General features: G+C 41.5%; 2 long non-coding RNA genes across 2 annotated transcripts; both read right to left on the reverse strand.

Annotated features, from left to right (window-relative positions):
- Positions 1 to 40,760: 40,760 nt before the first annotated feature.
- LOC119242686 (uncharacterized) lies at positions 40,761 to 55,843 on the reverse strand. Its single transcript, XR_005124538.2, has 5 exons — positions 55,678 to 55,843; positions 47,595 to 47,674; positions 47,143 to 47,250; positions 46,473 to 46,621; positions 40,761 to 40,876 (listed from the first exon to the last, which is right to left on the reverse strand). It is a non-coding gene; the product is annotated as an uncharacterized LOC119242686 (long non-coding RNA).
- A 9,066-nt stretch (positions 55,844 to 64,909) lies between these two features.
- On the reverse strand, positions 64,910 to 68,210 carry LOC129145675 (uncharacterized). The gene is made up of 3 exons (XR_008551601.1): positions 68,081 to 68,210; positions 66,859 to 66,991; positions 64,910 to 65,195 (listed from the first exon to the last, which is right to left on the reverse strand). It is a non-coding gene; the product is annotated as an uncharacterized LOC129145675 (long non-coding RNA).
- Positions 68,211 to 72,089: the final 3,879 nt, after the last annotated feature.

The following is a 72,089-nucleotide window of genomic DNA, read 5'->3' on the forward strand; positions in this document are numbered from 1 at the left end:
ATAGGGAAATTTATAGCATTGAATGTATATATTAAAAAAGATAAAGCATCAAAAATTAATAGGCTAATGGGCCTCCCCAGTGGCGCAGCGCTCACAAATAAATAAATAAATAAATAAATCTTTAAAAAAAATTAATAGGCTAAGCTTCCATCCTGAGTCATTAAAAAAAAGAGCAAGTTAAATCCAAAGTAAGCAGAAAAAAATAAATAGAACAAAATGCTTTTGTCTTTCAGCTCAGAGGAGACCAGCGTGCAGTTTTCTTTGCCCTGAATCCAGGTTCATCCACACCAGCTGCCTCCCCTACGTAGCCTAATTTCAACCCTAATTAGTTGAAAGTTTTTGTATCCATGGTGTACAGGGGGGAAAGTCAGTGCCACATCTGCCTAGTCCTCAGGATCCCCCACCTCCCCGGATCTGCAAAATATGTTTCACAGCAGTGGAGCAACAGAATGAAGCACCCAGTTGTTCTGTGAAAGAGATCTTCTCTTATAACAGCAGCATGAGGGGCACGTTTCTACAAACACGTATCTATGAACTAACTGTAATCCTCTAAAGAAATCTTGAAGTGTGGGTGTTTTCTTCATACTCTCCATCTACCATGTGCAAGTGTGCTGTTTTCTCCCAGATACCTCCCAGAGGGAACCTTGTGTGAGAGTCTGCTGCCCTGGTTTTCGTGACTGTCACCCAAAGAACGAGCCTTGATCACCTAGGCATTCTTATGTTACATGGGACTATAACAAATAGAGAGACAGTACTTGGCAAGCTATCACCCCTAGAGCACAGAGCAGAAACAGCAGACAAACACCGTCTTTCTGTGAAAAAGTTCTTTCTGCTTGTCTTGGGGCTTCAGTTTGAGGGGCAAGCTTCTAGTTTGGCTTGTATCTAAGGATATACTAATATGCTCTTAAGGAATTAGAGTTAGCTGGCATCGTGGTTAAGCTCCCCCTCAGGGACACCTCTCAAGACGAAGTTCATGCATTTGTCTGCTGCCCCTATGTTTACACGTGCCACCCAACACGAGGTGTTACCAAACCCAGTGGTTAACAAATCCATCACTTGGATGTGCCCCAAATAAACAAGAGTGAAATTTTGTTGGGGAAAGAGTAGTTTATGGAGACAGGGAGTTAAGTTCCCGAATACTGTGCCCCTGGGAAAAGACTTTTTTTTTTTTTTTTCCAAAAAGATAATGGCAAAAGTAAGACAAAGCAATCTTTGGTGATTGGGTGTTAGCATTGAGTGGTACTGGCCTTTGCACATGCTTGGGGGCAGATCATACTTTCACATGACATGTCCAAAAATGGCAGTTCAACTCCTCCCCTAAACAGAGATTTTATTTCATTTGCCCCCTCATCCCCTAGGCATACATTTGAATGCTCTAATGAAGTTGTGCATTTTAGTTCACTAAAGGAAGAACTACCTATGCTTGGTATTATTCACATACCACTGAGCTGCTGAAACTGGAGAGGAGGCGATTGTGAAACAGGGGTATTCAGTGTGAAAAAGTGCCAAAGAAACAGTGACTAGGTAGATAACAGGTCATTAGGTCCTGGGTCCTCAGTAGCAGCCCACAGGATTCAGTTTTTGGGATTTCAGCATTGTCAGATCTTGACCTATTCCAGGCTGTTTCTGCCCCCACCATGTTAATCTTCCAGAAGGCTGTTGCAGGCTGCAGAGAAGAAATTTAGGAGACTTTTCAAGTAGCAAAGCAACTGAAACTGTTCCCAGTTTGCTGCTGGTACAGCCTGCTGTTACAGGCAAAGACCCAGAGCTGTGCACTTCTCTGAGCGATGTGAGTATAGACAGTTTGTCAGGTGGTTTGGCTGCTGTAGCTGCTATTTCCAGTGTCACTTGCCTGGTGCTGTGGTGGGGCATTTTGTCAGCTTCAGGATACATCTCCTTTTGTTTCTTCTGTTGTGTTCATAAGTTGGATCCCAGCCTATCGTCTGGCTGCCACGTGTACAGGTCCACATTGGCAGAAAGATGCCATCTTGGGAGACTTTGTGTTTAGGACTATGAAACACTGGACATTGCATCAGATGAGATAAATGGCCATTTGTGGCTTTAGTGAATCTTTGTTTTCCCTTTTTTGTTAAATAAATCCCATTTTTGTTCTTCTCTGAACCTGAATAGTCTTGCAGTTGTGCGCATGGGTGAAATACATGGTTTTATGAGAGTGAACAAATTAAGTGTCTGAATGCTGAATGCACAGTCTTAATGGTTCTTTGAGGTGTGTTTTGGCAACAAAGTCTCTTGATTTCCTGGTTGGTAGCCAGTGGAGTTTATGGACGGCAGTCCACAGTACTGGTATAAACGGAAAAACAATTCTTAACATGCAGTTCAAAGTTGTGTTTTTTAAGGGAAAATTGTGTAATTTTTACACTGATTATTTCCTGAAAATAAAATTATTATATCACATAATATGCAAATTTGAATTTTGACAGTTGAAACCTCAAAGTAGACACTGGCAGTTACACTTTCATTATAAGATTACCATATTAATTAAATGCATATTTTAATTGCATAGACAGTGAACAATATTTTTATTTATTTAGTATCTTCTTGATTTTGTAAGTTTAAACATGTTTGATGCTTAAATGTTTAAACATTTTAGTTTCTGTTTGTGTATATGTGAACTATTTGTTGATGTTGAAGTAGAAAATGTCTACAATTATGTTGAAAGAAAGCCTCATTGTAGACTAAAAGTTCCAGGGAGAAAATGATAGGCTCTCAAGGCCACATGCCTGACTCATGCACCCCAGATAACCGCTTAAAAGTCTCTCGCTTGTAATCAATACAAAGTAAAAATCAAAATCAACAAGCAACTACAAAGCAGAGACACACTATGGGTTGGGGGGGAGGGGGCGCCACAGGGCGGTGGGGGAGGGAAGAAGTGGCAAGGAAAGGAAGGACTAGAGTCAAAATAAGGGGGGGTGCAATTGTAAGGGGAATATAACCAAAATAAAAATGCATACATTGTGCAAAGATGAAAAAAGATGTAAGAATTATATAAAATAAAATGTTTTAAAAAATAAAATAAAATATTAAAAGAAGCAAAGGTAATTTGCCATTTGCCAAATAAATAAATAAATAAATAAATAAATAAATAAATAAATAAATAAATAAAAAGTTTCTTGCTTCTGTATCCCAGCTGGCTTTAAAGTGATAATGTACCCCTGCTTTAGGCAATGAGTATCCAGTTGCCTAATTTCTCCGGGCTCAGGTTTTGGAGAAGGATCTCCTCTGAGCCCACCGGCATTAATAAGAACTTCCCTCCTGTCGGAGTACTGCTTGGTTTCCTAACGAAATTCTCCCTAACAACATCGTGTGTACATTTATAATGTACATCATGTGTACATTTATAATGTATATCATGTGTACCTTTATAATGTACATCATGTGCACGTTTGGAGCATTTACTTGTTTATTAATATCTTAAGAGCCTTTCCAAATTAAGAGTTTCAGTCCTTTGTCTTTCAAATATCCCCCTAAGTTGCCATTTTCTTTCAACTTTGCAGAAAATCTTTTATCAAACATAATAGTGAAAATATGATAGAGTTAACATCTGCTAATCTTCACTTTGTGTTGCTGTAGTTTTGAGTCATTTTAGGATTGTCCGCATCCCAGGATTATAAAAATGCTTCAAGTAATTTCTTCTCACACCATTCTGATTTAATGTTCAAACTGACCAAAATTTATTTAAGTGCACATTAAGTAGGGACTAATTTTATTTTATAAAATGTGTTGAAATGTGTTACTGGATTCTGTATTGTATTTATTTCAAGATACATACCATATAGTCTCTTTATCTTTCAGTAATGTTATCAGTTGCTATACCTTTATTGTATGTTTTAGTAACATAATTATATTGACTTGTTATTTTTTTTGGTTGTTATGAACATGTTTTTCTGACAGGTAAAATGAGTACAAATGATGTTTTCAGCAAATTTCCGTAAATATCTACTGAAATTACTGTGCCTTAAAGATTTACTTGAAATTGCATGTAAAATTTGTTTGTGTAAGGAAAATGAGTTAAAGTCAGGCTATTTTTCCCCTTCCACACTATGCTGTATTTTCCACCCTTCCAACATGTAGGAAACAACAAATGGGCCTTGCAGTTGCAACAATGTATCAGTTGTGCATCTATGGCTACTTCACAGTGTAAAAGTGGAATTGCTGTTCTTCTTCTCTCAGTGTTGGAGTCTCTCTTGCTCTGTCTGCTTCCCTTTGTATACGGTCCCCAGCCTCAGCATTAAAGAATTGCGAAAACTACCACAGTTTCCAAATTCTCTCTTTGTTGGAGAGAATTGGCAATGAAACTTCCCAGCCTAGGTTGGTTATGTAACTGGTGGCTGAAGCCAAAGACTATTGACCCTTGGACAGGGATGCTGGTGAGGATGGATAGCCCCAGGGAAAATGTGAACAAAGTATACCTGTGAGGGTGGACACTCTGATAAGAAATAGAGGAGACTGCAGAAGCAGCCCCCAGGCTGCAGTGTTCAGGATTCGGGATTCAGGATTCAGGATTCAGCATTAGGGATTTCAGTGTTTTCAGATCTTCAGGGATTCTGGGTTAGTGATTTCTGGCCCCACCATGTTGTTCTTCCAGAAAACTGTTATGGGCCTCTAAAAGGACATGGAGAGGCATCCATCAGCCTCAGAGAGGAAAAGTTTGGAGGCTTTGCAAGTAGCTAAGGGGTTAAGACGCAACCTATGAAGCTATCACAACCACTGCGTCACAAATTCAATCCCTGGCCAGGGAAGTGACCTACATGGCCCAGCAAACCTCTCCTGTCTCGCCAGTTGCTCCCCTCAGCAGTGTAATTCAGTCACTCTGCCTGTTCTGTTCCCTACTCTGTCTCTGGTGAATCCTCTCACATCCCACACATCTGGCCTGTACCCCAGCTCTTATATGCATAAATATATAAATCTTAAAAAACAAACAAACAAACAAACAAACAAACAAACAAAAAAAACAAGCAACTGGAACTGTTCTCAGTTTTGCAACTATTACAACGTGGCAGGGAAGACAAAGACCCTGGGGACCAGGTGCCTTGCTGAGCTGTGAGTGTGGCCATTTGTGTGGTCATTCAGCCACTGCAGCTTTATTTTGAGTGTCCTTTGTAGTCCTGTGCTGGAGCATCTTGGCAGCTCTGGGAGCATCTCCTGTTGTGTCTTCTGTTAATCTTCATGAGTTGGATTCCAGCCTATAATCTGGCTGCTACGTGCCCCAGGCCCAAGTGGCAGAAAGACACCATCTTGGGATCCTTTGTGTTTAAAAGTCCTGAACACAAAGGATACCAAGATGGTGTCTTTTTGGACACTGGACCTTGCTTTGGAGGAGGTAAATGGCCATTTTTGGCCTCAGTAGCTCTTTGTTTTCCCTGGTTTGTCAAATAAATCCCATTATTGTTTTTCTCTAAACCTGAGTAGTCTTGCAATTGTGCATGCAAGTAAAGAATTCAGACAGTGACCAGTGAACTAACTGGGCAGTGTCCTTGACCAGTATTAGTGCCCCTTGCTGCCCTGTATCAGTTGCACAAGTGGCATAGACAACAGGACAGTTCTACTCAGATGGATATGGAGCACCTGAAACCTGTGGAGAGGGGGCAAGTTGAGGGGTGGCCAGTCACGAATATGTGGTATTCATGGCCAACTTCCTTGCCCAGTGTACCTCCCCAGGAATGCCCAGAGGTAGCTGGAACTCTGTGGCAGTTGGAATGGACCCTGTACAAAATAGAAGAGATCTTGTACAGATATAGTGCCCAAGAGATGGCAGAAGGTATGGGATGGGTGTTTCTCACTACTCTCTGAGCATATATGTAGAGAGAGAATCCAAAGTCTGGCAACTACTGGATGAAACACAGTCCCTGTGAAAATACTTGATATTTCTGGAGAAATTGAAACATAGAGACTGACCCACCACTCCAGAGCCACAAGACTAGTCCTTCAGAAAAGAGGAGGTTGCTGGCTCTTTGACCCAGATTTGTGTTGTAGTGGCAGAGAAACCTACCATTCCAGAGACACCGGATTTCTCTTCCAGAAAGGAGGAGAAGGCTGGCCCTGTGCTCCAGGGTAGCACAGTGGTGACAAGGAAGAAGAAGGAAAATAGTCCATGGACCAAGGAGGTCAAGCAGTGGGGCCATCACACATGACAGAGTACACCATGTATTGCCCATATACCAAAGAGGAACTGGTGCACTTCAGTAAACAGTCCCATGAGAAATGAGAAGAACCCTTGGAAGACTGGCTGCTACATTTGTAGGAACTGGGAGTGGATGGAATCATTTGCACAGAACAGGAGATGGAGAAACTGGCTTCAGTGACCTTGCACCCATTGTTGATACAATAACTGCAGAACAGCCAGCAGTATGGCTATGGTGACCACACTGTTGGAATGGTTAATGGCTGCTCTGCAAACAGTATCAGCCGATGTGGAAAATGTGCCAGAAACCATGAGTAAGCATATGCTGAGCTTGTGCAGATACTTTGTGAACAGGGAATGAGACAGACCATGTTTAATGTAAACACATATGGCCCCAGTAATGAGTGTTTTACAGCATAGATGAGGGCAGCAGGCCATGAAGAGATTACGGGCACAATAGCAGAGTTGGAGAAAGTGGGCCTTGTGTATACTGCCCACAGCCCCAACAATTCACCTGCACGGCTGGTAAAGAAGCCTGATGACTTTTGGTGTATGATAGTGATATAGGACAGCAAGGGGCACTAAAACTGGCCAAAAAAACAATGCCCAAATAATTTAGTGGTGACTGTCTGAGTTCTTAACCCATGCACAGAGTTGCAAGACTACTCAGGATCAGGGAACAACAACAATGGTATTTATTTAACAAAACAGGGAAAAACAAAGAGTTCCTGAGGCTAAAAATGGCTGTTTACCTCATCTGAAGCAGTGTCCAGTTTTTAAGTCCTAAACAAAAGCAACTAAGTTGGCATCTTCCTGCCTCTGCTGACCTAGAGCACGTGGCAGCCAAACTATAGGCCAGGTTCCAACTCGTGAAGACAACAGAAGACACAACAGGTGCCAGAATGCCCCAGCTCAGCACCAGACAAGCAAAACTCAAAACAGCAACTGCAGCAGCTGAACTACCTGACAAATGGCCACACTCAACACAGCGAGGTAAGGCCCCCAGCTCTGGGTCTTTGCCTTCCAGGTCATTTGCTGCTGTAACAGCAACAAAAACGGGAACAGTTTCAGTCACATGGCTAATTGCAAAACTCTGAACTTTCTTTCTCTGAGGTTGGCTGCTGAAAGCCTCCACCTTTAGAGGCCCACAACAGCCTTCTGGAAGTTTGGCATGGTGGTGGCCAAAATTCACTGATCCCAAATGTTGAACATATGAAAACACTGAATCCCAAAGACTAAATGAATCTGTGCCCCCTTCTGCAATCCCTTTTATTTTTTTTTTTTAACCATTGCTCCATCTCCAAATGAGATACTTTTTGACATTTTCCCTGGAGCTATGTATTGTTACTAAAAACCCCTTCCATGGGGCAACAAATGCAACAGTCTATGATTTTGGTTGCTTAGAGCAACACCACACTGATAAAGACACGGAGTCATGGAGCAGGCTGCACAAGGCAGGATGCTGCTGAGAGCAAGATCCTGGATGTTTTGATTGATAGAATAATCACAGAGCATCAGCTACATGGTTAGGAGGACAGGGAGGAATGGATGGGTGAAACTCAGCAATGTCATCTAGGGCTTGTGGGGACATGAGTCTGCTGACCGTGTTATCAGCTTGATGACCAAGTGTTGTCATCAAAACTAGACCCCAGACCCCAGGCCACAGTCCTATTCTTATCAACAAAGCATTCCACTGATCAGCTTCTGGGGTCCCTTGTCATACATCGGTCCTCGGCCCCCCAGACATTCCCGGTCATGCTGCCTGATGTATGAGTCAGGAGTAAGTTTATGCATTCATCCTCAGCCCCCCAGGCATTCCCAGTCACACCTTTTGATGCACACCCTTCCCAGAGTGATCAAGCTTTCTGCTCTTGATTGATAAGAAAGGCACATTGCAAGGTTTGGTGCCGATGGCTGATTGGCCAGTTCTGAAGGGCAGTTCTGACCTTGTATAGGAATGCAGAACTGCAGGTAACCATAATGGTGGCTGAGCAGGCCACTTAAATCTAACAGCACTTAAATCTAGCAGACCCACAATTTCAGCCACCAGTTACAATAGTAGATCACCATGAGTTGATTAAAGTGGTCCCCCCTTGCATGCACCAGTGCCTTTAGTGTTAGACTTGATGGATCGTCTGAGCTATGAGCAGGGCACATATTACTTGGTAGCTGATCTAGCTAATAGTGTCTTTTCCATTGCTATAGCACCAGAGTCAAGACCAATTTGCCTTCATGTGGGAAGGCTGGCAGTGGACATTCACTGTGCTTCCACAGGGATACCTGCACAGCCCTACTCTGTGCCACGGGCTTGCTAGAGCCCATATTTTGGCAGCTGTTTTGACCCAATGGGAGAGGCCATCCTCAGTGCACTTATACCATTATACTGATAACATTTTGTTACCAGTGACTGTCTTATAGATTTGGAAAAGTCTGTCCCTCTCCTATTGACACAACTGAAAACATGTGCCTGGGCAATCAATGAAAGCAAACTGCAGGGGGCTGGATTGTCTGTCAAGTTCTTGGGGTCTGTTAAGTCCAGTAAGACAGCAGTTATTCCTGATGCTGATAAGGTGCAAGTTTACCCCACATCAACAGCAGAAAAGCAGTTAAAAACCTTTCTGGCCTGCTGGGCTACTGGAAGGTATATACCAGGTCATATGGCCCTTATGTGTGTTCATGTGTACAGGGGGCAGAAGTGATTGGTTCGCTGAAGCAGACACAACATTTGCTGCAGCTAAATGGACTATAACTTGCAGGTTTTTCCACGCAGCCTAACCCTGTTAGATAGATGTGCATGTCATTCAGGAAGGGTTCTGGTGGAGGACTCTGACAAAATTAGGCTTAATGGGAGAGATCTCCCATTGCTGATACCAATAACTTCTTTTTCTTTTTGCCCCTAGGTTGTTGTGTCTTAACACCTTCGTGGACTAGGCTTAGTTGCATTATATTGTATTCAGTTTCATTGTTACAGTTTGTATTGATTTTGCAGGTTATAGGTACAGTGTCCTGCACTCCTTGCCAAGGGTACTTGCAGAAGATTGACTTGTGGATTGTACTGGGAAAAAAACCCTGAGTGGGGTGTAGTGTAAGGAAAATGATCAGGCTGTATCTCCACCTTCCACACTATGCTGTTTTCCAACATTTGGACATCCAGCAAGCAAAAGATAGGCCTTGCATTTGCAACAGTGTATTGGTTGTGTGGCTATGGGCACTTAACAGTGTAAAGAGGGCTAGGCACTGGAGCTGCTGTTCTGCCTCTTTCAGGGTTGGAGTGTTTCTTGCACTGCCTGCCTACATGCATATATGGTCTCCTGTCTCAGAATTAAAGGACTGCGAAATCCACTGAAGCTTCCAAAATCTCATTTCATCTATGATAACTGAAAATGAACCTACTGGCATGGGATGGCACAACAATATGGAAAAAAGATGAAAATTCCATATCTGTGTATAAATCTTTCTCTCACTTTCTCTTTTCTCACTCTCACTATTGCTCTTAATTATGATTCAACACAATGTAACTTTTTTTAAAGATTTATTTTTATTTATGTGTAGGGTAAATGGTTTTTCTGTTTTTTCTGCCCTCCGACCATTAGGATTGCCCTGCCCGCTGGGGCACCTGAAGTTGTTACATTGTTGCAAACTATCTTGTTTACTTCTATGGGCCATGGGAGGAGTATTGGGTTAGTAACAAAGAGAAGCAGAAGAGTGAAGACTTGCTGGGGGACTAGAGGCCTGCTGGCCCTCCTGGCCCCTGGCACCCCTGCCTACTGTGAACTTGCTTGCCACTCTATATGTAACAGCTCAATAAAAGCCTAAGAAAGCCACCAAGGGCTCCTGGACGCCGCCTTTTTTTCCTTTTTTTTTTTAAAGATTTATTTATTTAAGCACTGGGTACAGTCAGAAGCACAGGAGGGTGAGAGAATTCACCAGAGCCAGAGCGGGGAACATAATAGGCAGACTGACGAAATACATTGCTGAGGGGAGCAGCGGGTGCTGCAGGAGAGGTCTGTCACACCATGTGGGACCCTCACCAGTGGCTGGGGATTGAACCAGTGCTGCAGAGGCTGTGGGCACCTTCGCAGCCCAGCACTCAACCACTGCGCCACTAGGGAAGGCCCACCTGGACTCCTCCTTTACCCCATCTGCTGGATCAGATAACCTGCTCAGTGGCCATCCTGCCCCTATATTATGCATACAAGAACTGGGGTGTAGGCCAGAGGTGTGTGCAGAGAGTTAAGAGGATTCACTAGAGACAGAGTGGGGAGCAGAACAGGCAGATCTACTGAAATACACTGCTGAGGGGAGCAGTGGGGGAGATAGGAGAGATCTGCTGCTCCATCGAACTCCGGCAGTGGCAGCTATAGTGCTGAGATTTAACCCCTTACCACCTACTTAACCACTACCAGGGAGGAACTCAATGCAAACTTTTTAATATTATTTCAAAGAACTAGATATAGCATCTATTCATAACTCATACTTTCTGTTCCTCACTTATTAATCTCTCCTTTCATTCTTTCAATCTAAAAGTTTTACTTTTATGTTTTATAAAAGAAATAACATCAAAGCAACTTAATGTTATTTGCAATTTAAAAATAAATTTATATTGTAAGATATTAAAGAATTAGGCATAACAAGACAGCAGCCATTTTAAGAAAAACAGACATTTTAAAGGGCACAGCTATGCCCTAGTTTCGTTTCAAGGCAAAAACCACCAGACTGGGATAAAAACCACAAGACAAGGGTTAACAAACGTAACTAGTGCCAAGGAGAGATACCCAATCAGGCCGAACTTGGCCCCTGCATCCTGTCAGCAAACTACAAAAACAGTTGGTTGCTCTGGGAGGAGGTCCCTCTCTGAACCTGATGAGACTGCTGTGTCAGTACTCCAGGCAGAGTTGGGCCCTAGCTTAAGCTAGCAATAAAGCCTTTTTGCTTTTGCATCTCTGGCTGGGTGTGGTCTTTGGGAACCCCGGATGGAGTTGAGGCGCCAACTCCTAACAATATAAATGCATTCACATGGTGTCACATTAAACATTTTTAGTTAAAATGTTATAGGTAATGTTGAGCAAACACAACAAAACATGAACAAAGTTCTAACTCACATAAATGTTCTCAAAGCATGCCCCTAAACCATTGTAAGGTTAATGACTTTCAGGCTTTTCTGCCCTCCCACCATTAGGATTGCAAGCCTAATGGCAGGCAGTCACCTGCATTTGTTACATTGTTATAAGTTGTTGTTTTTTTTTTTTTAACTTCTGTGGGCCATGGCTGCAGTATTCAGATATTCGCCAAGAGAAGCAGAGGCAAGAGAAAGAACAGGAGAGAGAAGGGGAGAAAGAACACCAGAGAGCCTGGAGTGAAGATTTGCTGGAGACTTGGAGGCCTACCAGCCTCCTGGCTCCCTGGCACCCCTGCCTGCCATGTACCTGGTTGCTGTACTACATGTAAAGACTCAATAAAAGCCTGAGAAAGCCACTGAGGGCTCCAGGATTTTCCATTACCTGTCTGGTCTGCTTGGATCAGAGAGAACCTACTCTGTGCCATCCTGCCACTACAACTGGCATAGTCTGCAGGATGATTCAAAGCAGAGGGGTGTGGAGCCCTCTGAAGACCTCAGGAGGGTCTGAGAAGTAGCAGACTGTGTTTGCCTATGACAGTGCTAGAGGTGCCATGGCAGCACAGGAGGTGACCAAAGTCCAGGAGCTGTGGGAAGAGCTAGAGATGCTGCAGGAGCACAGGAGGTGGACAAGGTCTGGAAGCTGCAGGATGAGACCTCAAGTGGAGGAAGAAATGGCCCATAAGGACCAGCCCATGACCTCTGAGGCATCAGAATTGTCGGGGAAGAAAGGACCATGATTCGGAGCTCGCCAGTGCTGACACAAGGAACAATGGAGGGACTTGAACTGACAATCCCCCAGAAGGAGGAGGAACTATGGTAGGGTAATATGTTTAGGGAACCCTGGGAGTATGGTATTGTTTGCACACCCTAGGAGAGGGGAATCTGGGGGTGGCCAGTGGATCTTGGTGGCCAAAAGCAACCTGTGTACTGCCCAGCAATCCTAGGGCCACAGTCCATGGCCAGAGTAGAGGAAGGGCAAGCATGAGAAGAGCCCAAGACTGGCTGAGAGAGGAAGCCTGGCCAAGGTCTCTGCAGCCACTCAGAGGAGATATATCAAAAGGTCAAGTTAGAAAGTCAAAAGCTGGAAGATTAGGAAGCCCTGAGTGGCTATTAAGCAACCTAAGTATGCTAAAAAAGGCCAGTGAGTCTCTGAGCATCATCTGTGGGTGATGACCTTTTTGTTGTCAAATGAGGGTGAGGAGCTGAGGAACCTGTCCTTGGGGGACAGGTGGGGAATGTAGCTGGTGGTGGAACCCACAACCAAACAGGGTGTTACAGGGCAAACCCACTCTAAAACGGGTTGCCTGACTGTAGGTCTTCACCCACGCACTTAAAAGAGACTTACACCGCAAGCACACACAAAAGGTTAACAAAGGTTTATTCACAAGGGAAAGGGAAATGAGGAAATGTACAACTCAGGGAGAAAAGAGGGAGATAAATTCTTAAATGTCTCCTACTGGTTCTGCCGATCTGGAATCTCAAGTGACCCACAGAGACCAAACCTTCCTGGCCAAGAACATGAGCCAAGTACGCTGTAAGGGCAGGACATGGGCACAGGTGCAGGTTTTCTGATCCCATGCAGACCGGGTAAAGGAGGAGTCAGAGTCCTCAGTAGTTTTGCAGGTCTTTTATTTGGGGTTCACCAGGCATATGGCAGGCAGGGGTGCTGGCTGGGGGGCTGGGAGGCTGGCAGGCCTCCCAGCCCCCAGCAAGTCTTCACTCTATTTGGGCTCTCTGGCGTTGGTTCTGCTGCTTCTCGGCTTTTCTTTCGGCTTCTGCTTCGGTTTCTACTGCTGCTGCTTCTGCTGCTGCTGCTGCTACTGCTGCTGCTGGCGTCCCCGTGACACCGCCCTTAAAAGCACAGTCTTAGCTCAGCTGAATCCCATCTACCTATGCCCACACCCTATTCCAGGTGCCCGCCATCAGGCATGCATTCAGGACAAGGATCCATCATCTATCCTGATGGCGGAAGGGCAGAAAAGCCTGACATTTTCTTTACCTTACAGTCCACCCCCTCAGGGTTTTCTGCCATACAGTCTATACATATATATACAATTTTCTAAGCAAACAAACAATGCAGCCATGGCCCACAAAAGCAAATACATCACATATAACAAAATACAACAAAACACAAATAAGTCCAGGCAGGGCACCAACCTAGTGCAAAAGACAATTATTGGTACCAGCAGATGAGCCACCAAATCTGCTGCCGAAGGCACTGCTCATACGAGGGAGGGGAATCACTCACAGCATCTACTATAACATACCAGGAGCTGTCAGGCTTCCTGGCCTTCTCCGGCCGTAGTCTAGGCTACAAGGCACACACAGCATCCACCCCCAGGATGCACTAGCTCTGGGATTGACAATTTTATTCTGTTGGGGGTAATCGCCAACCCTCAGGGTTTCTGTCTGCAGTCGCTCCAACACTTGACCTTCATGGCCACCCATGCGACTTGCAGACCCCTGCACTCAGGCCAACCCACTGCACAAGCACATGGGTTGGGGATCCAAACTTTGCATTGGGCTTGGGCTCCACCCCAAGCCACATTCCCCCCCATCCCCCAAGGACGGGTTCCTCAGCAACTCACCCTCACTCAAGAATGAGCAGGGCATCACCCACAGGTGATTTTACGAGACTCACAGTTCTTCAGCATACCCAGGCTGCTTAACAGCCGCTTAGGGCTTCTCAACTTAGCATCAGTACCAGCTTTTGCTGCCTTAGTTGGCTTTTCTCCTCCACCTGGCTGCTGGGCATGCACAGGCTGCTTTTGGCCATCAAGGCCCACTGGCCACCCCTAGATTCCCATCTCCTGGGGTTTACAAACAAAACTGTTCCACCCCCAGGGTCCCAAAACATATCAACCTGCAAGGTCCCTCGCCTTCTGGCGGGATTGTCAGTCCAAGTCCATCAGTTCAAGTCCATTGGCCTCTCCCTGCGTCAGCAATGGCCTGCTGCCTCAGGGGTCATTGGCTGGTCCTTTCCGGTGTTGGTGGCTGGTCCTTTCCGGTGTCGTTGGCTGGTCCTTTTGGGCGTCTCCTTCATGCCAGGTCTCGTCCTACAGCTCCGGACCGAATCCACCTTCTGTGCCGCCATGGTGCCTCCAGCGTCGTCACAGGCAAACAGTCTGTTCTCCTTAGTCCCTCCAGGTCTTCGGAGGGCTCCAATACCCGTCTGCATGGATCTTGCCGACTTACGCCAATTGTAAGGGCAAGACTTGGGCACAGGTGCAGGTTTTCTGATCCCATGCAGACCGGGTAAAGGAGGAGTCAGAGTCCTCAGTAGTTTTGCAGGTCTTTTATTTGGGGTTCACCAGGCATATGGCAGGCAGGGGTGCTGGCTGGGAGGCCTGCCAGCCTCCCAGCCCCCAGCAAGTCTTCACTCTATTTGGGCTCTCTGGCGTTGGTTCTGCTGCTTCTCGGCTTTTCTTTCGGCTTCTGCTTCGGTTTCTACTGCTGCTGCTTCTGCTGCTGCTGCTGCTACTGCTGCTGCTGGCGTCCCCGTGACACCGCCCTTAAAAGCACAGTCTTAGCTCAGCTGAATCCCATCTACCTATGCCCACACCCTATTCCAGGTGCCCGCCATCAGGCATGCATTCAGGACAAGGATCCATCATCTATCCTGATGGCGGAAGGGCAGAAAAGCCTGACATTTTCTTTACCTTACAGCCCAGATCCACTAAGATGGCTGGTTTTATTCACAAGCAGAGAAAATGGCTGCTTAACTTAGGTCCTCACAGCTTCCCTTTGGGGATCCTGGGATTTGTAGTTCCCCGTGTATTGATGGAGTGGAGGTGGCATCCACAAAGCCTATATGAAGTTTACTCAGGACATCCTTTCCCCCTAACAATCCCCCCATTTCACTTTTTTGCAACCATTTCCATGGTGATGAAGATCAAATGTATGGATGCTGGGGTACAGTCTCAGATGACAATTTTTCTCAGGGTTCCCATTGGAAAGCAAACCAGTCTCTCCAGATATTGTCTACTGTGGAAAACAAAAGTCCTCCACTCCTGGAAAATAGTTTATCAGTACAAGACAAAAAAAAAAAAAAAAAAAAAAAAAACATTTGGAGGCATTAGCTAAAAGAAAACAGCAAAGATATCAAATCACAGGAAAAAATTTCTTAAAATTGGTTCAACTTATGTAAAAACAAGTTCTCTCAAACTTTATCCCAAATTGTTTCAACAGCATAGCAAAAGTTTGCAAACTAAATTTACTGGTAAACCATTTTACCTATTTGTGCATAAAATCACAAGGCAGAATAACTAAACAGCAATTTTAGCTGGTTCCATATAGGATCAAAGCGAACTCTTGACATCCGGTCCATGTAGACTTCCAGAACAAAGTTGTTCTCGTCAGACTCCACCTGGGCCTTCCTCTTCTCAAGGGTACCAGGGCTTTCGTTTGCCAGGTTGTCCAGTCCTGCCAATGGAGGCAAGCATCCTCACCTTCTTTGGAGGTCTCTGGAACCCTACAGACAAAGCAGCAGATTCTCCTCTTATTGGTTCTGCTCTATTTCAACTTCCTGGAAGAACCCCATTCAAGGCCACACAATGAAACTCATCTCCAATTTTTTTTAGTTTAAGCAGACAAAATCCCTATGGAAGTTATACAAAAACAGACTCTGAGATAAGTAGTAAAAAAAATTACCACCACTATTTTCATGTTGTGTTGTTATCAAGGGAAGAGAAATTGTGAACACAACTTAGGTCTGCTGAAAAAAATACAACATTGCTGCAGATCCTGGTCACTCAAAACAATAAAACTTTGTTGATTCAGAACAAAATGCAAAAAAATTACCAGGATTATGTCAAACAAAACAGAGTAAAAAAAAAAAAAAATCAGGTGAATCTCTAGGTCTATTTGGTCCTTTGTAGGAAAATTTTACTCTCAATAGTTCCATCAATAGGAATCTGTTGAGGCCTTTTCCCCCTATTTTCTCCAGAAACAATTTATGTACACTGCTGAGGGAAGCAGCAGGCAGCAGGAGAGGTCTGCACGCCATGTGGGACCCTCACCTGGTGGCCAGGGATAGAACTGGTGCTGCAGAGGCTGTGGGCAACTTTGCAACCCAGCGCTCAACCACTGCGGGAGGGAGGCCCTGTACTATATAATATTGCAAGGCAACAATCACCATTGACAATTTACATATATATCAGGTGTTGAGAGGTTGTATACACATTTTAGAAAATCAATGTGAATATTTCTATACATGTCAAAATGTTACCTGTTTTCCCAAGTGACAATGCTTCCCTTCTAGTTTTACTTTACTAGGTCAGCCAAATAGGACAAATTAATCTAATGTCTTTCCCAAGAGGAAAAAGAAATCTTGCAAATTGTCTGAAGAGCTTTACTGAGGTTCCACAAAATTTCCTTCTATCAACCAAATGACAGACTACCAAATTTTTTACTTGAATTTAGATTTCTGGGAAGCTTTGCCATAAATATCAGAAAACAGCAGAAACAACAATATTCAATCTCTATGAAGGTACCAGCTTAGTTCAGTATTACAATGTTGACAATCAAACCATAACTTTTAATTTTTTTCCAATGTCTATAGACACCATGTATATAAATTTGTCAACCACTAGAGGCCAAGACAAGGACACAAGGAAAGGACATACAGACATACAACATATAAACACAAAGAGCCCTTTAGTTACCATTTATCATGCATGCGGTATCTTACACAACTGCAGTTTCATTCATAGGCCAAAATATAGTTAAAAGAAAATACCAAAATCAAGATTGAAAGCCTTTCTGTGTAAAAAAAAAAAAATACTGCCAGCATATGCATGATTCTAGCTGTTATTTCATGTCTCTTAAACTTTGAAAGAAAAGATTGGTTAGCGCATGTTAGTCATCTCAGGATTTCTTCAAAAAAAACCTGAATCTTTGGGTGTCCTGCAACAATAACTAGAAGCCAGTAACATTCAAGTGTTTGTCTTTTTCTTAAATAAATATCTCAAGGCCTTGATGGGTTCACAAGACCAATGGGATTTTGTCTCTGGATCAGTTCCTTCTGGGGTTTTTTAAACTCTGGAATGATGTACCCAGGGTTTTATGCCTGCAAGTTTAAATAAGCATGTGTACTCTGCAAAACGTCATATGGACCAGTCCATTTTTCTGACAGTTGGTTTTGGGCATCCCCACTCTGCCAGGTCTTCAGTAAGACCTGATCTCCAGGTCTGAAGGGATGTAATGGTTGATCAGGAGGCATAGAGATCCTCAAGGTTGCAAAGTTGTGGATGACTGCCAGAACCTCCTGGATATGTTTCACATGTTGTGTGATCCTGCAATCTTATGCTATTTCTGGACTGGCTTTCAGAACTGAGGCCTGGAAGGGTCTTCCAAACACAATTTCAAAGGGGCTTAATTGTAGCCGACTTCTAGGTGCCACTCATATCCAGAGGAGGGCAAGAGATAGTACCTGGTCCTAAAGCAGTTGTGTTTTTTGGCACAGTTTTGCCAAGGTTTTCTTTAAGGTGTGGTTCATTTTTTCAGTTTGTCCAGAAGACTGTGGTCTCCACGCAACATGCAATTTTCAGTTGATCTATAATGCATTGATTACTGCATGAATAACATCAGAGACAAATGCCAGCCCGTTGTCACCCTAGATGGAGTCAGGCAACACAAAGCAACAGATTATCTCCTTCAGCAGCTGTTTTGCAACATCAGAAGCTTTTTCTATCTTGGTGGGAAATGCTTCCACCCATCCCAACAACGTGTCCACAACAACCAGCAGGTATTTGAAATTGTTCTCAGCATTTGCGTAAAGTCCACCTGCAGTCCTCAAAGGGCACTTGCCCCGATATTGAACCCCAATAACTTTAGGGTGGGTGTCAGTCTTGGGGTTACCCCAGCACATATTTGACAACCTCCGGTGACCCATTATGCTATTTTATGTAAATATGGACCCTTCAAGTATGGGTGCACTGTTTCTAATGGGGTATCTCTCTCATAGTGCCATCCTTCATGCAGATGTTTTAATATCGGATATACCAGGGCCTCCTCCGGGATGAGTATCATCCCATGGGAGTTTACTCTTCAAGTAGAGCTGGGGTCAAACTCCGTAAATCCCCATGCACAAGCTCTCTCCTCATCCTGCTCAGTGTATTCAGGAGCATACTGAGTCAGGTCCACAAGAGGGATGAGTGCACCCTGGAGAGCAGAACAGGCAGCGGCCTTAGCCACCCTGCCTTAGCTGGCTGTTGCCATTTGCTGTGTCAGAGAAGCAACAGTGTAGTCAATGGCACTCACACAACCTACCAGAAAAACAGCCAGAAGCACAGATTGCAAAGCAGGGATGGCTTGCAAGCCTCCCACAAAAGTATATAAAAGCAAAATCATGTGCCACAGCCCCGGTTTCATTAAATTATTTACGTTTATAAAACTGGCAGTGATGTTGAATGGAAAAAGACTACTTAAAGTCAAGGCCAGAATAAAACTGAAATAACTGAAGCTAGGGATGTGTAGCAGTAGGATGGTCACTGAGTAGATTTTCTGAATTGGCAGACAGGTAAAGGAGAGTCTTTGAGCCCTCAGTGGGCTTCACAGGCTTTTACTGAGCTGTTACATATAGAGCAGCAACCAGGTACACACCAGGGAGGGGTGCCAGGGGGCCAGGAGGCTGAGAGGCCTCCAAGCCCCCAGAAAGTCTTCAATTTGGTCTTCTCTGGCCTTTTTCTCTCCTTCTCCCTCCTGCCTCTTTCCTGCTTCTTCTTCTCTTGGTGACTATCTCAATACTCCTCCCATGGCCCACAGAAGTAAATAAGACAGCTTGCAACAATGTAACAACTGCAGGTACCCATCAGGCAAGGCAATCCTAATGGTGGGAGGGCAGAAAAGCCTGAAAACCATTTACCCTACAGGATGAGATTGCTTAAACTCATGGTTGAAAGACCAGACAGAGCCATAAGCAAGAGGGAAAATAAAAAAAAAAAAAAAAAAAAAACTGTTCAAGACTTGGGACAAAGACTTTTACCAGTGTCCTGCAGACCTAGTGCGCTTAAGGTGACCAATGCAAGGAGTTACTTTGGGCTGGTCAACCATGGGTGTAACTTGGAAACCACATTGGGCACCAAGCTGTTACAGGGCAACCCCACTCTAAAACGGGGTGCCTGGCTGTGGGTCCTCACCCATGCGCTTAAAAGAGACTTACATTGCAGGCACACACAAAAGGTTAACAAAAGTTTATTTATAAGGCAAAGGAAAATGAGGAAATGTACAACTCAGGGAGAAAAGAGGGAGATAAATTCTAAAATGTGTCCTACTTGTTCTGCCCACCTGGAATCCCAAATTACTGGATGAGACCAAACCTGCCTGGCCAAGAGCAAGAGACAAGTGCCCAGACCCAACTAAGATGGCTGATTTTATTTACAAACAGAGATAATGGCTGCTTAACTCCATCCTTAGGTCCTCACAACTTCCCTTTGGAGATGCTGGGATTTGTAGTTCCCAGTGTCTTGATGGAGTGGGGGTAGCATCCATAAAGTCTGTATGGAGTTTGTTCAGGACATCCTTTCCCCCTAACAAGGGGACCCAAGAGAGGCCGTATGTGGAGCTTGTATCCACGGATTCCCAACCCATGCATGTGCAAAGTGTTGGCTTGAGAGCAGGGGTCTGTGTGTCGCGTTGGTGGCTATGAAATTCGAGTGTTGGAGTGACCGCAGATGGAAACCCTGAGGATTGGGTGATTACCCCCAAAGAGTAAAGAATCGCCAATCCAAGAGTGATTGTATTGTGGGGGTGGATGCGATGAGTGGCTTGTGGCTGAGTCCACAGCCAGAGAAGTCCAGGAAGCCTGACAGCTCCTGGTATGTGACCTCAGATGCCTGAGTGCTTCCCCTCCCTTGTATGAGTAGTGCCTTCAGCAGCAGAAGTGGTGGCTCATCTGCTGGTGCCAATAATTTTGTCTTTTGCCACTAGGTTGGTGCCTTGTCTGTACTTATTTGTGTTCTGTTGTATTGTTTCATTATTCAGTTGTATTTTCTTTTGTGGGCCATGGCTGCAGTGTTTATATTTGCTAAGGTAAAATTGTGTATAACTTATATGTAGACTGCATAGCAGAAAACCCTGAGGGAGTGGATTGTGGGGTAAATGATTTTCAGGCTGACATATGGGCAGAAGAAAATGTGTGAGATTTTCTTGTTGTTATTATTTTGGTGTAGCTCATAAAACAGAACTTGAAAATTTATACTCTGATCCACATGAAGGTAATCTTAATCGAGGAAGATACTATTTATAGTTAACTGGATATCTTGCTTTTCCATGCCAGGATACAAGACAAAAATATCCCAGTGTGCTGAGAAGGGAAGTTTGAGGATGAATCAAGACCCCAACCATGGGTTTCAGTGGTCTAGGTACCCTGGGCTTCATCAACACATGAATAGTTCTCAGGAGAACACCACCCAGAGATTTGCCACTGACCTGGTCTTGGGTGCTGGCCCTGGTAAATGTCAGACACTAATTCTGAAGTCAAAGAGGGAATACTTGGCAGCTGCATGGGCATGTGTCCTTCGGTGCAGCTGCCAAGCAGAATTAGTGTCTGGCAACTTCATGAATATACTAAAGTCTGAGATCAAAGTGTCAGGTTGCTGACAACCAATAGTTTTTATGAGGAAAGTTGACAAAAACAAGAGCTTACCAAGACTTAAGAATCACCTAATTTAACTAAGCAAAGATTTATAGGGATCTACTTTATCTTATTCCCTTGTGTTTTTTAAAAGTAAATAGAAATCTCCTAATTCCTATTGAAAAGGGAAGTCAATAAACAAATGAATCCAGTAAAAATCCTATTAGATAAACATTCCAACCCAGGGGCAATAAGCAAGTTTGTTTTCCCTGATCACTTGCAAATTATCCTTTTGTCTGGTGGATTTATGGCTGGTCTTTACACTAACAAGTCTGCATTCCAAGATGAGGGGGGACAGCAGAGTAAGGGATTCCTTTTATCTTCTGTTAGACCCTTCCCCTGCCCCTTTCAGGAAACTCCCCCTTTTGCTCATCCTCTGTCTGAATGACCTTGTCTACCCAAAATGTAATCTACCCATGTAGTCTATTTTAAAATAACTGAGTATAAAAGGAAACCTTTGTACATGTTCAGGGCCCTGATGTTTCAGGAGACTTTCAGGAGAGTGCTCCTATCTGGTGTCCACTAATGTGTAATAAACCTGTAACCCACTTGCTCTCAGAGTGCCACTTGCTTAGTCTCTGCCCAGGCAGAGCAGTTTCTCCATAACACTATTACTTTACTTGAAACCACATATGACCTTAAAGTATAAGTGCCAGTAAATGTATTTCACTAATAATTAAAAGTCACTGATTATACCAATCTTACAATTAGTGACATTTCATGATTAGAAACCCTAAAAAATGTAATACTAATACTTTTTTTCTCATCTGTATAACTTTTACACCTTAAAATTGATACAGGACAGCAAGCATAATTCCTTCTAGCTCCATCCATGTTGCTTCAAATGGCATGAGTTTATCTTTTTGATTGCTGAATAGAATGACATTGTGTACATATACCACATCTTCTTGATCCAATCATCTATTTTTGAATAGAGAGCATAGAAATAAAGCCACACTTATATGGACAACTAATCTTTGACAAAGGAACAAAGAATATGCAATGGAAGATGAACAATTTGTTCAATAAATGGTGCTGGGGAAACTGGACCACCAATGCAAAAGAATGAAACGGCCACTACCTCTCACCATGCACAAAAATCAACTCAAAATGGATAAAAGAACTCGACATAAGACCTTAAACCATAAAATATATAGAAGAAAATATAGGGAAAACACTACAAGATATACATCTGAGTAATATCTTTTAAGACTCCTCACCCAAAGAAAAGAAAGTCAAGGAAAAGATAAACACCTGGGATTACATCAACCTGAAAAGATTCAGTATAACAAAAGAGACATTAACCAAAATAAATAGACACCCCACTGATTCAGAAAAATATTTGCACTCCATACAACTGATAAGGAACTGATCACAAAGATCTGCAAAGAGCTCACATGACTCAACAAAAATGAAGTAAACAATCCAGTCAAGAAATGGGCAGAAGAACTGAAAAGACATTTCTCCAAAGAGGAAATGCAAATGGCCAACAAGCATATGAAAAAATGTTCAAAATCCCTTATAATCAGGGAAATGCAAATCATAACCACACTGAGATACCACCTTACACCAGTAAGAATGGGACATATCAAAAAAAAAAAAAAAAGCAACAACAATTGTTAGCAAGGATGTGGTGAAAAAAGGAACTCTACTACATTGCTGGTGAGAGTGCAAACTGGTCCAGCCACTAAGGAAAGCTATCTGGAGTTTCCTTGGTCTACTAAAAATGGAGCTACTATATGACCCATCAATTCCACTCCTAGGGGTCTACCCAAAGGACACAAAAACACTGATTCAAAAGAACACCTTATATTTCCTATTAAGAGTCTCCACCCCCACCAATACTTTGTTTACATTTTCCCTGGGGCTCTCCATCCTCACCAGCACCCACCTCCAAGGGGTGCCACCTGTAACAGTCTTTGGCTTCAGCTATCAGTTACAAAATTTCTAAGGTACTTTTCAGTCATAGGGTAAACAAAAATACATTAATAGAGACAGGATTATTATTTATCAGGTCCTTCAGTTTATGTGTCATGGTGATCATTGAGAGCCCAGTTTTCAACTTAATCTTTGGTGGAAAGCTTGAAGATAATGGTACCAGATAACAGCAGTGATACATGAAACAGTTTGCCATTCCCTAAATGTGTTGATTAGACTTTCAGCAATGATGGGATCAACCTTTCTCAAAATGATGGCCAAGAGAATACCAGCATACAAAGGAGTGATAGCCCAATGGTTGATGCTAAATCCAGAAGAGTAAAAGTCTCCCAGTGCTGCTGATATGGTTAGGAAAGAAACAGTCAAAGAATAATAAAACCAATACATCCAATGGCTACCAAAATACTGTAGGTCCATCATTCAGATGCAGAAATATTTGAGAGTATGTGAGCAGTGAAATGAGGTAAGGCCTTCCAGTGGTAGGTGCTCAGGAGGTGTTTGCAGATTACCCTAAATAATGTTCTTGTACAATATAAGTATTGAAGTATAGCCACCAACTTCCACAGTCACATTTTACTCAAGATCTAGAAGATTTAAAGATCTTCAAATAAAAATAGCTGAAAATTCCCATTTTGCCCTTAAATTAATCAGCAGTTGGACTAGATATATAACCACCCACTGCTAAAATAAAGCACTGCAAATAAAACCCTTTCTCTTGAACATTAAACCTTAATATCCCCTTCATGTAAGAAAGCAATAATGTCGATAAAGAATAAAAAATCTAGTAGTTAAGAGAAATTGTAGGGTAAGTAAAGTATCAGGCTTTTCTGCCCTCCCACAATTAGGACTGATGATGGATCCCTGTGGTCCTGAATGCATGCCTGATGGAGGACTCCTGGAGTAGGGTGTGGGCCTATGTAAGTGGTACACTTGGGCAGAGACTGTGCTTATAAGCGCAGCATCATGGGGAGCAGAACCACCAGCAGAGAAGCAAGGCCACGAGAGAATGCCAGAGAGCCGAGAAAGAGTGAAGGTTTCCTGGGAGGCTGTAGGCCTGTCAGCCTCCTTGCCCGCAGCACCCCTGCTTGCCATGTACCTGGTAAATCCCAGTAAAAGCCTGCAAAAGCCAATGAGAGCTCCAAGACTCCTCCTTTACCCTGTCTGCTGGAATCATAGCGAACCAGCACACACTGTGCCCTTCCTTCCCCTATAGCAATGTACAACTGCAATTACACAAAGTGGCAGTGATTTTAAATGAATATCTGTGTGTAGGGTAAGGTAAAAAGTATCAGGCTTTTCTGCCCTCCCACCATTAGGATAGATGAGGGAATCCTGTGGTCCTGAATGCATGCCCGATGGCGGGCACCTGAAGTGGGTTCACCTGGGCTGAGAGACTGAGTTTATAAGGGTGGCATCACGGAAACGCCAGCAGAAGCCGAGAGAAGAAGAGAAGCAGAGACAATGCCATAGAGAGCCCAGATAGAGTGAGGATTTGTGGGGACTGGGAGGACTGCCAGCTTCCTGGCCCCCTATTACCCCTGCCTGCCATATGCCAGGTAAATCTAAATAAAAGACCCGCAAAAACCACTGAGGACTCTGACTCCTCTTTACCCAGTCTGCTGGATCAGAAAACCTGCTCAGTGGCCTGTCCTACCTCTACAATTGGCGTAAGTTGGCAAAATGATCCATGCAGATGGGCATGGAGCCCTCCGAAGACCTGGAGGGACTGAGGAGTAACACACTGTGTGTGCCTGTGACAACGCTGGAGGCGTCATGGTGGCACAGGAGAGGGACAAGGTCCGGGAGCTGCAGGATGAGACCTCGCGTAGAGGAGATCCCCGAGAGGACAAGCCAACGACCCCTGAGGCAGCAAGTATCGTCGGGGAAGAGAGGACCACGATTTGGAGCTCACCAGTGCTGATGGCAGGGAGAGGCCTAATGGGCTTGGACTGATGGACTTGGACTGAGGACTGACAATCCCACCAGAAGGCGGAGGAACTTTGGCAAGTTAAGTTTTTGGGACCCTAGGGGAGGATGCTATTGTTTGTACACCCCAGGAGATGGGAATCTGGGGGTGGCCAGTAGGCCTTGATGGCCAAAAGCAGCCTGTGTATGCCCAGCAGCTAGGCGGAGGAGAAAAGCCAACTGAGAAGGCAAAATCTGGTGCTGATGCTGAGTTTGGGAAGCCCTGAGTGGCTGTTAAGCACTAAGTAAGCTGAGGAAGGCCAGTGAGTCTCATAAAATCACCTGTGAGTGATGCCCTGCTTGTTGTCGAGTGAGGGTGAGGAGCTGAGGAACCCATCCTTGGGGGACGGGTGGGAAACATGGCTTGGGGTGGAGCCCAAGCCGAAGAGGGGACCCAAGAGGCCACATGTGGAGTTTGGATCCCCGACCCATGTGCTTGTGCAGTGGGTTGGCCTGAGTGCAGGGTTCTGTCTCATTGGTAGCTATGAAAGCCAAATGTTGGAGCGACTGCAGACAGAAACCCTGAGGGTTGGCGATTACCCCCATCAGTATAGAATTGCCAATCCCAGAGTGAGTGCATCCTGGGGGCGGATGCGGTATGTGGCTTGCGGCCAAGACATCAGCCATAGAAGGTCAGGAAGCCTGATGGCTCCTGGTATGTGACAGGAGATGCCGTGAGTGATTCCCTTCCCTTGTATGAGCAGTGCCTTCAGTAGCAGATATGGTAAATCATCTGCTGGTGCCAATAATTGTCTTTTGCCACTAGATTGGTGCCCTGCCTGGAATTATTTGTGTTCTGTTGTATTTTATGTATTCTGTTGTTCTATCGTGATGTATATTATTTGTTTTTATGGGCCATGGTTGCAGGGTTCTATTGCCAAGAAAAACATAAAGACTGTATGGCAGAAAACCCTGAGGGGGTTGATTGTAGGGTAAGGTAAAAAGTATCAGGTTTTTCTGTCCTCCCGCCATCAGGATAGATGAGGGAACCCTAAAGTCCTGAATGCATGCCTGGTGGCAGGCACCTGAAGTGGGTACACCTGGGCTGAGAGACTGAGTTTATAAGGGTGGTGTCACGGAAACGCCAGCAGAAGCCGAGAGAAGAAGAGAAGCAGAGAGAATACCAGAGAGAGCCCAGATAGAGTGAAGATTTGCTGGGGGCTGGGAGGACTGCCAGCCTCCTGACCCCCCAGCACCCCTGCCTGCCATATGCCTGGTAAATCTAAATAAAAGAGCTGCAAAAACCACTGAGGACTCTGAGTCCTCCTTTACCTGGTCTGCTGGATCATAAAACCTGCTCAGTGGCCCGTCCTGCCTCTATAGTGTGGCACAGACCTCTTCTTAATGATGAAAGACTTTCATAGTGGGAGATTGTTTTCTAAGTTTCTGGAGTATCACTAAGAAGCCAGATCCATGAAATAAATCAAATAGTTCCAATTATACCAAAAAAAAGGTAAAAGATGTAAATCCAATTCATATAGTAGCAATTTATTCCAGAAAGAGGAAGAGAAATTACTCTCATGAGCATATGAAATGCTAAGAAACTTGTTTCCTTTAAGAGGAGGAGCCTATGAAGACCACTTGGGCTGCATGGCAGGGAATGTATCACCTTTTCTCAGTACTTCTACTGCTCTGGATATACAGTGAGTGCTCCAACTCCAAAATCTGCTGCATAAGGAGTGAACGGGGTGAAAATAGTGGTGACAAGAACCCCAAATCCTGGCAACACCCTCCCCACATGCTTTGTGTACAATATGCCATCATGTATTTGTATGATGATGTAGCAATAAAGCAAAACAAACAAAAAGCCGTAAAGGAGAATATTTTCCAGGTAATTACATTTTTAAACTTTGTGTTTAAAGTTATTTTTCCTCAAACACATTGCATAGTTCCTGTCTCATAGTGATTATAGAATATCCCAAATGTAGTTTCTCTTTTGGAGTTTGTTTTGAAATTTACTAAGTATCCTTTAAATATCACAATAAATATGCCACAGCTAATTGAAAAAAAGTACATTATCTATAATATATGTATTCATTTGCAATTAGCAGCAACATGGATGGAGCTGGAAGGGATCATGCTCAGTGAAATAAGCCAGAAAGAAAAAGAAAAATACCAGATGGTCTCACTCATAACAGGAATCTAGAAAACCTAAATAAGGGACCAGAAAAAAGAATAACTATAAGAAAGAAAAAAATCAAAATCAACAAACAACTATGAACCAGAGACACACTTTGGGGGGGTGGGGTGAGGAAAGAAGGGTTTGGGGTCAAAATCAGGGGGTTGCAATTGTATGGGGAATATAAAAATAAAATTATTAAAATATATATATATAATATCTATGTATACATAATGTGTATACATAATGTATATATAATGTAATATATACATAAAGCATATAGATGATATATACATAACATATAAATATGTGTGTATAAGTATATATAAAAATACACATATTATATTCAAACTTGTTATTCTGTCTTTAAATCATCTGTTTTCCCATTCACTTTTTATTTTGCTTATTCTTCCAGAAGGACTTATTTTTCATTATGATTATGGTTTTGTGACACTCTCCCTACAATACCAACACACAGTTTTGTATATTTCAAAGCAACAGCCAGGGCTACACATTGCACAAGTCCAGGACACCTTCACAATGCAGTCTATACAAATGTTACCCATTGAAGTTGAGGGGTGAGCCTCAAGAGATGTTATGTTGTGCAGGACTGTCCTTCAGGAGGGTGTTTGATATAATTCACAGTTGTAACTTTTGTCAAATTTCTCTCCTTGGCTTTTTTGATACCTTTATCTTGAATTCTATTTTGCTCTTAATTTTATTACTCTGGTTGCTACCATTATTCTCTTTTTTTTTTCCCTTTCAAATTCTATTTTATCTGATTAGCTACTTATGTTTTCTTGCTCCCCTCTAGGTGGTAATAGGGTACTAGAGAAGGAAAATTTCAAAAGGTTCCTACCCAAATTTACCCTTCAGTCTTCTATATACATATGGCAAACAGAGAGTCACCTTGGAGAAGATTTTTCTTTGTGAGAAAATCCCTTTGGCAGCTGTACTTCCCTATAAACAATAGTCATCAGCCTAGCAAAACTTACTGGTGAGCAGCCACAGCATAAGGGACTATGATTTTTGAATGGGTCAGTTCTAGGACTGCTGCTGCTGACACAATGATAAAATACATTGCTAATTAAATAACTAGAGACTTATTTCACCTAATTTAGGTATTTAGACGTCAATTTCATTTTACCCCTAAATTCATGGTATGTTATCTCCAACGTTGCTCAAAAACCTTTTTTCCTATTCCAGTATTCCCCACACATTGTGGTCCATAGCCAAGTGTCTCCCATGAACATGCTTACTTTATATACATCTTGGTAAAATGTTTTCTATGGTGTTGAATGATTTCATGAAATTTTCATATACACAAATGTTATTCCCATTCTGTTTCTTATTCTCTTAATGCAATATTTTAAAATTCTGCATATATTAGTTAACCATGTACTACAAGGCATGCATCCATTACATTTTTGCTATCAAATACCTGTTGATTAGATACTCAGATTATTTCAAGTTCACCCCCTCCTTATACTGAAAATGGTCCTGCAGTGAAAATATGTCCCCTTATTGATATAAGTTAAAATTTCATAGAGGAAAATTCTATAGGATTTATATACCAGAACTACAACTACTAGGCACAAAGTATATGCTATGTTAATCTGGCCACCACTACAAGAAGTTCTTCAGAAGTCCTGGAACAGTCTACCATCCCATTTACTATGTTTTGGGAATTGATACTTCCAATCCTACCACTATTTCATTATCCAGTACTACAACTTTTGCCAATCTAAAAGGCAATTTTTTGTGATTTTTTTTTGTTTGATCCCATTCTATTTCCAAAATAAAAATGTCCAGTCTAAGGGGCAATATTATAGATGCTTTATTAACACATGGAACACTATTAACATGGTAATGCTAGACGGTGGTAGATTGTATAAGGATTCAAATCCAGGATTTTGTAGCATAAGAATTTATTCATATGTTTCTTCCATGACTAGGTTAGTTATTCCCCTGTCCTTAAAAATTTGGGAAGAAATGTATTATTTCAGAGGACCATTTTTGTCTATTTTTAGTGTCTTAATGTCTTCTTCCTTAAAAATGTGGTTGAATGCATTGGAGTATGATATGTGAATAGCCAAACAACACAAATGTAGACATTTCATTTTCAATTGCATTTGAAAATCAGTATATAATAAAATCAATTCCTCAAAGCAGTACAGCCAAAACAGAATCAAGACATATTTTAATTAATATTGGGAAAGATACATATCACACTAAAATGATAAAATTAGTTCTATTTCACTAACTACATACCAGGATAAATTCTAAATTGACCAGAACTCTAAATGCAAAAATAATGAAATCATAGAGATACCAAAGGAAGCATGGATGAATTTCTGTTTAACTTAGAAATAGAGAAACATTTCTTAAGACTCAAAATAAATATTATTACATAAAAGTAAAAAATCTTTTGAATAGCAAACACAGACTATAAGTAAAAGAGAAAGTGACAAATTGGGGAGAATATGTATAACAAATAATTAACATCTCTAACATGTAAATTCCTTATACAGTGGAGAAGAAAAATAACAACTCTGTAGGAAAAAAATGTGTAGTGAAGAAAAGAACAATTCACAGAAAAAGGAAAGTATTCCAGGGAACTTTTTAAACAATCAAAAATAAATAATTAAATAAATTCCATTTTAGGGAATCATATATCATTAGTGACAATGTTACTACTAATATTCTGTGCCTGTGTTATGACTTTTGGATTAAACAAATGGGGTGTTTCAGAACTAGGTTTTCAGAGTTAACAGAAATTAAAAATGTTACACCTAAAAGTTTAAAACCTATTGCCTTGAATTTGAATAGGAAATATCAGTATGAACTCAAGATGCATTTAATCTTTTATAAAGTTAACATCTGCCAGTTCTGTCCACTGAAAAGGCCTTAACACAATTACTAGTCCAGGAATAATGATCTGAAGTGGAGTCACTGAATGGTGGTCTCCAGATAATGTAATCCTGAAAGAAAACAATATTCCTTGGATAATTCACTGATACCCTGATAATAAATCTGAGGCAATCTGTAACAGATGATTCTTGAATACTTTTTGTCACCAAAAGGTAAAGAGGCTATCAAAGACCAGCAGAGTTGTGTCAAAGAGATTCAGAGCCAAAAGGAAATACTAGGAGCAACCATATAACCCATGAAATGTATAAATTCCTATGAAAATGTAGACTATCAAAAGTGATTCAAGAAGAGATCGTATATTCATACAAGACAATGAGTCTATGATAAGAAAACAAACAAACAAAAAGAAAACTTCCAATAAAGAGGAGTCCAAGATGAGATGGCTCCTCCCTTGAATCCTGAACATATTTAAAGAATAATCCTTCTCAATTTTTCTCAAATACTTCCAAAGGACTGGAGAGGGAATACTTCTGAACTTATTCTCTGAGACCAGTATTACCACAGCCAAAGGTTTCACAAGGAAAAATATCCTGCAGGCAAATGTTACTTACAAATATCAATTAAATACCTTCAAGAGAGTACTAGAAAACTATATCTGGCAGCATCTGAAATAATTATAGACAATGACCAAGTGGACTTGTTTCCCAGGACTGCAAGGTTGGTACATATAGGAAAATCACTCTATGTAATACACTTTTTTTTTGAATATTTATTTATACAATCACTGGGTGCAGTCAGAAGCGCGGGAGGGTGAGAGAATTCACCAGAGCCAGAGCGGGGAGCAGAGCAGGCAGAAGGACCGAAGTACACTGCTGAGGGGAGCAGCGGGCGGCAGGAGAGGTCTGCGCGCCATGTGGGACCCTATTCCGGTGGCTGGGGAGCAGCCGGGGATCAAACCAGGGCTGCAGAGGCTGCGGGCAGCTTCACAACCCAGCGCTCAACCGCTGCGCCACCGGGGAGGCCCTGTAACACACTATTTTAATATGCATACATATAGACACACATTTTACACCTTTGTTCATTTTTGTACAATGCATGCTTTCTCCTCTCAGGTGTAGTCCCATAAAATTCCCACCACCAGTTCTCCCATGCACCATCACCATAGTCCCTTGTGCTTTTCCCTCCCCTATTTTGACTGCCCTCTTCCCCTCTTCTGCAGACTGTCTCTGATTTGTAGTCGCCTGCTATTTTTTTCTTGTTATTTATTATGACAAGAGGAATATAGGGGAAACAAATAAGGGATCAGGGAGAAAAAAAATTTTAATATACCTTTTTCAAAGATTTATTTATGTATGTATACAAGAACTGGGGTACAGGACAAAGGTGGGGTACAAGAGGATTCATCAGAGACAGAGGGGGGAACAGAACAGGCAGATCCACTGAAATACACTGCTCAGAGGAGAAGCAGGTGAGACAGGAGAAGTCTGCTGCGTCATGTGGGTAGCTCCCTGGTCGGGATTGAATTCGTGCTGCAGAGGCTGCGGATAGCTTCAAGGTGCTGTGCCTAACCCCTTGAGCCACCAGGGAGGCCCCTAAACTTTTAAGAATAATGGCAATAGTAGATAAAAGTATATTTGATTAAGCAGAAATTTTAGGGTCAATCCACTAAGATAACTTTTTGTGGTCATTTTTTTCTGTTGAGTTAATCTCTAGGAAATGCCAAGAAGGGTTTTAAGATATCATGTAATCTCTGGAGTTGGTGAGGATGGTGAGGATGGTCCCATAAAATGCATGCCTTGGGTTTGCATAAGATTAGTCCTTTGTTCCACCCTCATCACAGTTGCAAGATACTTCATACATGAATTATGCAGGGGCTTTTCTTCAGATAATGGGAGTTTTAAGTTTCTGTTGTGTGGTCCTCCTCTAGGTATCCATTCTTCCTCTGAATTCTCAGTTCCCAGCAGGTCTTGGAGACACCTTAAGGCTGTTGAGAAACCGCCAGTCTTTGCTGTTTTTATAAAAGCAAGTCCCAGGGGAAAATTTGGATGAGGTGTTTTTTTTTTCCTTTGGTCTTCTTAGCAAAAACATAAACAAAAAGAAACCAATTTTACTCTTTAGTCTAAGTTTCCCACAGCACTACATAAATGTTACCTGATATAATTTTAACATATTTGCCAATATTTAAAAAAATACACCTGCCTGTTATATTAATTTGCATCACTTTCCCAACTTGTGAGAAACAAAATTTGTAAAGAATGGTCTTAAATTGCATCTTTAAAAATTTATTTATTGACCTAACCATTTTTTAACATTTTCCTTTTTCTTTTCCCACCCCTCAACAACAGAAGAACTTTATTAGTGTCCACTAGTTTTATAACTATTTTGCTTAGTCAAATTATACACTACATGCAAACTCAACGTACATCTTTATCATTCTGACTTGCTTTACTACATATAATTCTCCTCATTTCCCTCTATTTTGTTTTGAATGGCCAACAGTTCATCTTTTCTAATGGCTGAATAGTAATTCATTGTATGGACGTACCACACCTCCTTAATCTAGACTTCTATCATTGGGCACGTGGGTAGTTTCCATGTCTTAGCTATTGCAAATAATACTGCAAATGAACGTTGTGGGTCATATAATTTGTTGAGTTGGTGTTTTCCTGTGTTTGAGATAGAGATCTTCAGAGTGGGATTGCTGGGCTATGTGACATTTTCTATTTTAGTTTGTTAAGGTAAATCCAGATCACTGTCCCAAACGGCTACATCAGTTTGCATTCCTACTGTAACCGATGTCTGATGCCAAAGACTGTTCAAGGTGGTGCCCCTTCAAGGGGGGTGCTCATGAGGATAGATAGCCTCAAGGAAAATGCTAAAAGTATCACATTTGGGGGTGGAATGACTTATAGGAAATATAAGAGACTGCAGAATCAGCCATGGATTATTCAGTGTTCAGGATTCAGCATTTGAGGATTCAAAACTTCCAGGGTCAGCACACTACACCATGCCTATCTTCCAGAAGACTACGGAGGGCCTCTGATGATTGTGGAGAGACCTCCAGCAGCCAGTCTCAGAGAGGAAAATTTCAGAGTTTTTGCAATTAGTCAAGCGACTAAAACTATTCCCAGATTTTGCTGCTGTTACAGCCTGACAGAGAAGGCAAAGACCCAGAGCGGGCACCTCACTGAGCTGTGAGCATGGCTGTTTCTCAGGTCATTCAGCCACTGCAGCTGCTGTTTTTAGTGTTGCTTGTCTGGTGCTGGGCTGGGACATCTCGTCAGCTCCAGGAGCATCTCCTGTTGTGTCTTCTATTGTCTGTGTGAGTTGGAACCTGGCCTAAAGTCTGACTGCTGTGTGCTGCAGAAAGGAAGACACCATCTTGGGCCTGTGGCCTATTGTTTAGGAGAGAAGCTCTGCATCATCAGTGGTGGGAAGAAGCCATCTTTGATGCCTTTTTTTTTTTTTAATTTTTTTTTATTTAAAAAGTTTTTTTTTTTTTTAAGATTTATTTATTTATTTATTTATACAAGCACTGGGTACAGTCAGAAGCACGGGAGGGTGAGAGAATTCACCAGAGCCAGAGCGGGGAGCAGAGCAGGCAGAAGGACCGAAGTACACTGCTGAGGGGAGCAGCAGGCGGCAGGAGAGGTCTGCGCGCCATGTGGGACCCTCCTCTGGTGGCCGGGGAGCAGCCGGGGATCAGCCAGGGATCGAACCGGCGCTGCAGAGGCTGCGGGCAGCTTCGCAACCCAGCGCTCAACCGCTGTGCCACGGGGAGGCCCCTTAGATGCCTTTTTTTCAGGACTTGGAAACTACTTCGGGTGAGGTAAACAGCCATTTTTGGCCTCAACAGCTCTTTGTTTTTCCTTGGTTTATTAAATAAATCCCCATTATTATTATTTTCTGAAACTGAGCAGTCTTTTTTTCTAAAGATTTATTTATTTATGCATTCAAGAGCTGGGGTACAGGCCAGAGATGTGGGGGATGAGAGGATCCACCAGAGACAGAGTGGAGAACAGAACAGGCAGATTGACTGAAATACAATGCTCAGGGGAGCAGCAGGTGAGACAGGAGAGGTCTGCCTCCCCATGTGGGTTTCTCCCTGGCCGGCCGGGGATCAAACTCATGCTGCAGAGGCTATGGATTGCTTCATAGTGCAGTGCTTAGCCCCTTGTGCCAGCAGGGAGGCCCATGAAACTGAATAGTCTTGCAATTGTGAGAGGAGCTCTGCATCCTTAGTAGTGGGAAGATGCTATCTTAGATGCCTTTTTTTTAGGACTTGAAAACACTGGACATTCTTAGGGTGAGGTAAACAGCCATTTTTGGCCTCAACAGCTCTTTGTTTTTCCTTGGTTTATTAAATAAATCTGCATTATTATTATTATTTTCTGAAATTGAGTAGTCTTGCAACTGTGCACACAAGTGTAGAACTCAGAGAGTGACTGGTAAATTATTTCGTCAGTGTTCTTGGCTAGTTTTAGTGCCCCTTGCTGCTTTTTAACACTGCTAACGGTGTAATAAAGTTCATCTGTCACTGTACCTCTATAGGACTTCTTGTTATTTTCTATAAATATATGCCATAGTCTATGGTGTGAGATATTATCCTATAAAGGTTTTGAACTGCATCACCCTTATTAAAAGAACAAATGAACATTTTTCCATATATCCATTGATCTTCTGGATATCCTCTTTGGTGACTTGTCTGTTCAAATCTGCTGCCAAATTATTAATTGGATTGTTTTGGTATTTTTTGTCAAATTGAATGAACATTTTTGTATATCTTGGCTACTAACTGTATTGGATTTGCAAAGTGTGAATATTTTCTCCCTTCCAGCAGTATTTATTAATGTGTATTTTCTTTCTCTGTGCAAAAGTTTTGATTTATTCATTTGCTTAATGCTTATTGAATCAGAGTAGTTTTACATCCTGTCTGCTTTGGGAATGATAGGTTTAAACTTCTACAAATGTCCTGTTTTCCCAACACCAATTATTGGAAAGAATTTCTTTGTGTCAGTGTATATTCTTTGCTTCTTTATTATAGATTAGTTGACCACATATGTGCAGTTGTGTTACTGGGTTTTCAATTTTATTTCATTGATCATTGTGTCTTTTTTTTTTTTTCCAATATCATCTTGCTTTTACTATAATGGTTTTGTAGTATTGTGTGAAGTCCAGGAGAGTAATATGTCCATTCTTCCCCCTTTAAGTTTTTTTTTTTTTTTTGTTTTGTTTTAACTTGAGTGTGCTATTTTTCTTCTTATTTTATTTTATTTTTATTTCATATATATTTTTACATAATTTTTCATTTTTGTACAAAATATGCATTTTCATCTTGGTTATAGTCCCCATGAAATTCTCACCACCTATTCACCTGTGAACTATCCCCAAGGTCCTTTATGTTCTTCTCACCATTGTTTGGGAGAAAAGTCTTTTAAGTCCTTCTGCCCATTTCTTGACTGGATTGTTTACTTTGTTTTTGTTGAGTCATATGAGTTCTTTGTATATCTTTGTGATCAGCCCCTTATCAGTTGTATGGAGTGCTAAGATATTTCCCCAATCAGTGGGGTGTCTCTTTATTTTGTCTCTTTTGCTATACAGAAGCTTTCCAGTTTGATGTAAACCCATTTGTTTATCTTTCTTTGATTTTCTTTGCTTTGGGTGATGAATCATTAAAGATGCTACCGAGATGTATGTCTTGTAGCATTTTGCCTATATTTTCTTCTATATATTTTATGGTTTTAGGACTTATATCCAGTTCTTTTATCCATTTTGAATTTTTTTTGTGTATGGTGAGAGGTAGTAGTCTAGTTTCATTCTTTTGCATAAACCACCACAGGTTTTTGTACTACAAAGACATAAAAATGAATTTGCAGGTATTTTAGATAAGTAGATAGAAACAAACTTTGTTTAAGAAAGTAAAGTTTATTGAAAGGAAGAAAGTAAAAACTCCTGGGTACACTGTACGCTGGAGGGGCAAGGAAGACATTGTGCGCCTGTGTCTAGGGTACTTAAATAAACCCTATTTTCTCTATTCTAAAATCTAATCATACAGGCCTCCCTGGTGGCGCAAGGGGTTAAGCACCACACTATGGAGAAATCCGCAGCCTCCGCAGGATGAATTTGATCCCTGGGTGCCTAGGGACAACCCACGTGGCGCAGAGACCTCTCCTGTCTCGCCCGCTGCTCCCCTCAGCAGTGTATTTCAGTATATCTGCCTGTTCTGTTCCTCACTCTGTCTCTGGTGAATCCTCCCACCTCCCACACCTCTGGCCTGTACCCCAGTTCTTGTATGCATAAATATATAAAACTTTAAAAATAAATAAATAAATAAATAAATAAATAAATAAATAAATAAATAAAATCTCATCATTCTATTTTGTGATTGGCTCTTTCTCCCACTGGCTATACTCTTCCACACAGATATGCCCATTTTCTCAGCTCTTATCTTAGAGTTTACTTGTTCTCTCAAGTTCTATTCTTTTTTTAGTCCCCTGGGACTTTCTGAACTGTCTCTGGAGTATACCTTGGTTAGCACACTTAGAATTTACTATCCTTATCTCAGAAGTCTCTTTAACTCTCCTGAAGTCTCTGCTGCACTGTCCTTGAAGCTGTCTAATTAACCCTAACTTTCCCTGGTTTTAAGTAGTCTGCTACTTTCCTGAAATGGTTTGTTTTAATTAGTTTTCCCTGGATTTTATAGGATTCTCCGTACATATCATTGCATCATCTGGTAATAATGATAGTTTTATTTCTTTACCTATTTGGATTCCTTTTATGTTTTTCTCTTGCTTAATTGTCCTAGCTAGGATTTCCAATATTATAAAGTAATGGTAAGAGTGTACATCCTTGTCTTGCTCCAGATCTTAATGGAAAGGTTTTCAGTTTTCACAATTAACAATGATGTTTGCTGTGGGTTTGTCTTCTATGACTTTTATTATGTTAAGATATGTCCCCTTTAACCCAGTTTTTCATTCTTTTTTCATATGGCTGTGCAGTTTTCCCAGCACCATTGGTTGAAAAGACATCTTTTTTCAGTGTATACTCTTGGCTCCCATGTGATAGATTAATTGTCCATAGATGTTTGGGTTTACTTCTGGGCTCTCAGTTCTATTGTATTCCACTGGTCTGCATGTCTGTTTTTGTTCTAGGACTGTATTGTTTTAATTATTATAGCTTTTTATTAAAATTTGAGGTCTTCAAATGTGTTTTTCTGTCTTTGTCTTTGTTGTTTCTCAACATTGCTCTGGTTATTTGAGTTTTTGTGTATTTCCATACAAATTTCAGTATTGCTTGTTATATTTCCTTTTGTGAGTATGCGTGTATCTTTTGAACTGTTTTAATACTGTGTCATTTCTTGTATATTTGTGTATTTTTTTAAAGATTTATTTATTTGTGCACATAAGAACTGAGGTACAGGCCAGATGTGTGGGAAGTGAGAGGATTCACCAGAGACAGAGTGGGGTACAAAACTGACAGACTGACTGAAATACACTGCTGAGGGGAGCAGCGGGCGAGTCAGGAGAGGGCTGCTGCACCATATGGGTGGCTCCCAGGCTGGTCGGGGATCAAACTCGTGCTGCAGAGGCTGCAGATAGCTTCATATTTGCATCTTAACCCCTTGCACCACCAGGGAGGCCCAGATTTGTGTATTTTTTATATTTATTTTTCTGTACATATTTTACATTATTGTTCATTTTTGTGCAATGTTTTATTTCTTCTCTCTGGTGGATGGTTTTACTTGCAGGAGGGATACAGGGAAACCAAATAAGGGATCAGGGGAAAAAATGAGAGAAAACTAGCAGGCAACTATAAATTGAAGATCTGTGTATTCTTTAACTCTCTATAGAATCTATATTTGGCAAGACAGAGAAAATGATTTGGAACTGAAGTGGATGTAATTTTTTTCTTTTAGACTACTGAATTTTTATTTCTTTAATAGATGAAAAGTTTTCTTTACAATGGATAAGTAATGTGTATTTTGTACACATAAATAATTTTTATGAATATAATTAATTTAATTTTGTTTCTTCTCCCTGAACAGTGTCTTCCTGCCTCCTAGGGCAATGGTCTGAATGAAATTACAAATTTAATGATATGCAATTTTTTGGAGCAAATTAATTCTTTTTCATGGGGCTTTTGTCTTCAAAAGTGTCCAAGGTTTTCCTGGAGGGAAATAACATCCCTCCCCTGGCTCAGGCAGCTCTTGAGAGTCTAAAGTCTCTGGCATGGCCTTTCTTCTACCAACTCAAAGTCACATTCTGCTGTGGACCTTTGCTACTCAAGTCTATTGCACACTACTTTTCCTGGGATGGGATCCTGTGATGCGCATCTTACTGTCTATAAATTCACTCTGGATCTTGTGGAAAAGGGTGGACTATGGTATCTTGTTCCTCTTCTCTCAGACCCACAGGAAGCAAGGTTGGTAGAAGAGGACAATTCCTTCTTTCAAGGACTCCTTTCCTTCCAGAATGCATAAGGTGATATCTTATTCCATCATATTCTCATTCTTGGTTGTCTCACTCATAGATGCAGTTATGACTGTGTTGGAGACATGGTGAACCTGCCCAACTCTAGGGAGATCACAGTGCTTATCTCAAGACTAAAAGAAGTGTAAAGAAAGATTGGTGAGAAGGGGACATAATTTGTGGAGAAATTGAAAAAAAAAAAACAGTGAAAAAAGGTGTTGTCTTAACTTTCCTCTGAAACATGGTTCTCTAGGTGAAGAAAGAGCCCATTAGAAGAATCAATAGGAATTCTTTTTAAAATAAAATGCTAGCAAGTAATTAGATACACACTTAATGGAGCACATGCTTTTTAATTCTGAGATATCTTGGGGAATGCTGGGGAGGGGAGTCTAACATTTTCTGGGTTTTAAGTTAAGAGCGTGGCAGGGCCTGAAAAATCAAAGCAAGGCATTCAGCAGAAAAACACCAATAAGAATTAATGAGGTGCTAGATGTCAGTGGGGCTCCCACTGCTTTAGTTTACACAGGAAGTACTGGCTTCTATGCCACCCAGGAACATTGATTTCAAGTTGCAGGCAGTTTCAGTCGCACAACCCATGGCAATCACAAATCCAGGATTAGCTGTGAAGAGAAAGATACAGGAGTATCTTCTTTACCATCTTTTATCCCCTCCCTACCCACATCTTATACTATCTGACTCCTTGGGCAAGGAAAGACTATTCAGAGTGCCCCAGAATCCCTGACTGTCTTCTGCAAGAGAATCATCACCTGAAACTCCAACTCTATCATGATTCCCAATGGTGCTAACTTCTCCCCAGTTTAGGAGAGAACCCAAACACCACTGACATTTCAGATGTATGATTAAGACTAAAATCACTGGAGGAGAGATAGAGAAGAAAGCTGGAGGTCAGAACTCATATGTCCAGCTTGAATTTCCTTGTTTTAACTGCTTTTTTCCTTTTTTGTATATCCAAAGGGCAAGTATACTATAGAAAAGGAAAGGATTCATACACAGACACATGCTAGCAGAAAGAGGAGCCCTTGAAAGAGGAGCCCCGGAAAGCTCTAGTCTTGGGACTAGACCTCCACTCCTGTTTTCCAAAGGAAAAACTATGATGAAAAGAAACTCTTGTGTAATCACTGGTGGCAGGAGAGCTGCCTCTTCTTTATCTCTTCTTCCTTGGGAAAACCATAGGGAAGCAATGCAGATACCCCTCAAGGTCAAATCCTTTTTCCGGAGTTTCTTGGGAGATTAGCACCCTTTACTCTTATTTACGTCTGTGTTTGCCATGGAAAATTGGAGTAGAGACTCTGTTCCACTCTGGACAGCCCTCACCTTCATTTCATCCCAATCTCCTTAATCATCTCCACCTCAACTAAACATCCAAATATTCTCAAAAAAAAAAAAGAAAAGAAAAATGATAACTTGCTTTTATCCATACCAAACTCTCCAATCATTTAATCAGCTCCAAAGGTACCACTAAGTTCATGAAACCTTTTACAAGTGGCTGAGTACAGAACTGGTAAGGTTTTTTTCTGGCTGTACAATCCAATACTATGGCTATTTTTCCAATTCTTATATTCATGGTAGATATTTTTTCATCATAAATACATACTTTTTCTCCAAATCAGGAAACTCACAAATTCTACAAATTTCAAAGTAACACCATGCTAAAATTAAGTGTTTGATGATGGGATTTGGGTAATAGCAATAATGGTAGTAATAATGAGAACCAAACCTGAGATGTCACCTTCCCTCCTGTTAATGAATCAAGGTCCTATTCCAGGAGATCATGATATGACATGTTCCAAGTCTCAGATTCTCTCAGGAAGGAAGCAGTTGTGCTGTCCTCTCTCCTTTACTTGCTTTTTCTCGCCTTTCCTCATTGACAGATGGCTCTCTCCAATCATTGGAGGGATAGCTTGCTCTTTACACTGTACCATCCCCAGCTATTGATAACAGTCAGTCTCTGGGAGGGCCCCAATTGTTCCCATCCTCATGGTATTCATGCCTTTGTGTAGCCCCCTCCCATGTTGTATTGGATTGTGTAACCAACAAGGTTCAGCAGAAGTGATGATGTGTTACTTATGAGATTAGATTATTAAAAACTGCATTTTTTTCCCTTTCTCCTACCTCCTCCCCTACCATAGGCACTCTCTTTGGGAGGAGTCAACTTATATCTCATGAGAACATCAGGCAGCCTATGCAGAGGCACACATAGAAAGGAAACAAAGTACACAGTGACATGAGTGCTTTGGAAATAATCACAACCCCTGATGACAACTGCATTGAAATTCATGAGACTGAGCCAGGACCAGCCAGTTAAGCCATCCCCAGATTCCTGAACCACAGATACTATGAAATAATAAGTGTTTGTTGGGTTAATCTGCCAAGTTTTACAGTAACTTATCACAAAGCAATAGCTACTAATACACTTCAACCTTAAAGAAGATAAACGGCAAAGAGGTGGGCATAAAAGCCTTACCTGAAACAACAATCTTGATGCACTTTGTCTCTCTACCAGTGCAAGCAAAGGAAACTGGGTTACAGGAACCCATATTATTCTTGTTGAAGCAGACAGGACATGTGATGCCATTGGGTTCTGAGGACTTCTGAGGCACTGAATGTGCATAGAAATATGTCATAATAAGGAATAATGTTAAGGAGGAGCTGAGAACATTTCAAACACTTCCAAGATCATTGTTATTCCAGGATTCCTCTCAAAATCAATATCATTTAAACTAGGATGGCCCAGAGGGTGGAGAAGAAGTACAGAGTAAGTGGCAAGATATGAGCAGAAGGATCTTCTAGGAGTTTGGTGTTTTCTGCCCTCTTCATGAATTTTTCCTCTCTGCCCTGGTTAAAAAGTAGAGTTTAGATAATGAATAAATAATCTATGTTCTACAACAATATTGTTAAGGGAGTGAATAATTAAATAGATGAAGAAATCATACCAAAACCAAGCAAAACACACAAAGAAAACTACAGGACAATTTCATTAATGAACACAGATGCAAAAATCCACAATAAAATCTTAACAAATCAAATCCTACAATGCATCAAAAGGATAATACACCATGACTAAGTGGGATTTATCCCAGGGACACAAAGATGGTTCAACATCTGAAAATCAATCCATGTAATCCAACACATCAACAAAAACAACCATATGATCCTGCCAATAATTGCTGTGAAATCATTTGATAAATTTCAACATTCATTTATGATGAAAGCCCTTGAAATACTTTGGATAAGAGGAATGTCCCTGAGCAATAAAAGTCATATATATGACAAACCCACAGCTAACATCATTCTTAATGCTGAAAAACTGAAAGCTTTTACTTTAGGATATGGAGCAAAACAAGGATATCCACTCTCATTGCTACTTTTCAAAGAATATTACTGGATATTCTAGCTACAGCAATTAGGCAAGAGAAAGCTGTAAAAGGAATTCAAATAGGGAAGGAAGTAAGACTATCATTATTTACATATGATAAGATAATATATAAGTTGAACCCAACAATTCCACAGAAATACCATACCAATTAAAACAAAGAAACAGTAGAGTAAAATGGCAGGTTGCAAAATCAACACAAAAAAAAAATCAGTAGTCCTTCTATATTAAAACAATTAGTCTGAAGAGAGAAATTAAGAAAATAATCCCATTTACAATTGTACTAAAAAATAAAATTAAATACCTGGGAATAAACCTACGTTTGGAGGTGAAAGATCAATACAAAGGAAATTACAAAACATTGTTTAAAAAGAAATAAAAGAATTTTGTATCCTGCCACTTTAATAAACTGATTGATTAGTTTATAAGTTTTTCTGTAGAGTTCTTGGGGTTTTCTATGTATATTATCATATAATCTGCAAATAGTGATAGTTTTATTCCTTCCTTGCCTATTTGGATTCCATGTATGTCTTTCTCTTGTCTTATTGCTCTGGCTAGGATTTCCAGTATTATCTTGAAAAGCAGTAGTGAGAGGACATCCTTGTCTTGTTCCAGATCTTAATGGGATTGCTTTCAGCTTTTCACCATTGAAACTGATATTGGCTGTGGGCTTGTCATAGATGGCCTTATGATAATGAGGTATGTTCCTTGTATCCCGAGAATTTCAAGAGCCTTTATCATAAATGGGTGTTGTCCTTTGTCGAATGCTTTCTCAGCATCGATGGATATTATCACATGGTTTTTATATTTCTTTTTGTTGATGTGTTGGATAACACTGATTGATTTTCGGATGTTGAACCATCCTTGTGTCCAGGGAATAAATCCTACTTGGTTGTGGTGAATTATCTTATGGATGCAATTTTGGATTCTGTTGGCAAGGATTTTATTGAGGATTTTTGCATCAGTGTTCATTAGGGAGATTGGCCTGTCATTTTCTTTTTTTGTGCTGTATTTGTTGGGTTTTGGTATTAGTGTAATGTTGGCTTCATAGAATGTATTTGGTAGTAGTCCCTCTTTTTCAATTTTTTGAAAGAGTTTGCAAAATCAGAGCACAAAAATCAGTAGTCTTCCTATACACAAACAATAAGTCTGAAGAAGAAGAAATCAAGAAAACCATTCCTTTTATTATTGAAACAAAAAAATCAAATACTTGGGAATAAACCTAACAAAAGAAGTAAAGGACCTATACAAAGAAAACTATAAAACATTATTAAAAGAAATAGAAGTAGACACAAAGAAATGGAAAAACATCCCCTGCTCATGGATCGGAAGAATTAACATTATCAAAATGGCCATTGTACCAAAAGAAATATACAGATTCAATGCTATTCCAATCAAAATTTCAATGTCATTCTTCAAAGAAATAGAACAATTATTGATGAAATTCATATGGGCCACCAAAAACCCCAAATTGCCAAAACCCTCCTGAAAAAAAAAAAAAAGATGGGAATGGAGGCATCACACTCCCAGATTTCAAACTATACTACAAAGCCTTAATAATCAAAACTGCATTGTATGGAACCAGAACAGACACACAGACCAATGGAACTGAACAGAAAACCCAGAAATAAACCCACAGATTTATGGCCAACTAATCTTTAACAAAGGAGCAAAGAATATGCACTGGAGCAAAGAAAGTTTGTTCAATAAATGGTGCTGGGAAAACTGGGTCGCTACAGGCAAAAGAATGAAACTTGACTACTACCGCACACCATGTAAAAAAACCAACCAAAATAGATAACAGAACTAGACATAAGACCTGAAACTACAAAATACATAGAAGGAGATGTAGGCAAAACACTACATGAAATGCACCTCAAAGACATCTTTACAGACACATCACCCAAAGCAGTTACAGTGAAGGTGAAGAGAAACAGCTGGGACTACATCAAATTAAAGAGCTTCTGCACAGCAAAAGAAACACTAACCAAACAAAGAGAAACCCCACCGACTGGGAGAACATTTTTGCAAACAACACTAATGATAAAGGACTGATTACAAGAATCTACAAACAGCTGATGAGACTCAACAAAAATAAAGAAAATAATCCAGTCAAAAGCTGGGCAGAAGAGCTAAAAAGAAACTTCTCCAAAGAGGAAATACAAATGGCCAACAGGCATATGAAAAAATGTTCAACATCACTTGCAATCAGGGAAATGAAAATCAAAACTACAATGAGATAACATCTCACACCAGTGAGAATGGCACATATTAAAAAAACTAGCAACAACAAATTTTGGTGAGGATGTGAAGAAAAAGGAACTCTCCTGCACAGCTGGTGGGAGTGCAAGCTGGTCCAACCACTATAGAAAGCTAGTGATTTGTGGAGATTCCTCAGCCTACTAAAGATAGAGCTTCCATATGATCCAGCAATTCCACTCCTAGGTATTTACCCAAAGGACACAGAAACATTAATCCCAAAGAACACCTGCACCTCTATATTTATAGCTGCACTAATTACAATAGCTAAGTTTTGGAAACAACCCAAATGCCCAAAAATAGATGACTGGATCAAGAAGATGTGGTACATATACACAATGGAATATTACTCAGCATTCAAAAAAGATAAACATGCAATTTGCAGCAACATGGATGGAACTGGAAGGGATCATGCTCAGCAAAATAAGCCAGAAAGAAAAAGAAAAATACCGGATGGTCTCACTCATAGCAGGAATGTAGAAAACCTAAATAAGGGACCAGGAAAAAGAATAACTATAAGCAAGAAAAAATCAAAATCAACAAACAATGATGAACTAGAGCCACAGTATGGGGGAAGGGCAGAGAAAGGAAGGATTGGGGACAAAATAAGGGGGTTGCAATTGTATGGGGAATATAAAAATAAAATTTAAAAAAATAAAAGAAGACAAAGAAATGGAAGGACATTTAGGAGAATAAACATTATCAAAATGGCCATCCTAACAAAAGCAATTTTTTTTTTTTACAGATTCAATGCAATTCCAATAAAAATATTATTGGAATTCTTCAAAGAAATAGAACAAATACTGCTGAAATTCAATAAATATCAAATAGCAAAAGTTCTTCTAACTAAAAAGAGGGAGGATGGAGGTTTCCTCAACTTCAAACTATACCACAAAGCCATAATAATGAAAACAGTTTGGTATTGGAACAAAAACAGGCACACTGACCAACAGAATTGAATTGAAAACCCAGAAATGATCCCACACATATATGGACAACTAATCAATGACAGAGGAACCAAGAATGTGCACTGGGAAAAGGACAGTATATTCAATAAATGATGTTGGAAAACTGGACTGCCATATGCAAAAGAATGAAACAAGACACTATACATCCAAAATGGATAAAAGATTTGAATGTAACACCTGACATCATAAAATATATAGAAGAAAATATAGGTAAAATACCCCATGAAATACACTTCAGAAGCATCTTTGAGATCTCCGGAAACAAAGAAAATTAAAGAAAAGATAAACATCTGGGACTACATCAAACTAAAAATTTTTGTACAGCAAAAGAGACAGTAACCCAAATGAAGAGTAACCATACTGAATGGGAGAAAATATTTGCACACTATACAAAAATGATGAGACAGATATCAAAGATCCATAGAGAGCTTATACAACTCAACAAAGCAAACAACCCAAACAAAAAATGGGCAGAAGAGCGAAAAAGACACTTCTCAAAAGAAGAAATGCAAATGGCCAAAAAGCATATGAAAAAATGTTCAACATCACTTATAATCAGGGAAATGCAAATCAAAATCACAATGAGATACCAACTCACACCTGTGAGAATGGCCCATAGTTTAAAAACTGGCCACAACAAATTCTGGCAAGGATGTGGGGAAAAAGGAATCCTCTTACACTGCTGGTGGGAATTAAAACATAGTTCAGCCACTATGGAAAACCTTGAGGAGGATCCGCAAAACACTCAAAATAGATCTATTATACGATTCAGTGATTCCACTCCTGGGATTCTACCCAAAAGACACAAAATCACTAATTTTGCATTATGATGTTTATGGCAGCACTATTTACTATAGCCAATATACGGAAACAAGCTAAATGCCCTAAAACAGATGACTAGATGAAGATGTGGTTTATACACACAATGGAATACTACTCAGTGATCAAAAAAGATAAACTCATGCCATTTGTGGCAACATGGATGGAGCTGGAAGGGATTATGCTAAACAAAATAAGTCAGAAGGAAAAAGGAAAATATGAGATGGTCTCACTTATAAGAGGAACATAGAGAAACCAAATAAAGGATCAGGGAGAAGACAAGACATGCAGGCAAATCATAGATCTGAGGCAAAGGGCAGGGAAGGGGTCAGGAGAGGTGTCAAAATGGGGGAGGGAAGAGCACAAGGGACGATGGTTCATGGGTGCTGTGGTAGTGGGAGAATTATGGAGACAGCACCTGAGAGGAGATATCAAATATAATACAAAAATGAACAACGATGTAAGAAAAAATAAATTAATAGTAATAAATAAATAGATGAGGAAAGACAATCCCTCAGCTGGAATGAGAAAGAAAATAATTTAAGCCTACAGACTCGCAGTTAGAGAAAGTTCCCAGGACCAATCAATCCCAGCCACCCATTCCTCTGTGTAGGAGAATGGCTTATATCCATCCCTTCTGTGGGAGTAAGACAATCAGCTAACAAAAGCAAAATGAAAGTAACAGACCATAGGAAGATAATTAGAAGGTAGAGACTTAACACAGTGGATTGGAAACAGAAGTAGGAATGGAAGGAAAGTAGAGATGAGACACTTACCTAGTACGTTCTCTTGGTTACACGATCACTTTGGCAGCATTTGTTCACATACCCCCAAGAAATACCTTTCCCCATTGATACCGAGAAGTCAAGGGGAACACAAGTGCTTGAAGAACAGTCTTTTATATCAAAACGTCCTGTGAGCAGCCCTGCAGAGAAGCAAACACCAGAGGAAATTTCCTCTCCAAACAAGAGAAGAAAGAGAGAGAGAGAGAGGGAGAGAGGGACAGAGGGACGGAGAGAGAGAGAGAGACCAATCCAGTTGGAAAAGCCATATTGTATTAAAGGTTTCTGTACCTCAAATCCCTTTGTCTTTAATCTTTCCACTTTTAAAAATTAAGCACATCTGCATTGGTCCATGTAGTGAACCAAAGGAGGGATAACTCATTAGCATATTTATTGAAAGGGAGTGTCATACTTTTAACAAGATTGTTGTGGAACTAGACACTCTGGTCTTTGTCCTGGGGAGTCTGCCTTCATGTGACCTTCCACCATACCACACTCTCAGTCCACCCAGGTAAGATGCAACAAAAGAAACAAGGTTAAATCAAACATGCACTGGGATGTGAGGAACTCTATCTAGTTGCAAACACTGTAACCACCCTCACTCTAAACATCTCCATCTCTCCTGTGTGCCTAGCAAGGTGGGCAGAAAACTAACACAGCATACCTGAATCCACTAATTCTTGCCTTTGGTTGACGCAGCCTTGAGAAGTTTCACAAGTATTCAGCGCACCAGGATGACAGTCAGCATAACACTGTGCACATGTATAAGTCTCTGTGAAATGAAATAGAAGTAATTTGGGAATGAATAGGAGCAATTGTCATAGTTGATGTTTCTAATGGTCAAAGATTCCTGAAATTCAGATGCCATGAAATCCACTCCCTATGGGCACTCAGTCAAAGGGCCACTGCAGGCCCCACTCAGACCTGAGCACCCAACAACCCACCACCAAGAACAGGCTTACCCCCCCTCAACCACCCATGGCTGGTTGGCAAATGAAGATCTCCAATTGCAGAACTCATCATTGCTCTTAGAGCAGGATTTGGCCTCTCCTAAATGGACTTTATCCTGTATTGTCCACCTTACCCTTACAGTTTTTAAGAGCAATGGGTCCTTACCCACAGTGTTGAAAATCAAGGTGGTGAGAGCACAGGTGGATATGAGGTTCTTCAGGGCTGAGGATGAAGTCATGGCTTCACTGTAGAAGGTTCAAGTGAGAACACAATAGTTAGAATCATGTGGCTCACGTCTCTTGTCCAAAAACCCAAGTGTTGGATAGGGTTGTGTACTTGTTCATTGATATGACAAATGAACATTTGTCAATCCCCAATTATTCTTGGGGATTAAGAAAGCCCAGGGAAGACCTCCCTTCCTCTAGAGGAGGTCTCATTGGGGATTTCCTTCTTGCATGGGTGTGGAAGATGTTGGAGTTCCCTCCAAATCAGCAATAGGTTGGTTTGGTCAAGATGTAGAATTCACTCTTTAGGAAACAGAGAAAAGCTCTCAATTAATTAGAAAGGTCTAAGACAAATAACCTCTAAATGAAGAGGCTGATTTCTCAATTCTGAAATGATCAAATAATTAAAACATTATAGTTCAATATAATATCGGCACAAAGCCTAACACAGTGAATTGCACTGGTCTTCCAAAAAGGTATTGTGAGAACACTCATTTCTAATATTCAGAAATTCTGACATGAAATTCTCTAGGGAAGTTGACAATTAGGAATTTAGCAAATGAGACTAAGGAAACTGTGAAGAGAACAAGTGGCTTAATCAGAACCTGCCAGGCATGGGTGTCTTCACCAACTGTTTTAACACTGAGTTGGCCTGGTCTTTCATCCAACACCCACCTCCATCATGGTCAAATAAAAGGCCAGTGCAGATATTTGGGAGACCTGGCCCACTCATCCTATGGCACCATCTAAGTCACCTGAGAATAAATCCTTTCTAGAATTTAGTGCCAGGGTAAGGCGTAGGGAGGGAAACTTTCTCTTTCAAAGAAACAGCATGCTTCCTTTTCCAAATACTAGCTGCAAAAGATATATTTTCTCCTTAACCATGAGGAAGTTCATGGTTGTGTTTTGTGTTTAAACATAATTTCCTTCAATTTTTTTCCCTTTTCTTCATGCATGTTTGTATGTTGATCATTTTTGTAAGGCAATAGAGATATAAAGAACAATTTTACTTGTCAAAAAACATGACTCAAGGGATAGTGGCCATGGGGAGGGAGCCCAGCAGGGTCTGCCTTGAGATCAGTCTGAGGCTGAGTATGAATCCTGCACTTCGGCCCCATGATGTGTCGGCCCTGCAGAGCACTTTGCAACACCTCTAAGATCCCATCTCATGATCTTCCCTGGTCAATGGCTCACTGCCTGAGATCTGCAGGAACTAAAGAATACAGTGTATAAATGCCTGGCACAGCAGACACCACTGCCCAGATGCTCTTCAGTGCTGCTTCTCAACCTCAACTCTCCCCTTTCTCTGTGCTCCATCCTTCCCTTTCTCCTGCTGTCCCTAGAGCAAGGCCCCAGGGAAGCTCTTACCTTTCCCCAGAAGGGGAATCTCCCTGCCTTTTTTTTTTTTTTGGCCTGTATTCCCCCCAATCTATTATTAGGTTATAAACTTAACATTTGAAATGGAACAAAATGACTAAAATGTATTTTAATTCTATTTTAATAAGCCTCTCCCCAGGCATCAGGTCTTGATCTTGATCACAGATTCTGAAAGTACAGGGATATTATGGGGGTCTATAGTGGGTGAGGAGTATGATTGTGAGGGCCTCATCTAAACTGAGTTCTGTAGAAGAAGAAGGATCCATTGTCTACAGGGGAGCAACAGCATGTCTTCCCAGGCTCCTCAGAGGTGGGTACAGAACAAGGGCAGGGCAGGGCAGGGTGCCAGGCCCAGGGGCAGAGGTCAGCAGGAACTCTGTTTGAGTCCCTGCAGATATGGGAAGTGAGAACACATTCTCCTTATTCAAAAAAATTCAACAAAGAATTTCAGGGGACCCAGAACTGTGAGCTCAGACAAGACTTGAGGACCCAGATGGAAGCTTCCATTCCAGGGTGACTGCTGTTTAAAGAGACTTTAGTTCCTTAACAAGGTCACAGCAGGATTTGCTAGACAAACAGACCCTGGCATCCTTTCTAACATTTAGGAAGGAATTAATTTCAGCCTTTCTTTATGGAATTCCATGAACTCCAAGCCTCACTCATCTTTAGACTCACACTTCCAGGGGTCTGTGGAAAAGTCTGCAGCATCACCAAGGTGGGGCAAAGACCCCCATCTTTCCCTTCCTGAGGATGGGTTTACAGGAAATGACAGCACCTATCCAAGAATCACCTTCCACCATGTTCCAGGTTTCTAGCTCTGTGGCTGAGGCCATGTGAGCCTGGGGATGCAATTTCACTTCTCAGAGCTTCAGTTTCCTGATCTGAGAAGGGGACTAGGAATCTGCTTCATAGTGTGGACACTTCACCCCTGTCCACAGCAACAATGTGATGAATACTAGGCAGCTGTTTACATTTGGCAAAAGTGGGACTTGGGCTGTCAGCCTGTGGAAAGGCTGTACATTTGACCCATGGTCATGCATGTCTGGGTTCTAGATAGTAAAATGAGTGCAGGTTGCTTTCCCTCTATCATTTCAACTGAGGCGATGTCGAACAGATGAACAGATACCTAGAAACTTCCAGAGGCATTGATTCCAGGGCTACATGTGTTAGGGGCAAAATATGTCCTGAGCAAACTCCATACAGGTTTTAAGGACTCTACCCTCACTCCATCAAGACACTGGAACTACAAATCCCATGATCACCAAAGGGAGAGTTGCAAGGACCCGAGGGTGGAGTTAAGCAGCCATATTTTTTTTTTTCTGTTTGGAGATATCACCAGCCATGTGAGCAAGGGTGGCCTCTTGACCACATAGCATTCAGCTTTTCACCAGCTCAGTGTGTCATTGGGATTCCAGATTAGAGGAACGGGTGAGACGTATTTACAAATTTATCTCCCTCTTTTTCTCCCTGAGTTATTCATTTCTCATTTCCCCTTCCCTTGTAAATAACCCTTTTATTAACCTTTTGTGTGTGCCTGCAGTTTAGCTTTAATAAGTCCCCTTTAAGGGTGCAGGTGAGGACCCACAGTAAGGCAACCTGTTTCATACTGAGGTTGCCTTGTACCAGATGTAATATAGGTTCCTCTCACAGTGGCTTTGGAAGAAGGATTTTCACCTTTTCCCCACCATCTTCTAACTGAAATTGATCTGCAAACGACAGAAAAATCACTCACCTTTGAATCAATGAGGTTTTGTTTTTTCCTATCACATGACATCTGGAGACAATAAAGTATTCTTTGTCCCCCCCTTTTCAACTGCTTCCAAATCATGACGGTATCAGTCCCCCTGCTGGAGCTTGATATCCTATATATTCATTTAAAAGTGCATCCACTACTATTCCACACATTGAAAGAGTTTTATAGCTGAGTTTCATTATCATTATAATCCTATGTGGTTTACTCCTTTCAGGAGAAGGGATCCATAGACTCCATCATATTGCATGGGGTGACAGGATGGTCACCACAGTTGTGGATAGAGTTCCCCATCTTGCCCCCAAACGAGAACTCTGCTCCATGCTTATAAATGAGACTAAGCCCCAAGCTATACATTCTCAGGTCTCCTAACTCTTCAGCTTATTGCTCATTTCCCTTTCTCCTAGTACAATATGCTCAGTTTCATCCTTTTTATCCAGATTACATTGGATATTCACAGTCTTTTGTGGTTCCATGCAAATCTAGCTATTGTTTTTGCTATATCTGTGGAAAATGTCCTTGAAATTCTGATAGGGATTGCATTGAATCTATATATCACTTAGTGTAGTGTGTATATTTTAACAACAGTCCCTATTAAAATTTCAAGGCATCACTCTTCTTTACTTCAATCTATGATGCAAAGCTTTACTAACCCAAACAATGTGCTCCTGGCATTAAAAACAAATGTACAGACCAATGAAGAGAACAAAAAGTCCAGAAATAAAGCCAATTATAGTGACTAATATTTGCTAAGGAGACAAAAACATCCAATGGGGAAACAATAGTCTCTGGAACAAATGGTTTGATTGGAAAGCATTATCCTCTCATCTCTCAATGCTATGCATACTAAATCTAAAAAATTCATTTTATTGAAGGTCTTGTGTAAAACAAAAAGACATTAAACAAATGGCTTGGGAAACTGAATATCCACGTATGAAAATAATTAAATTGATCCCCATATTCATTATTAATAAAATAATGAACTCAAATTGGATTAAAGACTTAAATATAAAACCTGAAACTGTAATATTCCTTGGTAAATGTAACATGGAAAAATTCATTGATATCAATCTTGACAATGTTTTTTAATGACACTAAAATACGAACAACAAATCAAAAATCAATAAGTGGAATTACAATGAACCAAAATCTTCCAAACAGAAATATTTATAGCCAAAATGAAAAGGCAATCTGTAGAGGGGGAGAAAATATTTGCAAACCATATACCTGATAAGGGATTAATATCCAAACTATATAAGGAACTAATACAACAGAACAACCAAAAAATGATAATAATCCAATTACAAAGTAGAAAAGAAACTAAATAGACAGTTTCCCAAAGAATAAATAATTATAAGTGGCTGACAGGTACATGAAAAGGTGTTCAATATCACTAGTCATCAGTGAAACACAAATCAGAAAAACCACCTGCTAGAATGTCTATTATCAAAATGATAAGAAAGTGTTGGCAAGAATGTGCAGAAAAAGTAATCTTTGTGCATTGTTGGTGGGGATATAAATTGGTATAACCACTTTGGAAAACAATGAGGAGGTTCCTCAAAAATAAAAGTAGATATTCTATTTGATCTCAAATCCCACTTCTGGAGAAAGATAGATAGAGGAAATGAAACCACTATCTCAATGAGCTATTGCACTCTATGTGGTTTTTTTGCAGCATTATTTAAAATAGCTAGGACATCCACATGTCCACAACTTAAGTGTCCATCAAGGAATGAATGGATAAATGAGATGTGCTATAGATGCAATGTAATATTGTTCAGGAATGAAGAAGGAACACTGCCAATTGTGAAAACATGTATGGACATTGAGTTCATTATGCTAAGTGAAATAGAGACAGAACAAGACAAATATTGGTGATCTCACTTATATGTGGAATCTAAAATAGCTAGAGTCTGGAAATAACCTAAGAACTCATTGACAGATGAATGAATAACTAAGGTATATACACAATGTAACACTACTCAGATATTAAAAAAAGAAGAAGAAATATTTTTCACCTTTTGTTTTCGCAGCAACATCAATAGGCCTAGTCAGTATTACACTTAGAGAAATAAGTCAGAAGGAAAAAGACAAACACCATATGACTTCACTCACATGTGATATGTAGAGAAAACAAAAAAAACAGATGAACTAAAGAGAGCTTTCAAACTATAAGACCAATTAGTGGTTACCAGAAGGGAGGCTGGTTGTGGATAGGTAAATTTGGTAAAACTGGAAAACTGTGGGTAATGGATAAAATGGGATTTTAGTGGTGAATTTGATGTGTAGATATATGTAGTAGATATATGTTGATTTTCAATGATGTACTCTTATATAATGGTATAATGCAATATTACTTGAATAATTAGTGAATAAATAAAATTTAAACAGCTGAAGTCATAGAAACAGAGAGGGGATAGAATGGTAGTTTCCAGGAGCAGAAGCCTGGGATAAATGGGGAGATTTTCAAAGAATAAAAACAATATAAGATGAATAAGTTCTTATAAACTAAAATTTATAATATAGTGATTGATGTCTTAACTAATTGTGTTGTGTTACTCATTTCATAATAAATGCATGTATCTAATCATAATTTTTACATCTTAAATTTCCTCACACAATGTTGTATGAGAAATATCCCTCAATAAAGCTGGGGAAATCAAGCAGAAATTTAGGAACTAGAGAGGGAAGTTTAATAGATGCATGGGATTTTGACAAGTTGAAGGGGTAATAAGATAGTGCTATGCCCACGAGAACTGTCAATGTCAGGAATTCTACCACCTCAGTGCAATGCAGTAAGCAGCTGGCACAGGTGCTTGCATCAGGGATCTCATGAAAGATATGGCATGAGGAAGTAGAAGAGTAGAATGGCAATTTTATCTGCCAAGTGTTTAATGAAACTCTTTACAGATATAAAGAAAAGACAAAGTGTTTGCTGCCAAAGCTACCAGCGGGTAGAGGGGAATTCTTGATACTGTTCTTTACACTCATAAGTGCATGTTCCATATAGGTCTGAATACACTACACCGTGAAATGCAGAAAACATGAGAATTCTTTGTTTAAGTCATGTACAATAAGTTTTGCAATGGGTGACAAAACACAGTCTTTTGTATTCTTTGTGAAACTTAAGGCAAAAGACACATCAGCCTGCCAACACGGCAAGTTAGACATGCTTTATCTGCCATGCTTCTTGCAGAACATTCACAGAATTAGGGGAAAATACAGTTTTGAAATGTGCACATGCTCACTTCAAGCACACACCACACACTCCACAATTGTTACACACAAACGCCACATCATACCATACATACTACTCACACACACCACACACAAACCGCTCATACCATACCCACATTATGTACACACCACCATACACACATGCACACACACACACAACCCTCTTCATGTGACCCCCTGGTTGACTTAGGAGGGGTCAGTGAAAAGGAAAATTAACCAGCTCAATCAGGGAAAGAGACCCATCTGTTATCTCATGGCCCGTTTGGAACTTTGGGCACACATGGCGTGCACTGCATCCTGCTTCCCCCATGCCTACTCAACTTTTCAGGCTCAGAACCCAGCAGGGATGGAGGTTGAGTGGTTGGACCTCCTGAAAATGGTTTTTCAACCCTGTGAATGTGGAGACTTCAGGAAGGGGAGAGGGAGGAAAAGACAACAACTACAGCAAATTAAGTGCACAAATTAATTCAGCTTCATGGTGACCTGATGAGTAGCATCATTTTCAGAGGTAAATAAGAAAGACCTAGAGAGGTCAGGACACAACCCAGGGACACACATCAGAGAGCGCCGGTTTGATCCCCGGCTGCTCCCTGGCCGCCGTAGGAGGGTCCCACATGGCGCGCAGACCTCTCCTGCCGCCCACTGCTCCTCTCAGCAGTGTACTTTGGTCCTTCTGCCTGCTCTACTCCCCGCTCTGGCTCTGGTGAATTCTCTCACCCTCCTGCGCTTCTGACAGTACCCAGTGCTTGTATAAACAAATAAGTAAACCTTTAAAAAAAAAAAAGAGAGAACAGAGTCTGGGGGTGGTAGAACACAGGGCCCTGCTCACCCCTCCATGAAAGAGAGGGAGCAGCAAGGCTGGCTCTGGGCATGGGCCCCAAATAGAAAAATAGAACAAGTACCATCTGTATACTCCTATATGAAGTACAAAGATCTCTGAGATTTAACTCATTCTATTTTTATATTTTATAATCAGTCTGAGAGGGTCCTACCACCATCCCTCAAGTCAGAGCTCGAAAGCCTACAAGTTGGACATGTTGCCACACACACCTTAGAAAATCTCACAGGGTAACACACACATACACATACACACACACACACATACACACATACAAAGAGAGAACAAACCCCACAGGGAAACGCCATATACATAGATCAAACTCCACGTACACCACATTCATAGAGAAAAGCTCACCCATGCTCCCCTCCACTTCATCTTTCCTCTCCTGAGTGCTGCTAAAGAAACAAGAGTGGGGCCTCCCGGGTGGCGCAAGTGGTTAAGCACCGCACTTTGAAGCAATCCGCAACCTCTGCAGCACGAGTTCGATCCCCAGCTGGCCAGGGAGCAACCCACATGGAGAAGCAGACCTCTCCTGTCTCACCCGCTGCTCCCCTCAGCAGTGTTTTCAGTCAGTCTGCCTGTTCTTCCCCACTCTGTCTCTGGTGATCTTCTCGCCCCCCGCATCTCTGACCTGTGCCCCAGCTCTTGTATGCATAAATATATAAATCTTTTTTAAAAAAAAGCAATTTTATTAAAAAAAAAAAAAAGAAACGAGAGTGACAGGAACACCCTGGAACACAGAAAACCCTGTATTCCCTTCCCATAGTTCAGCTTAGCTCAGGTTTGTCCCTTCCCCCATAGCTGGCTCTAGCCGCTCACCTTCTCGGTCTATTCCAGAGATTGGTCTGTAGAAGACAGGTCCTGGGAAGGGTTGGAGCAGATGTGTGAGGGCCTTATATAGCAAGTGACTCCACAATCAGAAAGTGTGGTTGCTTGAAGGAGGAGCTTCTGGGCCAGGTTTAACCCTTTGGAAGATGTGCAGTAAGTCAACTCTCTACCACCAAGAACAGACAAGAATAGACAGAAAGTTTGGTCAAGGCTTGCCTTTGGTAAAACATGCAAAGGAGCAAGGTGTATTTTTGGCATCATTCCATGTCAGGATTCCATGACCTGTTAATTAGTCACAAGTATCACCTTATACCAACCTGGGTTAAGCAGTCACCTTGGCAATTAGTACAATTACATATGAAAAAACCAAGACACAGAAGAGAAATAAAATAGGTACAAAGCAGAGATAGACTCAGATCTCTTAATCAGGAAACATGGTGTCCATGAGGATCAGGAAAGGGACTCAGATCCACTCAGGCAAGTATCTTTGCCCTCGCTGACTTTCAGGAACATCCTGCCAAAATGAAGTTAAATACATCAGTCTCACAGGATGGAGGGGCCACAAAGGCTTGGCTTGTAGTGTTCCCTATACTTCCTAGTAGGGACACATAACCATGGTGCCTGCTGCTTCCACTGCCTAGGAATTTTGTCCAGCAGTGTCTCCTCATGTGAGTCACTGTTAGTGAGAGTCAGGTAAGTCCACATCCACGCTCAGCTTATCACGTCATGCAAGAAGCTACTGGCATAGTGGTTCTGAAATCCTGTCCCTCATCTGATCTCCCTGCCACCTCAGACACACACTCACACAAGCATATACTCACTCACGTACATGCAAACAAATCACACTCAAACAACACTCCTACATACTACACTCGTACTACATACTACCTTCATACTCACTTCCACATATTGTTGTGAAATCCTGGCCTTTTACCCAGGCAGAGGAAAAACAAGCAATACTTCAGGAATGGTGAAGTCAGGAAAAGCTTTATTACTCTTGCATGAGGTCCCAGACCTGAGTAGCCCATATGGTCTGAGCACTGGTTTCAAGACAAAGGATTTCTTTTATACATAACTATCTTCATATTTGCTACACTGATAGCATCGTTTGTTCAGCAGGCACAACCATTTGCTGTGAAGTCCCCAGACAAGGGACAGGGAGAGGGGGGGAAATGCAGGCATTCGGAGATGACAGGCATTGGAGAAAAAGACTAGCTTGGGCAGCTACCTGGCCATTTTTAAATGCAACTTTGTTTAGAAAGGAGCTGAGGCCCTGGCCATGAATCTTTAAGGGGAAAGAGCTGTAAGTATGTAAGTAAGCAAACTTGCTAATTATGCCTGCATTGGAGTGTTCTTTGTACCTGGGCTGGAAGTTCTGCTGGAATTTTTGTTATATCATTTGCTCAATAATATATTTTCTCGTCAACATGCTGACATTCACATGTCATGCACTCACATTCACACAACATACATGCTAAAACACTTACACTCTTACAAAGCACACTTTTGCACAAGTACACTCACATGCACTTACATTATTCCCACATACGCCACACAGACACACACTCATACCACATAGTAACACTCTAAATAATACACACTCTCACATACATAGGACACATCCTTGGGGTCCAGCAAGGAGAGGTTGGGAGTTAGCATCACACCACACCCTCAGCTGGCTGTTAAACCTCAGAATTTTCACTCTGGAAATCCAGTTCCCTGATATTTTGCTGCTCACTCTGTCCTGTTCTGTGGCTAAGCTCTCACTCCCCTCCCCAAACTCATGCATTAATTCAACAAACATATTTGGATATGTGCCCACCTCACCTCCAATTACCAACCCAGGCACCAAGTAGATCCATCGAAACCCCAGTAAGAGGGCAAAGAAGTCATGCTCACCAGCACTGGTATCAGATGGCCCTATGTCTAGAACAAATCTGAAAGTAAACAATGGGAAAAAAGAAAAATCCAAATGGTCAAGCAAGCCACCCTGGAACAATAGACCACAAAAAGAAAGTCATCCTCTAGGACCCAACAATATTAACACTGGAGAATTTCTCTGCCTACAAATAAAGAATATAGAATCACTATAATTAAAAAAAACTTAAATATCTAAGAGAATATGCTAAAAAAAAAAAGGAAAAGAGTGATAAGGAAATATGGTCAATGAACAGAAGAATGAGACTGAATCTTTAATAAGAAAATAAAAGAACTGTAGGATGGTAAAAGACCAAAGAGCAGCTTTAAAAAAAATTGAAAAAACCATGAAAATAGAAGACATGAAATGGAGGGATGAATCAGTATAAAATGAACCAAAAAAGAAAAGAAATAAGAGCTACAAAGTAAAAGGAACTATACTTTGGGAATTAACTGACACCATGAGGAAAGGGGACATAATATCATTAGAATTCCAGAAGGAGAAGAGAGACAGGGAGCTGAAAAACTATCCATGGAAAAAATTGAAGAAAAGCTCCCAAACTTGAAAAAGGAAATGAACAGAAATACGGGGATGCCAAACTATTATAATGAATGCTACTACAGCAAAACACATAGTAGTAAAGCATCCAGAGTTGAAGAAAAAGAAAAAGTAATGAAACTGACTAGGGGAAAATCAGATATCCTATAAAGGAAAACCAATTAGTCTAACATCAGACTTCTCTAAAGTAGCACTATGGGCAAGAATAGAATAGAGTGTCATATTTGAAAATTCCAAGACAAATAATGCCAACCAAGAATACTTTATCCTGAAAAACTCTCTTTTCTATATGAGAAAAAATAAGGACCTTCTCAGAAAAACAAAAATCATCAGAAGTTTGCTACTACTAACCCCCTCACTCCAAAAAATATAATATTATAAGAAGCCTTAGTATCTAAACCAACAAAGTAATGGCTATGATGAACTTAACACAGAATTGGATAGAACTACAAAATGATGAACAAAATGGCAATAACAGACTCCCACATAAGTAATTGCCCTAAATGTCAATGAACCTAATTCACCAACTAAAGGACACAGAGTAGTGGTATGTTGGATCAGGCAAAACAGTGGGAGGCCACAAGAGAATCCTGAGACATCTGAGAACTCTAGAAGGTGGCAGGTGGGCAGACCAGACTGGGCATCGGGGCAGGCACAGCACTGGGTAGGAGCCACTTTGTTGTGGCACTCCCCTCCCCAACCCTCCCCCTCCTTTTTCAGGAGATCTTTGGAGGGAAAAACACACTTCCGAAAGTTTACTGGGAGATGTCTCTGGTGCCACCTAGTGATCAGAATAAAATCACCAACCACCTACACTGGAAACCCAGAGGCTGTCGCTGAGGTTACTCCAGGAAGGACATACCATTTAGCTGGTCGCACCTACCAGCGGGAGGGGCATCAGGTGGAGCCTCCTATGGCTGGTTCCTATATTGGGGACCTCTAGACATCCCAAATCCTCAGGTGGAAAGAGGCCTCACGAACCCCCACATTTGCCCAATGACCTCAGAGAGCCAGAAAGAGTGCTGGTCCTCCCACACCCACATCTGCAGTGGAGACGATCAGAGACTGTTGGACACTTCACAGTTTACAACTCACCTCTCAGTGCAAGTTCTTTATCCTCCCTCAATATACCGCAAGGGAGTCAGCAGATCCTAGAGACTATCCTACCCAGCACCAGGGTGCTCCCTGGTGGACCAGACTAAAACAGCAATGCCCAGCTCAGAGCCTTCAGAGGTTTGAGAAGCAATTCTCCCCCAACCCATATGTGTGTTTGTTTATTTGTTTGTTTTTTGGTCACTGGGTTGTCTGTTGTGCCTTTCCTTCTTTACTGTGTCTGTTTTCTGTTTCTTCTAGTTTTCTCCTTTCTCCCCTTTAACAACTTCCAGAACCAAATAATATGAACATAGAAGAATATCTCTGCCTGGCAGAAAAGGAATTCAGAAGTGCTATAATGAAAATGCTTAAAAAATTAAGAGAAAATGTAGAAAGGGAAAAATATATAAACAATTAACTGAGGAATGAGATGGAATCCCTAAAGAAAAATTGAAGGAAGTGGAGGATATGCACAGATTACTGGAGGAGCTCAAGAATTCTGGGAAAAGCCACAAAAATAGAAGAAATGCAAGAATGAATCAGTACTCTCAAAGATACAGACATAGAGCATCCCTGGTGGCACAGGGGTTTAAGACACCACTATCAAGCTATTGCCAGCCACTGCAGCACAAGTTCCATCCCCTGCCAGCCAGGGAGCCACCCACATGGTGCAGCAGCCCTCTCCTGCCTCACCCACTGCTCCCCTCAGCAGTGTATTTCAGTAGATCACCCTCTTCTGCTTCCCACTCTCTCTGGTGAATCCTCTCACCACCCAGTTCTTGTATGCATAAATAAATAAATCTTTAAAAAAAATGGTACAGGCATAAAAGAAAAGGAAAGAGAAATACAAAGGAAAAAGAATTAAGAAACACTTTGAGAACTATCTGACATCATGAGGAAAAGAAATATGCATAATGGTAATCCCAGAAGATGAGAAAAGAGACCAAGGAACCAAAAAACTATTTAAGGACAATCGAAGAGAACTTCCCAAACATGAAGGTGGAAATAAAAATGGATATCCAGGTAGCCAGAAGAACACCAGATTACCACAATGTAAGGAAAACTACAGCAAGATACATAATAGTAAGTTTCCAAGAGTCCAAGATGAGGAAAAAATAATGAAAATGACCTGGGCAAAGACAGACAACCTATAAAGGAAAACCAATCGGGCTGACATCAGACTTCTCCAAAGAAACACTATAGGCAAGAAGAGAGTGGAGGGGCCTCCCTAGTGGTGCAAGGGGTTAAGTGCCACAGTATAAAGCAATCCGCAACCTCTGCAGCACGAGTTCAATCCCCGGCTAGCCAGAGAGCACCCCACATGGTGGTAGACCTCTCCTGTCACTCCCGCTGCTCCCCTCAGCAGTGTATTTCAGTCAGTCTGCCTGTTCTGCCCACTCTGTCTCTGGTGAATCCTCTCCCCCCCCCACTTCCGCCCACATCTCTGGCCTGTACCCCAGATCTTATATGCATAAATAAACAAATCTTTTAAAAAATTTAAAAAAAGAAGAGAATGGAGTGACATATTTAAAAGCATCTAAGTCAACAAATGTCAACTAGTAATACTTTACCCCGCAAAGCTTGTCTTCCTCTATGAAGAAAAAATAAGGACCTTCTCAGACAAACAGAACCTCCAGAAATTCATTACTACTAAACCCCCACTCCAAAAAATACTGTAAGAAGCTCTAAAAAATTAGAATGCAAGACTTGATATCATAAAACATGTAGAAGAAAATATAGGCAAAACACTACACAATATACATCTCAGGAGCCTCTTTAAAGACACATCCCCCAAAGCAAAGAAAGTGAAGGAAAAGATAAACAAATGGGATTACATGAAACTAAAAAGCTTCTGTTCAGCAAAGGAGACACTAACCAAAACAAAGAGACAACCTACTGAATGGGAAAAAATTTTTGCACTCCATACAACTGATGAGGGACTGATCACAAAGATCTACAAAGAGCTCACATGACTCAACAAAATCAAAGTAAACAAACAATCCAGTTGTGTACCTCTAGCCTGAGCCTGGTGCCTCTAAAGAGCTGTAACACTGGTGCCTGACCCTCCACATCATCACCTGCTGACTGGTGCTGACTAGTACTAATGATCAGCACTGTCGGCCTGTGCCCAGCCACCTCTAAGAGCTGCCCTCCACTTTTCATCATCAGGTACCACTGGCTGACAGCTATCCTACCTCTAGCACATCTAGCACCACCTCCTGCTGCTGTTGCATCTGGAACCATCCAGCCTGGCTTTTGCATTTCTATACTGCACTGCTGCAGTGGTACCACAGCAGTGACACCTGTACTACCTCCAGCTGCCACCATAAGTTGAGCCCAGGTCTACCACTTATTGGTGTGCCACCAGCTCCAGGCACTCATTGAAGGGACAATGCCATCTTTCACAAGTAGCTTTTGTTATGGACTACTAGACACTGTAGTATCTTAGAACTACAGTGTGTTAGGCCACTATCTGTGGCCTTAGAAACTTTTTTCTTTTTTCCAATTTCCCCTTTGTTAATAAGCCCTTTTGTTGCTGCACTCTGAGCCTTGTAAATGTAAGCATGCAGTGCAGCAGAAATCTGAAGGCCAGGGTGGACATCTCTGACACAACAGGAGCAGGAAGGAGGTGGTGCTGGATGTGCTAGAGGCAGGGTAACTGTCAGCCAGTGGTACCTGATGATGAAAAGTGGTGGGCAGCTCTTAGAGATGGCTGGGCACAGGCCAGCAGTTCTGGTCAGCAGTACTGGTCAGCCCCAGTCAGCAGGCAATGATGTGGAGGGTCAGGCACCAGTGTTACAGCTCTTTAGAGACACCAGGCTCAGGCCAGAGGTGCACAACTCAGAGATGCTGGACACAGGCCAGTGGCAGACAACTCTTTCAGAGGTGGTGCCAGAGGATCAGGCACCAGTGCACAGCTTTTTCAGAGATGCCAGGCATAGGCCAGAGACACTGATAAGTAGGTGATGTGCAGCAGTGGCAGAGGCAGAGGTAGCTATCAGGCAGCAGTCCCAAGCAGAGATAAGATGCAAAGGTCATCCAATGAATGAAGATCTCAATGAACGGGTGTCCAAGGAGAGTCTCCTAATCAATGAATGAAGCCAATAACTGCCTCAGTTTCTATTTCCTGCAAGGTACCTGCCTTTTAGCTGGATTGCTCTGTTTCCAGAACTGCCACTGTTTCCAAGACTTGACTGGAACAGGCATGAGCTTGAACCTGTGACTGGCCCATTCCCAAAACTGTGTGGGCTTATAAACCCCTGCTCCCTGCTCCAGAACCTGTCAAGTTGAAATCTGAACTTTGTATCTCCAAAACCCTTGCAGTTTTTCAAAACATAAACCAAGCCAGAGAGTGAAAACCAATGCCATGGCTTTGGACATCTCACGCTGGGAACAAAGCTGGTGTGGCCGAGGGCAGATGCTCAACATTTTTTTTTTAAAGATTTATTTATTTGTTTGTTTGTTTGTTTGTTTATACAAGCACTGGGCACAGTTACAAATGCGGGAGGATGAGAGAATTCACCAGAGCCAGAGCCAGAGCCAGAGCCAGAGCCAGAGACTGACTGAAATACACTGCTGAGGGGAGCAGCGGGCAGCAGGAAAGGTCTGTGCGCCATGTGGGACCCTTGCTGGTGGCCGGGGATCGAACCTGGGCTGCAGAGGCTTCAGGCAGCTTCGCAGCCCAACGCTCAAATGCTGCACCACCGGGGAGGCCCTGGATGCTCAACTTTATCCCTAACGCAAGAACCACAAAGTGGGGGTGAGGGTGTTCCTGTCCGGAGCCGCCTGGAGCATGCGCCGTGTTGCACATGTGCTTGATGAATTAGGTTTCGATTTACTGTTTCGCCTTTGGAGAAACCCCTGCGTTTTCCTGTAAATCACGCGAGACTGAGAGGTACGATGGGAGGAGCGACCGGGGTATAAGAAGGGAAGAGAGAGGGAGAGAGAGAGAGAGAGAGAGAGAGAGAGAGAGAGAGAGAGAGACTGCGAGAAGGAGATAGGGCGAGGGGTACTGCGAGAGGAGCAGAGAGAAGGCCAGGGAAGTAAGAAAGACAGGGAAAAGAAAGACATGGAAAAATAAGAGAAGGAAAAGGAAAAATAAAGAAGCAACCGCTAGCGTCAAGTTTTCTCAAGCCCCTCATTTCAATCCTCAGCCCTTCTCTTTTCGTGCCTCTGAATCCCGCGGGTCGGGACAGTTCCCTCTTACAGAAACCCCTAGTCGGCAAGCAAGTTGGCTCACTATTCTGTCCCCAGTACCTAGAATGGTGCTGCCACAGAAAAATATGAGATGGATTGGTGAACGCATATATGCAAGGGTGGACGGGTAAAGAAACAGAAACAAAATTGACTGAATTACTAGCTTCTCTGAGAATGGCCACAAGATGGAGACATTTCTTACTACTGGTCTAGCCCTACATTTCCTTGCATTTCCTTTGCTGCTTCTCCCCTCTGCATTTTCACAGGTATTGTCTTCAACCTGCAGACATGCCCTGGTTTCCCTTCGCCTGTTCACATCTGTGTGAATGTGTGTGTGTTTTCTTCTCTTTTAATTTTGTGTCTTTTCCTGTAGATTTCTATATTCTTTCTCTGTCCATATAATCTCCATTTAGTGGGAAGGATAAAACAAGTTTTTACTGAAATAGTTATGTTTTCTTTAGACTGAAATTTTTATTTCTTTAACAGATTAAAAAAATAAGTGGATAGAGTACGTGCATTTTGGACTCATATTTTTTATGAAGCTAAGTTAATCCACTTTTCGTTTCGTTCACTGAATGGTGTATCCCTGCCTCCCAGGACAATGGGTCTAAATGAAATGACAATACACAGATCTAATGATGTACATTTTCTTTTGGATCAAACTAATACTTTGTAATGTGGTTTTGTCTTCAGAGTTGTCCGAAGTTTGCCTGGCATGAGAATGACCCCCTCCTTCACTCAGGCAGTTCCTGGGGACCCAAGTCTTAATGGCATCAACTCCCTAACAACAACTCAAAGCCACACTCTGTGTAGGCCAACTACATTTTCTGCCCAAGGCTATTGAACAATCTTCACCAGGAATGAAAGTCTGTGAAGCACATCTCACTGACTATAAATCCTGCAGACCCATGGAGACCCAGGGTGGGAAGGGAGGCTAGTTCCCTCTTTCAGTGACTCCTCACCTCCCAGAACATGAAGGCTGCTTTCTTAACCCATATTCTCACCTCCATCTTCTCATTCTTGGTTGTCTCACCCATAGCAGCAGCTGTGACCCTCTCCAAGACACAAAGGTGAACATGCCCACATCAGAGGAAGCAGCATTGCTTTTTTTTCCCGAGAAAGAAAGGAGTCCAGGGAAACTGGTGAGAAGGGGTGAAAATTAATGGAGAAATGAAAGGAAAACAGGGTGGGAAAGATGTTGTCTCAGTCTTCCTCTAAAACATGGTACTAACTCTAAGCAAAAAAAAAGAGTGCATCTTCTGACTGTGTCTTCTGCAGGAAAATCATCACCTCAAACTCTAACTCTATCTTGTTTCCTTGTGGCCCCAACTTCTCCCCAGTTTAGGAGGGACCCCAAAAGATCTCTGACTTTTCAGTTGCATGACTAAGAAGAATGGATAGTAATTCTTTTTTTAAAATAAAATACTAGCAAGTAATCACAGACATACTGAAGGGAGCATAAGGTCTTTAATTCTGAGATTCTTGGGAATGCCGGGGAGGGGAGTCCAAGTTTTTCTGGTTATTAGGATAAGAGCTTGGCTGGGCCTAAAAAATCAAAGCTAGGCTTTCAGCAGGAAAAAAATAATCAGGATTGATGCTGTGATGGATGTCAGTGGGGGGCTCCCACTCCTGTGGTCTATATAGTAGGTGAGGATTTCTATGTCACCCAGTACAGTTAAATTCTTCAAGTTGCAGGCAGTTTCAGTTGCACAACCCATGGCAAATATCATAAATCTGAAATTAGCTGTGAAAAGAAAGATGCAGGAGTTAGTCTTCTTTTTCGTCTTTTCTCTCCTCCCCACCCACATCTTATACTATCTGACCCCTTGGGAAAGGAAAGGGTATTCAGAGTGCCCCAGAATCCCTGACTCTGTCTTCTGCAAGAAAATCATCACCTGAAACTCCAACTCTATCTTGATTCCCTGTGGCTTCAATTTCTTCCCAGTTTAGGAAGGAACCCAAAAGATCTCTGACATTTCAGCTGCATGACTAAGACTAGAATTGCTGGGTCCTGACTGGAGGAGAGGTAGTTGATAATGGAAGAAAGCCGGAGGTCAGAAATCATGTATTCAGCAAAAATGTCCTGGATTTAACTTCTCTCTTCCTTACCTTTTCTTCCTTGGGGAAACCTGAGGGAAGCAATGCAGATACCCCTCAACATCCAATCCTTTCTTCCAGAACTGAGTTTCTTGGGAGATTAGCACCACAGAATCTTACTCATGCTGGTGCTTTCCACAGCAAATTGGAGTAGAGACACTGCTCCACTCTGGGCAGCCCTCGCCTTCCTTTCATCCCAACCTCCTTAGCCATCTTCACCTCTACTAAACAAGGGGCGCTTCACCAGAAGCCCTGTTCCCTCCTTAAAATCTTCTCCAAAAATTAAGAAATGGAAAATTGCCCCACTGAAGTTTCCCAACATTTCACTGGTTTCTAAAATACCACCAACTTAATGAAACCTTTTAGAAGTAGATGCAAAAAGAAATGATGGTGCCACTTCTGGCTGTACAGCTCAATAGTATGGCTATTTTCCCAATCCTTATATTGATGGCATATGTGCTCTCCATCATAAACATATTCTTGTTTTCCAAGTCAGGAAACTCACAAATTCTACAGATTTCAAAAAGTTGCCATACGAAAATTAAGTGCTTGCTGATAAGATTGGGTGATAGCAATAATGGTAGTGATAATGAGAACCAAAGTTGAGATGACAACGCCTATGTTGCTAATGAGCCCAGATCCTATTCCAGGAGATCATGAGATGACATGTTCCCAAGTTTCAGATTCTCTTGGGAAGCAGCTGTGCTGTCCTCTCTCCTCCCCTGCTCACCTTTTCTCTCCTCATTGATAGATGGCTCCCCCCAACCTTGAGGGGGTAACCTGCATTTGCACTATACCACCCCTTGCTATTTATGATAGTCAGCCTCTGGCCTGCCCTCCAATCATTCCCTTCCTCATGCTATCCATGCCTCCATGTAGCCCCCTTCCGTGTTGTACCAAGATGGTCTGTGTAACCAGCAGGATTCAGCAGAAGTGATGATGTGTCACTTATGAGATTAGATTATTAAAAATTGCAATTTCTTCCTTTTTCCTCCCTTCTCTCATCATAGGCAGCCTATGGAGAGACACACGTGGATAGGAACCAAGCTATACAACCACAAGGAAAAATGATGCACTGTCCAAACCATCACAACCCCTGCTGACAGCTACATTGAAATTCATAAGACTGATCCAGAACCACCCAGTTAAGCCATCCCCAGATTCCTGAACCACAGATACTATGAAATAATAAGTGTTTGTTGGGTTAAGCTGCCAAGTTTTATAGTAAACTTGTCACAAAGCAATAGCTACCTAATACACTTCAACCTTTAAGAAGATAAACACCAAAGAGCCTGGGGGAAAAGCCTTACCTGAACCAACAATCTTGATATGCTTTGTCTCTTCACCAGTGCAAGCCAGGAGAACTGGGTCACAGGAAAAATTTATTCTCAGTCTATCAGGCAGGACATGTGATGCCATTGGGGTCTGAAGACTTCTGAGGCACTGCATGTGCACAGAAATATGTCATACTAAGGAATAACATTAAGGAGGAGCTGAGAACGTTTTAAACCTTTCCAAGGTCATTGTTATTCCAGGATTCTTCTCCCCAAATTAAAAATTATTTGTAACTAGGAAAGCACAGAGGGTGGAGGAGGGGTAGACAGTAAGTAGGACGATAAATCAAAAGGATCTTCTAGGAATTTGGGGTTGTCTGCTCTCTTCATGAATCATTCCCCTCTGCTCTAGCTAGAGAGAAGAGATTAGGTAATGAAAAAATATTCTCTGTTCTAGAGCAATATTGTTAAGGAAGTGAAGAATTAAATAGATGAGGAAAGAAATCTTCTCTTCTGGAATGAGAAAGAAAAACATTATCTACACTTTTTTTTTTTATTTTTTTTTTTAAAGATTATTTATTTATTTATTTATTTTTTTTTTTTTTTTTTTTTTTTTATAAATTTTATTGTTATATTCCCCATACAATTGCCGCCCCCCATTCTGACCCCAATCCCTCCCCTCCCGCCCCGCCCCCCTAAAAGTGTCTCTGGTTCATAGTTTTTTGTTGATTTTGATTTTCACTTTCTTATAGTTTTTCATTTTCCTGGTCCCTTATTTAAGTTTTCTAGATTCCTGCTATGAGTGAGACCATCCGGTATTTTTCTTTTTCTTTTTGGCTTATTTCGCTGAGCATGATCCCTTCCAGCGCCATCCATGTTGCAGCAAATTGCATGTGTTTATCTTTTTTGAATGCTGAGTAATATTCCATGGTATATATGTACCACATCTTCTTGATCCAGTCATCTATTTTTGGGCATTTGGGTTGTTACGCTTTTAGAGAAAAATCTCAGCACCAATTCCAGCCAACCTGTCCCCTATGTAGGAGAAGGGCATGTATCTGTCCCTTCAGAGGGAGGAAAGGCAATTTGTGAGAAAAAGGGGGCTAGGGAAAGGAAGGGGGAAGATGAGGGGAGAGGAGGGGAAGGGAGGGAAGAAGCAAGTCATGAGAAGATAACTAGAAGGCAGAGACTTAATGCAATGGGATTGGGATTGGAAGCAGGGGCATGAATGGATGAAAAGTAGAGATGAAGTACTCACCTTTTATATCCCCTTGATTACACTGCTCAGTTTGACAGCATCGGTGCTCATACCAAAACCTTTTCTTACTCCCCAGAGATGCTGAAAAGGCCAGTGGAGCGCAACTCCTTGAAGAACAGCCTTTCCAGTCAACAAGTACTGGGACCTGCTCTGCAGAGGAGCAAAGCCCAGAGGGAAATTCCTCTCTGAGTCATACAGAGAAACTCTCAAAAATAAAGGCAGTGTTAAAGGTTTCTGCATCTCGAGTCCCTTTGTCTTTAGCTTTCCACTTCTTAAAAAAAAAAAAAGTCCATCTACATTGTCCATGTGAAGAACCCAAGGAGGGATGGCTTGTTAGCATTTGTTATGCTAAGGAGTGTCATACCCTAGCAACCATAATCTCTAGACTTCCTCCCAGAGAATCTCCCTACCTGCCACCTCCCACATACTATACTCTCAGCCACCCAGGTAAGATGCAATAGAAGAAACGGGTTAAATAGAAGATGCACCAGGATGTGAGGAATTCTATCCAGTTACCAATACAGCCATGTCCCTCCTCTAAACATCTGCATCTGTCCTGTGGGCCTAGCAAGGTGGGCAGGGAGCTAACACAGCATACCTGGTATAAATTCTTGCCTGTTGCTGAAGCAGCTTTGAGAAGCTTTACAAGTTTTCTGCATACCAGCACTACATTCATTGGGAAGACAGCTTGCACATTCATAAGTCTCTAATGAAAGAAAATAGAATTCAGGAATGAAAATGATGAATAGTCATAATTAATGTTTCTAATAGTCAAACATTCCTGACATTCAGAGGCCATGAAATCCACCCCCTGTGAAGTTAAATGGGCCCTTTCATGTCATTTTCCCTCTCAAAGGGCTACATCAGGCCCCACTCAGACCTTAACACAGAGCTGACCCACCACCAAACACATGCTCACCCCATCTCCACCACACATGGCTGGGTGTGACAGTGGGGATCTCCAACTCTGCAGGACTCATCTCTGCTCTTAGAGAAGGACTTGACCTCTCCTAAGTGGGCATTATTTTTCTGTATTATCCACTTTACCCTTCTAATCTTTAAGAAAAATGGGTCACGTATTTATTCTTACCCACAGTGCTGAAAATCAAGGTGGTGAAGGCATGGTGGTTAATAGGTTCTTCAGGGCTGAGGATGAAGTCATGGCATCACTGTAAAAAGTCCAGGTGAGAGTATTGTCATAAGGGTCATGTGGCCCAGGTCTCCTGTCTCACAACCCAAGTTTAGACAGAGTTGTTATTCATATATTGATTTGACAAGTGAGGATTCATCAGCCCCTGACGCTTGTCATGGAGGTTTGCCCAGGGATTCACTTCTGTCCTCTGGAACGAGTCTCATGGGTGATTTCTTTCTCACATGGGTGCGGAAGATTTTGGAGCCCCCTCCAGATCAGCAACTGAAAGAGTTGGTCAAGATACAGAAATCACACTTTAGGGAACAGAGAAAAGCTCTCCACTTATTAGAACTATCTGAACCTGTCATCCTCTGGGTCAATTGAGTGCCTTAGTAAAGAAGCTGATTTCTCAATTCTAAAATGTCCAAGTGATTAAAACATTGTAGCTCAATCTAATTTTGATACTAAACCTGGTGCAGTGAATTGCATCGGTTTTCCAAAAATTTACTGTGAGAATAGTCATTTCTGCCACCTCAAATCTTTTTTTTTATTTTTTTAAATTTATGTACGTTTTGCATCATTGTTCATTTTTAAACAATGTTTGCTCCAGGTGTAGTTCCCATAGAATTTCCTTCAGCAATGCGCCTATGCACCATCACCACAGTCCCCTGTGCTCCCCCCTCTCTCACTCCCTCTAATACCTCTCCCTCCTCATCCCCTGCATATGTCTCCGGTTTATAACTGTTTCTTTTTGTTTTGTGTTTTGTATTGTTATTATTTTCCCCCCAATACATGTTGCTCTGAATGGCATGAGTTTATCTTTTTTGATTGCTGAATAGTATTCCATTGTGTATATATACTACAATATCTTGATACAGTCATCTATTTTTGGGCATTTGTGTTGCTTCCAGGTTTTAACTATTATAAATAGTAAGGCAATAGGCACAGGGGTACATGTTTTCTTTTGAATCAGTATTTTTGTGTCCTTTGGGTAGATCCCTAGGAGTGGATTGCTGGGTCACACGAGAGCTCCATTTTTAGTAGACTGAAGAACATCCAGACAGCTTTCCATAGTGGTTGGGACAGTTTTCACTCCCACCAGCAATGTAGGAGAGTTCCTTTTTCACCACATCCTCACCAACATTTGTTTTTGCTGGTTTTTTTGATATGTTTCATTCTTACTGGTGTAAGGTGGTATCTCACGTGGTTTTGATTTGTATTTCCAGGATTTGGAGGGATGTTGAACCTTTTTTCATATGCCTGTTGGCCATTTGCATTTTCTCTTTGGAGAAGTGTCTTTTTTTTTTTTCTTTTTCAGAACTTTTTATTTTTTAAATGCAATTTCATTGATTTACAAAATTATATAAAGTTTAAGAGTATAGCTTCATACCACAATGTGTATATAAGCATCAAAGTTCATGTCATTCCCACTGTCAAATTGATCCCCCCACCCTCTGTTGCTCTCATCCCCTTTTTCTGTGGTAACCACTGGATTTTTTAGTGTGTAAGAGTCTTTTGTTGTGTTATTTTTTATTTATTTTTTTTAAATAATAAATTTTATTTTTAAGTGTCTTTAAGTTCTTCTGTCCATTTCTTGACAGGATTGTTTACTTTGTTTTTGTTGAGTCATGTGAGTTCTTTTTATATCTTTGTGCTCAGTCCCTTATCAGTTGTATGGAGTGCCAAGATTTTTTCCCAATCAGTAGGGTGTCTCTTTGTTTTTGTTAGTGTCTCTTTTTTTTTTCTTTAAAGATTTATTTAGGGCCTCTCTGGAAGCGCAGGTGGTTGAGCGTTGCACTGTGAAGCTATCCACAGCCTCTGCAGCACTGTTTTGATCCTGGCCAGCAGGCGAGAATCCCACATGGTGCAGCAGACCTCTCCTGATGCACCCACTGCTCCCCTCAGAGTGTATTTCATCAGTCTGCCTGTTCTGTTCCCTGCTCTGTCTCTGGTGAATCCTCTCATCCTCCCGTACATCTGGCCTGTACCCCAGTTCTTGCATAAAAATAAATCAATCTTTAAAAAGATATAAAGATTTATTTATTTGTGCATCCAAGAACGGGGATACAGGCCAGAGGTGCGGGGGGTGAGAAGATTCACCAGAGAGAGTGGGGAACAGAACAGGCAGATCTGCTAAAACACACTGCTGAGGGCAGCAGCGAGCAAGGCAGAAGAGGTCTACTGGGCCATGTGAGTTGCTGGCCAGCCAGGGACAAAACTCATGCTGCAGTGGCTGGCAATAGCTTGATTGCGCTGTCCTTAACCCCTTTGCCACCAAGGAGGCCCAGTTTTCATTTGTCTCTTTTGCCTACAGAAGTTTTTCAGTTTGTTGTAATCCCAGCTTTTACCTTTTCCTTCACTTTCTTTGCTTTGGGTGATGAGTCATTAAAGATGTTACTGAGATGTATGTCTTGTAGTGTTTTGCCTATATTTTCTTCTATACATTTTATGGTTTCAGGTCTTATGTCCAGATCTTCTATCCATTTTGAGTTGATTTTTGTGCATGGTAAGAGGTAGTGGACTAGTTTCTTTCTTTTGCATGTGGTGGTCCAGTTTTCCTAGCACCATTTATTGAATGAACGAGCTGTCCTTGTTCCATTGCATATTCTTTACTCCTTTGTCAAAGATTAGTTGTTCCAATGTGTGGCTTTATTTCTGTGCTTTCTATTTGTTTCCATTGGTCTGTGTGTCTGCTTTTGCTCCAATACCATACTGTATTAATTATTATGGCTCTGTAGTATAGTTGAAGCTTGACCTGTGATACCTCTATTCTCCTTTGTTTTCATTATTAGGGCCTTGGCTATTCATGGTTTTTTGTGGTTCCATATGAATTTCATCAGCATTTGTTCCATTTCTTTGAGAAAGTCATTTAGATAT

This window comes from Talpa occidentalis, unplaced genomic scaffold (assembly GCF_014898055.3).
Source record: "Talpa occidentalis isolate TD23 unplaced genomic scaffold, MPIMG_talOcc4v2.1 talOcc4.13, whole genome shotgun sequence".
Taxonomy (NCBI): domain Eukaryota; kingdom Metazoa; phylum Chordata; class Mammalia; order Eulipotyphla; family Talpidae; genus Talpa; species Talpa occidentalis.